The 69,384-nt window shown below is 48.5% G+C and overlaps 4 protein-coding genes across 12 annotated transcripts in view; 2 read left to right on the forward strand and 2 right to left on the reverse strand.

Moving 5' to 3' along the window:
- The first annotated feature begins 18,335 nt into the window (after positions 1 to 18,335).
- On the forward strand, positions 18,336 to 36,029 carry ECI2 (enoyl-CoA delta isomerase 2). 4 transcript variants are annotated; one of them, XM_068994295.1, is made up of 12 exons: positions 18,371 to 18,434; positions 19,196 to 19,337; positions 19,512 to 19,592; positions 21,314 to 21,467; positions 23,708 to 23,806; positions 24,017 to 24,205; positions 24,428 to 24,497; positions 27,718 to 27,820; positions 28,523 to 28,643; positions 33,172 to 33,261; positions 34,569 to 34,712; positions 35,312 to 36,024. In XM_068994295.1, exons 4-12 carry the CDS (start codon positions 21,360 to 21,362, stop codon positions 35,465 to 35,467), a joined length of 1,080 nt encoding a protein of 359 aa, XP_068850396.1. In that variant the 5' UTR covers positions 18,371 to 18,434; positions 19,196 to 19,337; positions 19,512 to 19,592; positions 21,314 to 21,359; the 3' UTR covers positions 35,468 to 36,024. The 4 variants fall into 4 exon arrangements, with proteins under 4 accessions (XP_068850395.1, XP_068850396.1, XP_068850397.1 ...); XM_068994296.1 differs by lacking the exon at positions 19,512 to 19,592; XM_068994293.1 differs by lacking the exon at positions 19,196 to 19,337 and having other exon boundaries at positions 18,382 to 18,434; positions 35,312 to 36,029.
- Positions 35,632 to 42,586, reverse strand: LOC138098012 (testis expressed protein 56-like). Its single transcript, XM_068994211.1, has 3 exons — positions 42,394 to 42,586; positions 36,645 to 36,840; positions 35,632 to 35,905 (listed from the first exon to the last, which is right to left on the reverse strand). Exons 1-3 carry the CDS (start codon positions 42,584 to 42,586, stop codon positions 35,632 to 35,634), a joined length of 663 nt encoding a protein of 220 aa, XP_068850312.1.
- A 1,413-nt stretch (positions 42,587 to 43,999) lies between these two features.
- FAM217A (family with sequence similarity 217 member A) lies at positions 44,000 to 57,982 on the forward strand. Its single transcript, XM_068994212.1, has 12 exons — positions 44,000 to 44,012; positions 46,123 to 46,187; positions 46,270 to 46,457; positions 48,805 to 48,853; positions 49,277 to 49,365; positions 49,439 to 49,560; positions 52,571 to 52,707; positions 53,460 to 53,544; positions 53,707 to 53,720; positions 54,346 to 54,420; positions 54,509 to 54,576; positions 56,770 to 57,982. Exons 1-12 carry the CDS (start codon positions 44,000 to 44,002, stop codon positions 57,980 to 57,982), a joined length of 2,118 nt encoding a protein of 705 aa, XP_068850313.1.
- A 2,893-nt stretch (positions 57,983 to 60,875) lies between these two features.
- The window catches only part of PRP4K (pre-mRNA processing factor kinase PRP4K), a 27,250-nt gene continuing 18,741 nt past the window's right edge, over positions 60,876 to 69,384 (reverse strand). The window contains exons 12-18 of one of the 6 annotated variants that reach the window (XR_011146537.1): positions 67,820 to 67,934; positions 67,106 to 67,257; positions 65,968 to 66,054; positions 64,557 to 65,296; positions 64,007 to 64,052; positions 63,411 to 63,493; positions 60,876 to 62,624 (exon numbers count right to left, since the gene is read on the reverse strand). Coding sequence is in view for 1 of the 6 variants with exons in the window: in XM_068994275.1 (XP_068850376.1) it covers positions 65,093 to 65,296; positions 65,968 to 66,054; positions 67,106 to 67,257; positions 67,820 to 67,934 (558 nt within the window). In the remaining 5 variants the exon portion in view is untranslated. Of the gene's footprint in view, positions 65,297 to 65,967; positions 66,055 to 67,105; positions 67,258 to 67,819; positions 67,935 to 69,384 lie in introns of all 6 variants that reach the window. The other 5 variants (XR_011146535.1, XR_011146536.1, XR_011146534.1 and 2 more) reach the window with 5 other exon arrangements.

Here is a 69,384-nt window from a genome sequence, read left to right on the forward strand (position 1 = left end):
AAGTTGGAGCTCAGAAAGAATAACGCCTCCCAGGGCTCTGAAAACCTGACCCGGAGGTGGGTGAGGTGGCTCTTCTTGATCTTTCACTCATTGACCCTCGATGTCCTGAGCCCTTTCCCTGACATTGGTGCCACTCCCTACCATTGTGTGGTCACATCTTTGCCTCAGACTTGTCACCTGCATTGTAGAAATGTGCAGTTCTCCTCAGCAGGAGTAGGAAGTGTTAAGGATTCTCAGTGGGGGCTCTCTTCCTGATTTTTTTGGACTTTAGATTCTCAACCATGATGGTTGGGGAAGGGTCCAGATATTTACATATAGCAGTATTGTTTAAAAACGCGCAAGATTTTAAGACTACACAAGCATTAGTTGCGAATGACTACACCTATACCTACACTATGGTTTTTCCATTGGTCAAGTACAGATGTGGGAGTTGGACCACAAAGAGGGCTGAGCGCCAAAGGATTGATGCTTTTGAACTGTGGTGCTAGAGAAGACTCTTGAGAGTCCCTTGGACAGCAAAGAGATCCAACCAGTCAATCCTAAAGGAAATCAATCCTGAATATTCATTGGAAGGACTTTGGCCAGCTGATGCAAAGAACTGACTCACTGGAAAAGACCCTGAGGCTGGGAAAGATTGAAGGCAGAAGGAGAAGGGGCTGACAGAGGATGAGATGGTTGGATGGCATCACCGACTCGATGGACGTGAGTTTAGCAAACTCACGGAAACAGTGAAGAACAGGAAAGCGTGGTGTGCTGCAGTCCACGGGGTCGAAGAGTTGGACACACAGTGCATAGTAGCAATTATGTTCCGGTCATGACATATAGTTATAAAAGGTTTAGAGTGAGTCCTGAGATCACTTCTAATTCCTCCAAAAAAACTAGAATTCATCACTGTGCCTTCCCTTGGGTGCCCCTGGTGAGCTACAGGGGTGCAAGGTGAAGGGCGTGGATAATCTCTCCAAGCCCGACAAGACTAACACAGCACACTGTGAAGGCACACCAGCTTCTGTTTGTTCTCTGGTGAGACTGCAGCTTTCTCTTCGAGATACACAGTCAAGACCCAAGAAGGACCCCAGGAGGCACCATGTTGATAATGACCAATTATTTGCACTCTTCTCCAATTCTTTTTTTTTTTTTTCAATGATACACTGTGTGCTACCTACCCAAGCCACAGCTTGAAGGAAAATCCAAATTATCTAAAGTCACTGTGTTACCCAAAGTGGGGTCCAGCGGCTTGCTGCTCAAGAGCTAATAAAAAGACCAGGCTGGTGAAAAGGAAAGCTTGCTCTGTTTCAGATGCCAGCAACTGAGGGGGTGGTCCTGCCCAAGGGAAAACTGCCCCCCACCCAACCCCCCAATAGACTGCAGCCCGCCAGGCTGCTCCATCCATGGACGTCTCCAGGAAAGAACACTGGAGCAGGTTGCCGTTTCCTTCTCCAGGGGGTCTTCTCGACCCAGGGATCAAACCGGCATCTCCTGCATTTCAGGCAGATTCTTTACCATCTGAGCCATTGGGGAGGGCGAGAGGCTTCCCACGCCTAGGTAGTCCTTGCTCTCCAGAGCATCTCTGTCACTGAGATGACCCCTGACGCGCATGTCCCAAACATGAGCACACGTCATTCTTCTTCCCCGAAAGTGATCAGTTTCTATCAGGTTGACTTGTTAAGCTCAGGATAAGCCAACCTTGTGACGTATGATATTATTTCATTAACAAATAACCAAATGGTCATTACTAACGTTGACTCTTCTGGCAATTATTGTATTCACAGTTACATATGTAATTAAAATATCATAAGTGTCTTCATGCCTATGGGCTTCCCAGGTGGCAGAGTGGTAAGAACCCCATTTGCCAACACAGGAGATGCAGGAGCTGTGGGTTCGACCCCTGAGTCAGGAAGATGCCCTGGAGGAGGAGATGGCAACCCACTCCAGTAGTCTTGCCTGGGAAATCCCGTGGACAGAGGAGGGCTGCAGTCCACGGGGTCCCAGAGTCAGACATGACCTAATGATTGGGCATGTGTATATAATTATTTTAAACAACATTTTGTTTTCTAATTGCATCTATAAATTATATGTATGATATAATCGCATTTAACATTTATGCTTGATAATTTCATATATAGAATTGTACATTATATATAATTATAGTAATTACTGGCTTCCCTGGTGGCTCAGAGGATAAAGCGTCTGCCTGCAATGCAGGAGACCTGGGTTCACTCCCTGGGTTGGGAAGACCCCCTGGAGAAGGAAATGGCAACCCATTCCAGTATTCTTGCCTGGAGAATCCCATGGACAGAGGAGCCTGGCGGGCTACAGTTCATGGGGTCGCGAAGAGTCGGACACGACTGAGCGAACTCTTGTCCCTGTTTTACAGATAAGTGAACCAGTGCTGGGGTTACAGAGCGTGGCTGGGGTCTCACAAGGACCAGGGAGCAGAGCCGGGTTTAGACCCGTCTTTCTCTGAATCCTCTTCTTTTCAGGGAAAGAGCATTCACGGAGTTCATGGTTCCACGAGCAGACCTCAAGTTTTCACCTCTGTGTTTTGGCTTCTGAGGGTGGATACTGCGGAAGAATAAAAGAATTCTCAAAAAAAGAGATGAAGAGGTCATGGGGTGTGGCTCAGTTTCTGCTGAGAGCAGTGTTGACTGGTGTCTTCATCAGCAGGTGGCATCCTTTGCTAACCTGAGCCATCAGCCTCGCTGCTCCTGCCTGTTCTGTCTGGGCCTCGAGCTGGAGTCAAATCTGGAACCCAGGCCTCCTGGCAACCAGGAGCGCTCAGGACGTCAGCTCCCGCCTCGCTCCCCTCCCTTGCCCTCTGTGACCCCATCTCTGTTCTCCCAGTGGCTCAGGGCTCCCCGCCCCCGTGGTCAATGATTCTTTCTTCTGTCGCCTGAAAAACAATTTGTAAATGTGTAACTTTACATCAAAGTGTGTATTTGTACATAAATTAAAAGATTTTTCTAGAAAAAAAATGAGCACATATTTTTATCTGAACAGGATTACCTAGAGAGGTTGCAGGATTTCTTTCCCAAAAGGAGCATCAATCTAGCTGCTAGCAAGACCCTTCTTGACTTCAGCATCTGGAAGAATGTGAATGGCGGTGTTCCTCGGGTGGGAGCTCCGGGGCCCCCCATCAATACCCCCCGGGCCCAAGGAAGACTCCCCCTGTCACTCGCTGTTCCTCTTGGAGGCGGGTGGGTGTGGGTAGAGGGCCCTGTGCATTCCTCTCAAAGCATTAGGCTGTTTTATTTATTTTTTTAATTTATTTTGTTTATTTGTAAATTTGTTTCCAAATTTACACAAGGATTTGTGACTGTCTGGCAACTTAGTATTTATGAAGTATTTTCTAATCCCTAAAGAAAAAAAACCCATATAACCCAGAAGATTCCTGGCCGCCTGAAATAACAACCTTGTGTCTCTCTCTCCTTCAGAACCTGCCAAGAAACTCCCATTTCAATCAAATTCTATGACGATGAAAGAACGGCAGAGAAAAGCCATGGGGACTTCCACTCTTTGCCCCTGCAATCCACCGCTGGCTCCCAAACAAACACGTCTTTACGCCTCCAGCGTTCAGAACTCGCAAACTTGGAGCACGCTCTGTACACATCTTTCCGTCCGGACGCCGGCTCCTCCACCACCCTGCAGGCCTTCGTCCAGACTGCGGGGAGGACAGCTCCCTGCTGCCTCCTGTCTCCTCCTGGAGACAGGGGGACCCGGGCACTCCTTGAGCAGGGAGCTGGCGGCAGGGCGGAGGCTGCGCCTCTGCCGCTGAGTGGTTAGGAGCACACGGGGATGGAACCAGGCCTGGCACTCGCCCAGAACTAGGACAGCCCCCGCGAGCTATGACAGGGTGGAATGGGCCGAAGGAATAGGGGGTAGGAACAGCCGAAACAACGCCGCAAGGGAAGCGCCAACTCTGCCTGATGTCAGAATGCATCGTAGGGACTGCCCTGGTGATCCGCTGGTTAAGAAGCCGCCTGCCCACAAGGGGGAGCCAGGAAGACCCCACATTCCACAGAGGAACTAAGCCCGGGTGACACAAGTACTCAGCCTGAGCCCTAGAGCCGGGAGCCACGGCGACTGGAACGGCATCCCCAGGCCCGTGCTCTGCAGCGAGAGAAGCCCCCGCGGGGAGGCCGGCCCCTGCTCGCTGTGCCTGGAGAAAGTCCCAGCGCAGCATCAAAGACCCAGCACAGAGGGAGATAAATCTTTCTAAAATAATAATGGAAAATAAATGCAATTAAAAATAAATAAGAAATACACGTGTAGGAGACAAGCTTATTCACTTCAGTCGCTCAGTCGTGTCCGACTCTTTGCGGCCCCATGGACTGCAGCACGCCAGGCCTCCCTGTCCATCACCAACTCCCAGAGTTTACTCAAACTCATGTCCTTGGAGTCAGTGATGCCATCCAACCATCTCATCCTCTGTCGTCCCCTTCTCCTCCTGCCTTCAGTCTTTCCCAGGATCAGGGTCTTTTCAGATGAGTCAGTTCTTCGCATCAGGTGGCCAAAGTATTGGAGCTTCAGCTTCAGCATCAGTCCATCCAATGAATATTCAGGACCGATTTCCTTTAGGATGGACTGGTTGGATCTCCTTGCAGTCCAGGGGACTCTCAAGAGTCTTCTCCAATACCACAGTTCAAAAGCATCAATTCTCCAGTGCTCAGCTTTCTTTACAGTCCAATTCTCACATCCATATATGACTACTGGAAAAACTACAGCTTTGACTAGATGGACCTTTGTTGGCAAAGTAATATCTCTACTTTTCAATATGCTATCTAGGTTACTCAGAGCTGGTTCTTCAAGGAGCAAGTGTCTTTTAATTTCATGGTTGCAGTCGCCACCTGCAGTTATTTTAGAGCCCCACAAAAATAAAGTCTGTCACTGTTTCCACTGTTTCCCCATCTATTTCCCATGAAGCAATGGGACCAGATGCCATGATCTTAGTTTTCTGAATGTTGAGCTTTAAACCAACTTTTTCGCTCTCCTCTTTCACTTTCATCAAGAGGCTTTTTAGTTCCTCTTCACTTTCTGCCATAAGGGTGGTGTCATCTGCATATCTGAGGTTATTGAAATTTCTCCCGGCAATCTTGATTCCAGCTTATGCTTCTTCCAGCCCAACGTTTCTCATGATGTACTCTGCAGATAAGTTAAATAAGCAGGGTGACAATATACAGCCTTGATGTACTCCTTTGTCTATTTGGAACCCGTCTGTTGTTCCATGTCCAGTTCTCACTGTTTCTTCCTGACCTGCATACAGGTTTCTCAAGAGGCAGGTCAGGTGGTCTGGTATTCCCATCTCTTTCAGAATTTTCCACAGTTTATTGTGATCCACACAGTCAAAGGACTGGGCATAGTCAATAAAGCAGAAATAGATGTTTTTCTGGAACTCTCTTGCCTTTTCCATGATCCAGTGGATGTTGGCAATTTGATCTCTGGTTCCTCTGCCTTTTCTAAAACCAGCTTGAACATCAGGGAGGTCACAGTTCATGTATTGCTGAAGCCTGGCTTGGAGAATTTTGAGCATTACTTTACTAGCATGTGAGATAAGTGCAGTTGTGCGGTAGTTTGAGCATTCTTTGACATTGCCTTTCTTTGGAATTGGCATGAAAACTGACCTTTTCCAGTCCTGTGGCCACTGCTGAGTTTTCCAAATTTGCTGGCATATTGAGTGCAGCACTTTCACAGCATTATCTTTCAGGATTTGAAACAGCTCAACTAGAATTCCATCACCTCCACTAGCTTTGTTCGTAGTGATGCTTTCTAAGGCCAACTTGACTTCACATTCCAGGATGTCCGGCTCTAGGTGAGTGATCACATCATCATGATTATCTGGGTCATGAAGATCTTTTTTGTACAGTTCTTCCATGTATTCTTGCCACCTCTTCTTAATATCTTCTGCTTCTATTAGGTCCATACCATTTTTGTCCTTTATCGAGCCCATCTTTGCATGAAATGTTCCCTTGGTATCTCTAATTTTCTTGAAGGGATCTCTAGTCTTTCCCATTCTGTTGTTTTCCTCTATTTCTTTGTATGGATCACTGAAGAAGGCTTTCTTATCTCTCGTTGCTATTCTTTGGAACTCTGCATTCAGATGCTTATATCTTTCCTTCTCTCCTTTGCTTTTTGCTTCTCTTCTTTTCACAGCTATTTGTAAGGCCTCCCCAGACAGCCATTTTGCTTTTTTGAATTTCTTTTCCATGGGGATGGTCTTGATCCCTGTCTCCTGTACAATGTCACGAACCTCATTCCATAGTTCATCAGGCACTCTATCTATCAGATCTAGGCCCTTAAATCTATTTCTCACTTCCACTGTATAATCATAAGGGATTTGATTTAAGTCATACCTGAATGGTCTAGCGGTTTTCCCTACTTTCTTCAATTTGAGTCTGAATGTGGTAATAAGGAGTTCATGATCTGAGCCACAGTCAGCTCCTGGTCTTGTTTTTGTTGACTGTATAGAGCTTCTCCATCTTTGGCTGCAAAGAATATAATCAATCTGATTTCAGTGTTGACCATCTGGTGATGTCCATGTGTAGAGTCTTCTCTTATGTTGTTAAAATGCAAGGACTGAGATCATAAAATCTGTTCCCAGAAACATCCAATGATCTAAAGACCTGTCCCACCAGATTCCCTGGAGCAGAGTGCATCACTCCACCCTGAACTTCCTCAAGGATTTGTGGAAGGCAAACAGCTATAGAAGCACAGGGTTCACTCTCCCTAGAGGCGGAGGGCAAAGGCCTTTGCTGTTCAGTGGTTGGCCACACTCTTGGTACATGCCAGTTTGTAGTTGGCAGTTGCAAGACCAGAATCTGACTCTGGCCAATGCCAGCAAAAGGAGGCCACATTAGGGACGATCTGAAGACAGATTGGGAAAGACGAGGGCAGAGCAGACGCAGGGCCCAGGGGTCCAGCCAGGACTTACTGAGCATCAGTCAGTGCTTCAAAGCTGGGGAAATCTCCTAGCATTTCCTGCCCCTCCTTGAGGCTCGCCAGTCATGTTCCAGGTCCTGAGATGAGTGTCCAGGGGCCCAGCCTGAGTCCCACGTGTTCCTCGGGGCCAGAAGAGGGCAGAGCCCTTAACAGGCAGATGGACACTCCTGCACATAAGTGTGGAGAGGGAACATCCCCTGCAGAATAAGCAAGAAAAGGTGCCGATCATTAAACAAGAGAAGACCAGTATGCAGGGCGGAAATTAGCTATGGGGAGGAAGGGGAGAGCTCGGCATTCTTACAAAGACATGGCTGCTTGTTTATTGGAGCCAAAGGTCAGAAGTAGGTGATACCACAAAGAATCTCCCAGTCTGAGCTTTATCCTGACAGTCTGGAGAACCCCTGGAAGGTCTGAGGTTTGAGACTTGATGGGATTTGCATTTAAAAAAACTCCCTGCCTGGGACAACCCAGAGGGATGGGGTGGGGAGGGAGGTGGGTGGGGGGCTCAGGATGCAGGGGAGACACATGTACACCTGTGGTTGACTCATGTCGATGTGTGGCAAAAATCACCACAATATTATAATTAGCCTCCAATTGAAATAAAGTAATTAATTAAATTTTAAAAAGCAAAACTGGAAAAAAAACTGCTGTATAATAATATTTAGTCATGTAACTGATGAGTAAAATATATGATTTTTAAAATAAAAATGCATTTACCAGTGAGGTGTGAAACTTTATAAACGAATGGAACTGAAACAGTGTAAAGATTAGTTTCTGACAATATTTTAAGAGATTAAATTAAATTGAAATTTATTCAGGTTTAGTTATTGAAAGAAAAAGCATTAAATTATTTTCTGATTAAAAAAAAAATAAAAAGCTCCGTGCCAGAGCTGGAGCTGGCTGGGAGGCTGCCCCTGGTGGAGGTGGACCTCTTAAGAAACCACTGTGGGATCCAGGTAAAGAGTGATAAGGGGCAAGGTGGGAGAGAGAGGTGGGAGAGCCTGGGAGGTGGAGGGGCAGAGCTCCAGGGCTTGGCTGGCTGAACGTGGAAATGAGGGCAGTGAGTTATTTCAGACATGAGATTAGCCTCAAAAATTCCTCCAGCATGATTCATTTTAGTTTCAATTCAGTCAGTGTATCTATATTCACACACACATATCTATCACATTGCTACGCACACTGAGTTGATGGAATAGCTGCATAAAGAGCAAATTGCTGCAAACATAACCTGATACAGAGCCCGGTTGCTCAGTGAACCTGGGTCATCTCCTGACCATCGTGGGCCTGGACCCGGAGCAGCCGGGAGCACACTGCGGGCAGGAAGCTGGGCACCCTCTCAGGTCCTGCCTCTGGCCCTGCTGTTCTCCGGCCCTGGACCCAGAGGCCAGTCCCCATGTCTACATGTTCATGGACACACGCATTCCTGTGGGCCATCTCCAGGACGCCACGGTGGAGCCTGTCCTGGGAGATGTGCTGTGACGGTATCACCTGCGCCGTGGCTGCTGTGCAGAGCACACGCACGGGGAAGGCAGTCTTCCTGCCGCCCTGGCCTCAGACGGCAGCCTGCTCCTGATGACGGCCAGTGACTCTCGAGCTGAAAGCCCACAACTGTCCAACAGTGACTGCTGAACACAGGTTCTGAGTTCTTCCTGGTGCCAGCTGCAACAGCTAATTTTATCTGTCAGCATGGCTGGGCCGTAGTGTCCAGGTGTGTGGTCAAACGTTATTCTGGATGTTTCTGTGTAGGAGACTTTTGGATAAGATTAGCATTGAAATCACTAGCCTTTGAGTAAAGCAGATTGCCCTCCATAATGTGGGTGGGCCTCATCAGATCAGGTGAAGGCCTGAATACATCCCCAGAACAAGAAGGAATCCTGCCTGCGACTGCCCCTGCATCAGACGGACACACTTTCCAAGGCCTCCAGCTTCCAGCCCGCCTTGCAAATATCGAGCTCAAGAAGCTTCACAGTCGCAGAAGCCGCTTCCTTAAGCCTGCTCTCTCCGTGCATACGCATGTCCTGCTGGTTCTGCTTTTCTAGTGAACACTCTTCAGTGGGCGTGCGCATGCTAAGTCGCTTCAGTCGTGTCTGACTCTTTGCAACCCCACAGACTGTAGCCCGCCAGGCTCCTCTGTCCATGGGATTCTCCAGGCAAGAAGACTGGAGTGGGTTGCCATTTCCTTCTCCAGGGGATCATCCCAACCCAGCGATGGAACCCAGGTTCTAACATCTCCTGCAACGGCAGGCGGGTTCTTTACCACGAGCGCCACCTGAAAAGCCCCTTGTCCAAATTTTCCACCCCAGGACCGGCAGTCAGAGCCTCCTTGGCCCAGTTCTGGATGGTTTCTGGAACCTGCCGCTTTCTGGAGCAGAAAGTGAGGAGGAGGAAGCCAGGCAGCCATGGCCACCTGCCTGCAGGCTCTCTGCCCTTTCTCTGCCCCTAGTGCCCAGCTCAGATCTGCTTTGAGAGGCGAGCGCTTCCAACCAGGCTGCATGTCACTCGAGAACACGGCAGGGTAAATGAAGGGAATATGCTATGCACAGGCCTGTACTATAATTAACGGGGCTTCTTTGAAAAATAAGAATGACTTTCTCATCACCCCCAGCTGAAGGGCTGGGTGACTGATGGAAAACCATTAGTGACTGTTCCCCTAACCAGAGCCTTGAGGGAATTGCTGAGAAAAGGGTGTCACTGGCCAAAAGGCTAAACAGTCATGAATGGCCTGAAGGTTTGACATTGAGGACTGTGCATCGCACATCTTTATCCCTGATCCGAGATTGTAAAGAACAGATATCTCTAGAGAACGAACAAGGACGCAGATGTTCACAGTAAAAGCCATGCAAGGAATAGGGTCTGGGCTTTTGCCCGTGGATGGCATCAGCCCTCTGATCCCCACTTTATTTCCGAGTCTTCTTTCTCCTTACTCTTCTGCGGCATTGCTCTCTCGGGTCAGTTCGTTGTTGGGCTGGTCCCGACATTTGATGCCCGAGCAGGGACCTGAGGGTGCAAGGAGTGTTCGAGGCTCTTTTTCGACACAGCGCCAGAAGATGCAGGGAATTCCAGCCGAGAGATCGGAGGACAGTGAAAGTACTTGGTGAGTACACCCCCCTTGATTTGTCAATCAGGGACACAACGGGGCAATCTCCTTCTAAGCACGCTGCCTATATCGTACTTCTAAAATCCTTACTACATAGCTCTGGAGTGAAAGTGAAAGAACAGAATTTTCAGGAATTGTTTCAGGCATTCATAAGCACTGTCACGGGTTGGACCCAGAAAAAGGAACTTTGTGTCTTAACGAGTGGAAAGAAGTGACGTGTGGTTTGCGTCCAGCCTCCCAGTCTGGCGACCCCATTCCTCTGTGTGTGGTCTCCGTGTTACCTTATCTATACCACTTTGGCTCTTTTACAGTCTGAATGGTCTGACTCTTCCGATTCAGAATCCGATACTCCTTCTCTTCCTGCGTCTCAGGAATCGCCTGTCCAGCAGCCTCATGTTTATGAAAATCCGGATAAAGGGAAATATATAATCCTTTGGAAGGGGAGAGAGAGGCTCAGCTTTTGAGTTCTAAATCCCATGCTAACTGAGGTGCTGAGCAGCATCCTGAAGCTTTCTCTTTGTGGCCAGTCTCACAGCCTTCGGCTCCTTGGCCGGAGCCCCCTCTAGTTCAGAAACCTCCTCCACTAGATCCCGATACACCATGGGATGATGGGGTATTTAGAGCCGAGGTCACAATTCCGAAGACATCTACGCCAGCTCGCTCATCTTTTCAACAAGCGGGAGGAGCAGCAAGGCGAGAAGGTGACCCTGATGCTTTGGTTTTGCCTGTTATCATGACTGAGGTGCCCCCTAATGCTCAGCTTCCACAAGCCAGGGTACAATTTGAGCATACGCCTCTCTCTTTTAGAACTAATAAGGAGATTAAACAGGCATGCACGCGATATGGAGCTTCATCCCCTTACACCACAGGTCTTATTCAGGGCTTGGCTCAGTCTGAACGACTCATTGCAAACGACTGGGAAATGATCGCTAGAACTTGCTTATCCACTTCGGAATTTTTACAGTCTCGAACATGGTGGCAAGATGAAGCCTCTCAACAGGCTCAAAGAAATACAGCGACTAATCTTCTTAATATTACTGTGGAGCGATCAACGGGGCCAGGGGCGTATCCAGGGGTTCAGAGACAACTATGATTCAATGATCGATTTATAAGTCAAATCAGATTTATTTGTCTTAGAGAATGGGAAAAGGTTAGCCCCCTGGGACAGTCTCATCCTTCTTCTGTTAATGTAAAACAATCTAATGGAGAAACTTATACTGATTTTATCACCCAATTAAAACAAAATTTGGTGAGAACTGTTGCTCAAACTGAATTATCTGATGTGTTATTACCGATGCTTGTCTATGATAATGCAAATTCAGAATGTCAAAAGGTTTTACAGCCTCTCAAAGCACACGGAAGCCTCTAGAGGATTATATTAAGGCTTGTCATGATATTGGATTAGAACCCTAAAGATGCAACCGTCGGCTCAGGCCATTACAGGCTTGAACCAACAAGCGAATCAGCAGGTTAAACGTTTTAGTTGTGGTAAGAGAGGACATGTGCAGAAAAATTGCAAGACTAATAAAAATACACCTAATAAGCCTGCTCCTACAAGTGAAAAGACACCTGGATTATGCCCCCGCTGTAATAAAGGCCATCATGGGGCTAATCAGTATAGATCTAAATTTCATAAAAATGGATCCCCTTTGTCGGGAAACTGGAAGAAGGGCCCCACTCAGGGCCCGTCAAACAATATGAGCTCTCAACAAACCTGGAACGCTGTTCCTATTGTGTACCCAGCCAGCGAACAGCAACCTCCTCCAAACCATACACCTGCATTGCCAACTTCCTTCCTGCAACATCTGGGAGCTCAGCACTAGATATCCCCGCCAATGATAATTTAATTCTTATGCCAGCTATGGGAATTTATAAAATCCCTACTGGAATTAAAGGTCCAATACCTAAAGGAAGTGTGGGATGATTATTAGGACACAGTAGTTTAACAAGTAAGGGAGTTCAAGCCTTAATGGGGGTTTATGAGGGCAAATTTTCTATTATGATGAAAACAGAGTATCCTTATCAAATAATAAAAGGAGATTGTATAGCTCAATTGTTATTATTACCTTATATCACTACTAGTAAATCTCATATTAAAAGAACTGGAGGAAAACAGGTATATTGGCAAACTTTTGTACCTGATTCTGAAAGGTTGTTGCTGAACCACGAAAAGACGCTGGGATTCTTGGCCTCTGGAGGAGAAGAATTCAATCCGGGGCCAGAGATGAGGCTCGATCGCTCAGAGCTTTTGTGTAATAAAGTTTTATTAAAGTATAAAGGAGATAGAGAAAGCTTCTGACATAGGCATCAGAAGGGGCAGAAAGAGTACTCCCTTGCTAGTATGAGCAATGGAGTTACATACTCTCCAGTTAGTTATTACAGTGAATCAAAAGAATGTCTGGAGGTTGTAAAGACCTCACTAGACCCACTCCTATAATTCACACTGTAAGATAACAGGACTGGACAGAAGGGTTAATGCAGAGACTGTCCTCAGGCAGGGTACATTATTGTTATATAAGCCTGAGGAATGTAGAGAGAAAAAATGTTTGTCCTTTCCTCCTCCTTGAGAATTCCAGACCCCTCTCTCCTTGGGGACCCCCAGACTTCTTATCAACCTGCCTAGGAAATAACTCTCTCAATTCTGGACCCACACTATCTGTATATATTAATAATAGGCAATGTTTAGGACTTGTAGATACTGGAGCTGATGTTTCTATAATATCTAAAAAGCATTGGCCAATTTCTTGGACTTTAGCAGATGTTCCTATTATGTTGACTGGAACTGGAACTATGCAAAATATTCAAAAAAGCACCACTATTTTGAACTATCCAGGTCTTGAACAACAACCGGCAACTTTCCAATCTTTACCTGCAGATATCCCTATTAATTTATGGGGACGAGATCTACTGATGCAATGGGGAGCTTCTGTAACAATTCCTACCATATCTTCTCAAGCTACACAAACTATGGCAAATATGGGATACAATGCTGTTCAAAATACACGGGCTTTTTAGTGAGGGCCACTGCTGAACAACAAAAAACAGCACTTAAATTGACATGGAAAGCTGACGAGCCTATTTGGACAGAGCAGTGGCCCCTGTCACGTGAAAAGTTACAGGCCCTTGAACAGCTAGTAGAGGAACAATTATCTCTTAATCATATTGCCTCAGCCACTAGTCTTGGAACTCTCCTGTCTTTGTATTAAGAAGAAATCAGGAAAATGAAGAATGTTAACTGATTTAAGAAAAATTAATGCTATAATTGAACCTATGGGTGCTTTACAGCCAGGCATTCCGTCACCCTCTATGATACCACAAAGTTGGAAAATAAAAATCATTGACCTTAAAGATTGTTTCTGTACTATTCCTCTACAAGAATCTGATGCTATCCATTTTGCTTTTACTGTACCATCAATTAATAATAAAAAAAAAAAACCAGTGTCTCAATATTACTGGAAGGTATGGCCACAAAGAATGCTTAATAGTCCTCAGTTCAGTTCAGTCGCTCAGTCGTCTCCGACTCTTTGCAACCCCATGAATTGCAGCACGCCAGGCCTCCCTGTCCATCACCAACTCCTGGAGTTCACTCAGACTCACTTCCATCGAGTTGGTGATGTCATCCAGCCATCTCACCCTCTGTCGTCCCCTTCTCCTCCTGCCCCCAATCCCTCCCAGCATCAGAGTCTTTTCCAATGAGTCAACTCTTCGCATGAGGTGGCCAAAGTACTGGAGTTTCAGCTTCAACATCAGGAGAATTTTGAGCATTATTTTACTAGCGTGTGAGATGAGTACAATTGTGCGGTAGTTTGAGCATTCTTTGACATTGCCTTTCTTTGGGATTGGAATGAAAATTGACCTTTTCCAGTCCTGTGGCCACTGCTGAGTTTTCCAAATTTGCTGGCATATTGAGTGCAGCACTTTCACAGCATCATCTTTTAGGAATTGAAATAGCTCAACTGGAATTCCATCACCTCCACTAGCTTTGTTCATAGTGATGCTTCCTAAGGCCCACCTGACTTCACATTCCAGGATGTCTGGCTCTAGGTGAGTGTGAGTGATCACCTCTTCATGATTATCTGGGTCTTGAAGATCTTTTTTGTACAGTTCTTCCGTGTATTCTTGCCACCTCTTCTTAATATCTTCTGCTTCTGTTAGGTCCCTACCATTTCTGTCCTTCATAGAGCCCATCTTTGCATGAAATGTTCCCTTGGTATCTCTAATTTTCTTGAAGAGATCGCTAGTCTTTCCCATTCTGTTGTTTTCCTCTATTTCTTTGCATTGATCGCTGAGGAAGGCTTTTTTATCTCTCGTTGCTATTCTTTGGAACTCTGCATTCAGATGCTTATATCTTTCCTTTTCTCCTTTGCTTTGCACAAGCGCGGGTGGCTGCAACGGCGCACAAGCGCAGCCGAGAGGAGCTACCCCACGTCTGAAGTCAGGGGCAGAAGCCGGGAGGACTCCATGCCCGAGGGCCGGCGGCCAAGAGGAGCAACCCCATGCCCGAGGCCAGGGGCGGCAGCCGGAAGAAGCTATCCCCCCACCCCATTCGAGGCCAGGGGCGGCGGCCGAGAGGAGCAACCCCACATCCAAGGAATGGTGGCTGCGCAGGCACAGGAGGGCCTAGAGGAGCCATCCCACGTTGAAGGTCAGGAAGGGTGGCAGTGAGGAGATACCCCTCATCCAAGGTAAGGAGCAGCGGCTGCGCTTTGCTGGAGCAGCCCTAAAGAGATGCCCCACGTCCAAGGTAAGAGAAACCCAAGTAAGACGGTAGGTGTTGCAAGAGGGCATCAGAGGCCAGACACACTGAAACCATAATCACAGAAAACTAGCCAATCTGATCACACTAGGACCACAGCCTTGTCTAACTCAATGAAACCAAGCCATGCCCATGGGGCCACCCAAGACGGGCGGGTCATGGTGGAGAGGTCTGACAGAATGTGAGTCCAGTGGAGAAGGGAATGGCAAACCACTTCAGTATTCTTGCCTTGAGAACCCCATGAACAGTATGAAAAGGCAAAATGATAGGACACTGAAAGAGGAACTCCCCAGGTCATTAGGTCCCCAGTATGCTACTGGAGATCAGTGCAGAAATAACTCCAGAAAGAATGAAGGGATGGAGCCAAAGCAAAAACAACAGCCAGTTGTGGATGTGACTGGCGATAGAAGCAAGGTCCAACGCTGTAAAGAGCAATATTGCATAGGAACCTGGAATGTTAGGTCCATGAATCAAGGCAAATTGGAAGTGGTCAAACAAGAGATGGCAAGGGTGAACGTCGACATTCTAGTAATCAGCAAACTAAAATGGACTGGAATGGGTGAATTTAACTCAGATGACCATTGTATCTACTACTGCGGGCAGGAATCCCTTAGAAGAAATGGAGTAGCCATCATGGTCAACAAAAGAGTCCGAGATGCAGTATTTGGATGCAATCTCAAAAACGACAGAATGATCTCTGTTTGTTTCCAAGGCAAACCATTCAATATCACAGTAATCCAAGTCTATGCCCCAACCAGTAACACTGAAGAAGTTGAAGTTGAGTGATTCTATGAAGACCTACAAGACCTTTTAGAACTAACACCCAGAAAAGATGTCCTTTTCATTACAGGGGACTGGAATGCAAAAGTAGGAAGTCAAGAAACACCTGGAGTAACAGGCAAATTTGGCCTTGGAATACTGAATGAAGCAGGGCAAAGGCTAATAGAGTTTTGCCAAGAGAATGTACTGGTCATAGCAAACACCCTCTTCCAACAACACAAGAGAAGACTCTACACATGGACATCACCAGATGGTCAACACCGAAATCAGATTGATTATATTCTTTGCAGCCAAAGATGGAGAAGCTCTATATAGTCAGCAAAAACAAGACCGGAAGCTATCTATGGCTCAGATCATGAGCTCCTTAGTGCCAAATTCAGACTGAAATTGAAGAAAGTAGGGAAAACTACTAGACCATTCAGGTATGACCTCAATCAAGTCCCTTATGATTAATAGTCCTATATTATGTCAATTGTATGTCTCCCAACCACTTGAATTTATTAGAAAACAATTCCCTCATGCCTATATTATCCACTATATGGATGACATTCTTTTAGCTTCTTCTTCTGCTGAGGAACTTCAACGTATTTTCTTAAATACAGAGATTAAATTAAAAGAATAAGGGTTACATATTGCTGTTGATAAATTACAAGAGCAGGAACCATATACCTATTTAGGATATATATTACAAAGAAATATTATTAAACCACAAAAAATACAAATTCAAACTGATTCCTTAAAAACTAAATGATTTTCAAAAATTATTAGGATATTTAAATTGGTTATATTTTATATTCAGGAAGAAAGTCTTCCTCAGTGATCAATGCAAATAAACAGAGGAAGACAACAGAATGGGAAAGACTAGAGATCTCTTCAAGAAAATTAGAGATACCAAGGGAACATTTCATGCAAAGATGGGCTCAATAAAGGACAGAAATGGTAGGGACCTAACAGAAGCAGAAGATATTAAGAACAGGTGGCAAGAATACACAGAAGAACTGTACAAAAAAGATCTTCACAACCCAGATCATCACGATGGTGTGATCACTCACCTAGAGCCAGGCATCCTGGAATGTGAAGTCAAGTGGGCCTTAGAAAGCATCACTACGAACAAAGCTAGTGGAGGTGATGGAATTCCAGTTGAGCTGTTTCAAATCCTGAAAGATGATGCTGTGAAAGTGCTGCACTCAATATGTCAGCAAATTTGGAAAACTCAGCAGTGGCCACAGGACTGGAAAAGATCAGTTTTCATTCATTTCAATCCCTAAGAAAGGCAATGCCAAGGAACGCTCAAACTACCGCACAATTGCATTCATCCCAAGCACTAGCAAAGTAATGCTCAAAATTCTCCAAGCCAGGCTTCAACAATACGTGAACTTCAACAAACAGTGAACTTCCAGATGTTCAAGCTGGTTTCAGAAAAGGCAGAGGAACCAGAGAGCAAATTGCCAACATCTACTGGATCATCGAAAAAACAAGAGAGTTCAAAAAAAACATCTATTTCTGCTTTACTGACTATGCCAAAGCCTTTGACTGTGTCAATCACAATAAACTGGAAAATTCTTCAAGAGATGGGGATATCAGATCCCCTGACCTGCCTCTTGAGAAACCTGTATGCATGTCAGGAAGAAACAGTTAGAACTGGACATGGAACGACAGACTGGTTCCAAATAGGAAAAAGAGTGCGTCAAGGCTGTATATTGTCACCCTGCTTATTTAACTTCTATCCAGAGTACATCATGAGAAACGCTGGGCTGAATGAAGCACAAGCTGGAATCAAGATTGCTGGGAGAAATATCAATAACTTCAGATATGCAGATGACACCACCCTTACAGCAGAAAGTGAGGAAGAACTAAAAAGCCTCTTGATGAAAGTGAAAGAGGAGAATGAAAAAGTTGGCTTAAAACTCAACATTCAGAAAACGAAGATCATGGCATCCGGTCTCATCACTTCACGGCAAACAGCTGGAGAAACAGTGGAAACGGTGTCAGACTTTATTTTGGGGGCTCCAAAATCACTGCAGATGGTGACTGAAGCCATGAAATAAAAAGACGCTTACTCCTTGGAAGAAGTTATGACCAACTTAGCATGTTGAAAAGCAAAGACATTACTTTGCCAACAAAGGTCCGTCTAGTCAAGGCTATGGTTTTTCCAGTGGTCATGTAGGGATGTGAGAGTTGGACTGTGAAGAAAGCTGAGCGCCGAAGAATTGATGCTTTTGAACTGTGGTGTTGGAGAAGACTCTTGAGAGTCCCTTGGACTGCAAGGAGTTTCAACCAGTCCATCCTAAAGGAGATCAGTCTGTTTATTGGTAGGACTGATGAAGCTGAAACTGCAATACTTTGGCCACCTGATGCAAAGAGCTGACTCATTTGAAAAGACCCTGATGCTGGGAAAGTTTGAGGGCAGGAGGAGAAGGGGACGACAGAGGATGAGATGGTTGGATGGCATCACTGACTCCAAAGACATGAGTTTGAGTAAACTCTGGGAGTTGGCGATGGACAGGGAGGCCTGGCGTGGTGCGGTTCATGGGGTCGCAGAGAGTCCGACATGACTGAGCGACTGAACTGCATCGCGTCAAGCCCCGCCCCGGCCCCCGTCTCCGCCCCGGCCCCGCCCCCTGCCTCTACGTCTACCTATGGCGTCAGGCTCCGGCCCCGGCCCCGCCCCCGGCCCCCGCTTCTACCTATGGCTTGAGGCCCCGGCCCGGCCCCGCCCCCGAGCCACGGCCCCGCCCACGGCCTTCGCTTCTACCTATGGTGTCAGGCCCGGCGCCCTGCCGGGCAGTGCCGCCCTTGTCCTCGAACGGCCATGGCGGGGATGGCCGGCCGGCTCGCCAGGTGCTGGTACTCCGGGTTTCTCCGCAGGTACGTGCTGAGCCGGGCCCAGCGCCGCACTTGGACGCCGCGTCCTTGCGGGAGCTCGCTGCCTGTCTCCTCCTCCTGCCGCAGCGGGCCACGCGGGCTGGCCGGGGAGCGTGACCTCAGGCGGCCGCCTCGCGCTCGCCGTCCTCGGGGCCCGAAGGAGGTCTGGCCCGCCAAGCCCGGTCCCGCCCCGCCGGCCGCTGCCGGGCTCGGAGACGCCGCCCCGGGCGGGTGGGGAGACTTGTGCGCAGCCTGCCGGGTCGGGCCTTCCAGAGGACCCCCCCGCAGTCCGGGGGGTGACTCGGGTGCTTCGCGGAGGACATCCTCCGGGTGACTTCTGGCGGGGCGCGCGGCGGCCCACGTGAGGCCGGACCCGGGGCACACAGGCGACGGGGAGACCGCACGGCGCGCCAGCCGCCTCCGTGGAGAGGCACGTTCCCGGTTTATGTATTAAACGGTCGTGCTTTGTAATTGTTTTTAAAACTCGATTTTAAAATAAATACGTTTGTATCGTATTTGGAGGGGGGGAGCACATTTCGGCCTTTATTGACATTTCAAATTTTCTGTTCGTTTTCTACTTGAAACTTGCCAGCTGCCAGATTCGTGTAGGATTTAGACTGTTACATTATTGCAGAGGAGGTGATACATTTGTTATGTTTGGGGTTTATTTGTAACTTGGATGCGAGTCTTTGCTGTGAACATCCATTGTTTGTTTGTGACCTCACTGCTGTGCTGTGATGCTTTTCCCTTCCCTCTGCTTACAGTGTGTGCTTAAAAAGGACTTACCTGGCCACGCTTGCTGTCCCCACTCTGCTGCTGGCTCTTTAGACTTCTGGAGGTGAGGACTGAGCGTGTCTGCTCAGGGTGCTTCACAGCCTAGCGTCCAGGCCAAGTAGATTCCCCCAGGTAGGTCCTCCACCTCTCTTAGGAAAGAAGAGCTATCTGCAACACCAACCAGTTTTCCTTCTGAAAACCTACCTTTCTTCTCCCCTCCTGTTATCTGTGTGTGTGCTGAGACGCACATGTTTGCTGAGCAGAGTTAGGCATTGACCTGATTAAAGTTTATACTTTGTTAATCAGTGACTACATCATAGAACGAAAGGCTCTTCTTGTGCCCTTGGAGCAGAAGACCAGGTTCCAGCAGCAGGAGCTGGCAGCAAAGTAAGGATTTATTGCAGAACCCCAAGGGAGTGGGAGAAGCAGCCACAGAAACCCCCTCAGGGTTTTTGCCGGGGGGAGGAGGGGGAAGAGCAGAGAAGCTGAAGTTAATTATTGAAGTGGTGAGAGTAATCACTGGATGTCTCTGGTTTATGACTCTGGCCAGGTGGTCCGTGGCTTGGAGGTCTGTGGGCTTATCCTGCTCTGGAGAAATAGCCTGAGTTTGCATGTTTTGGGGGCTGTTTAGAACGGCAGTTTTAGTGCAAGAACGATAGTATCGGCAGCAGTGGGTTTAGTGGTCTGACTGGTTTCATAGCGCTGTTTGCCCAGCATTGAGGTCAGAGGGGACGAGAGAGGGGACAGGATTTTGGGCAGGACGACTCACAAAGTCGGTCAGGAAACTTGGTTCCAGAGGGACGCAGGTTCAGCTGCAGACGCGGTTTCCGGACCTTGGGACGCTGCGCTCTTCCCGCGTGCTTTACCCCCGCGGCCTCGGTATCCTCATTTTGTCTGTGGGGTGCATGTGCGCTCGCTGTGTCTGACTCTTTGCGACCCCATTGATTGTGGCCCTCTAGGCTCCTCTGTCCATGGGATTCTCTGGGCAGGAATACTGGCGTGGGTTGCCATTATGCTCAGAGGTTGAGACTGTCTTGTCGAGTGTTCTGTTTGACACGGGTTCCTGGCGGGAAGTATAATCATTTCACAAGCCAGAAGTATACAGGATAGTGTCTCTTAATAAGCCAGGAAAGAGTTTTGACTTTGCCATCCAAGAGCTGGGCTTCCCCTGTGGCTCGCTCATCTGGTAAAATAATCCACCTACAATGCAGAAGACCTGGGTTCAGTCCGTGGGTTGGGAAGACCTCCTGGAGAAGGGAAAGGCTACCCACTTCAGTATTGTGGCCTGAGGAGTCACAAAGAGTCAGACATGACTGAGCAACTTTCTCTTTTCCAAGAGATAATGTCCAGCTGCCAGCCTCAAAATAAAAGTGTCTCGATGCTGGAGCAGTTTGCTGGGGTGGCCAGACAGGCGGATTCCATGGTGCCCCTGTTTAGCTTTTACCACTACTGATGAGTCCCCTTCACCATGGCAGGAACTAGTGCCCCCAAGGTCTTAGAGAGTTATTTAGATCAGCAGAGGGGAGCTCTACCCAGGCTGAAACTCAGATCATCCCCACAAACTCTGGGCATTTACAGTCTGAATGTCCCTTCACCAGTTTTGTTTGCTTGTTTTCAGCTGTACCAGGTCTTGCACCGTGTGGGATCTAGTTCCCTGACGAGGGATCAGACCCAGGCTCCCTCCATTGGGAGCGCAGCATCTTAGCCATGGAACCACCAGGGAGGTCCCTCATAAAACAGCTTTGCTTCTAAAAAGAACATTTTTTTTGCTCTTTGCCATCATCAAGTGGGTTAAAACAACTTCAGTTGCGCAAGAGGCTTGGCAGCCCTCAGAGCCTGCCTAGCGCTCCTGCCCCCTGCCTCCTCCCAGGCCTCTCATCTACTTCCTGCCTCTGGGCTCCCTGGCTTCTGGCTGCTTTTATCTCTGAGGGCCTTCCTTACCGAAGTTAGCTCCTCTCTGGATTTCTTATCTAGGGACCGGTTTGGAAGCCACTAACCATTCGCAGCCAGGTAGCTGGGGCAAGTGCGAGGAAAATATCACTGGAGAAATGTAGCGTTTTGGCGTGGAGGAATTGGAAACAGTTAGGAACCCGCGTGCCGGTTTGCAGCCCCCTGCAGGTCCCAGCCCTTGGGCTGCACGTGGGTGGCCCCGCCATGCAAACCAGCCAGAAGGACTTTAACAACGCGGTGAGCCAGTTGAAGCTCCTGAAGGAGGATCCAGGCAATGAGGTGAAGCTGAAACTCTACGCACTCTACAAGCAGGTAAGCGCCACGGGTGTTTGAGAGAGAAGCATCTTGAGCACATGGGTCCTCAGATAGACACGCTGTCTGTTGCCTGAGAAGGCAGCCTGAGCGTGTAGGTGCGTCGCTGCCTTTCCTCTAAAGACTATGCATGAGAGCTTATTAGATAAGATTTCAGAGCGCTGTTAAGGCAAATAGTCACTCCTTAGGATCACTGCGGAGTAAAAGAGACTTCAAAGATACAACAACCGAAACAGCAAGCAACAGCCAGCCATCAGAGTGGCCTTGAGACAGCTGGGGAAACTTGAATAGGGATTGAGTATTAGATGACACCTAGAAGGCGATGGCACCCCACTCCAGTACTCTTGCCTGGAAAATCCCACGGACAGGGGAGCCTGGTGGGCTGCAGTCCATGGGGTCACTAGGAGTCGGACACAGCTGAGCGACTTCACTTTTACTTTTCACTTTCATGCATTGGAGAAGGAAATGGCAACCCACTCCAGTGTTCTTGCCTGGAGAATCCCAGGGATGGGGGAGCCTGGTGGGCTGCCGAACTGTTCTTAATAGCATCATGGTTATATAAGAAAAATTGATTTTTTGTTTTTTTTTAGGAGTGCATACTAAGTACATGGAGTGAAAAATGGTGTGGTGTTTGCCATTCTCCAAAAAAATTAAGCAAAACGGAAAAGAAAAGGATGGTTGAAGCAAATATAGCAAAAATGAGAGTGAATTGAATTTGGGGGCTGAATATTGGGAGTTCATTATAATATTCTACTCTTACATATATTTGAAAATCTTTATAAAAACATTTCAAAACTTGAGTTTTCAGTTACAGTGTCTGAAAACTATCCAGAAAGTCAGACCCTCTGGGCTCCTGTGTCCTCTCTTTTTCTCTTTCTGTGATCCCTGTGAGCCCCTCTTACTTTGATACTAGTGTGTACATTAAAGAATTTAACCTTGCCCCACAGGGGTCTGACCCTCGCCCTTGGCTTCTGGGAGGTAATTTCTAAGCCCTTGAAATGCCAAGCATGATAGACTGAGTCTTTGTTTGCCTGGAGAGTCTAAGGATGGGATTTAGAGGGGACTGGCCCCCCCAGGTAGTAACAGTGGGGTTTGGAGCAGAGGCTGCAGTTACAGAGAGTCACTCAGAAGTGGCGGAGCCCCAGGGAAAACTCTGAACACCAAGGAGGCCTGGATGAGCTTCCCTGGTGAGCGGGACTCTGTGTGTGTGTCACACGCCAGTTCGGAGACTGGGAGGGTACACAGTCCTCACTCTGCAGAGGCCGGTGGGGGCGGGGCACACTCACGTCCGCACTTTTTTTCCCCACCCCGCCTGCAATGACCGGTAACCGAGAGGAGGAGAGTGTGTCCTGTGAGCCATCATTGCCCCGAGTCAGCACTTTCAGGAGCCCCTGGTCTCACACCCATGTGTCAGAAGTGGGGGGCAGTCTTACGGCCCGTGTTGCCTCTAGCATCCCCGATGGCTAACTCTTGAGAAATCAGTCTTTTTCTTCGGACCATCTTAGCCTCCTTTACCGTCTTTGTCTTTCAAAGCCTCTCTCTTCTTTTCTCTTTTAGCTAGTTATATTATGAAAATTAAAAGCGTGGTTAGTAAATGGAGTTTTAAGTTGCCATTTCTGAAAAGAATAGTGCATATATATTTTTTAATTTCAAAACACTCACTGCACTTACCCCCCTCCAGCTGCATGTCCTTCAATTAAGTGTCTTAAGGGCCGGTGGCTCTGGTGCCCACCCCCGCCCCCGCCCCCCTCCAGGGGCAACTCTGTTGCTCCCTTACCAGACATCCACCACCACAGATTTGGGAGGAATTGGTGGGGAGTGGTACCTTTGAATGAGCTTTCAGGATATACCATGTTTTCTAAATGTTGGTTGGCTAGTTTCCTCCAAAGATTGTTTGCTTGAACCATCAATGCAAACCTAACGAACGATTACTTTGTTGAAAGCATTTCCCCAAACGCTGATCTTGCATTATGTTCATACGCAGGCAGTTATAACTTTAGGGACTGATAACCCATCAGAGCGTATTTTGGCTCTCCAGTCTTTTTTTCTCCTGTTTGTACATTTTTAGCGGCAGCATCAAAGAGAGGGCAAGGGAGAGGAAAGTTCAGGCCAGTCTCTGCCTTGTGAAGCTACCTGGGAGGGGAGGCACCATCACGCCAGTGTGCATTTTACGGATCTCAGCTGTTTAAGGTCCAGTTTGCATGTGCCTTTGACCAGTAATTGCCCCTCTCCTTTCATAGGCCACTGAAGGACCTTGCAACGTGCCCAAACCAGGTATGCTGGACTTTATCAATAAGACCAAATGGGATGCATGGAGTGCTCTTGGCAGTCTGTCCAAGGTACATGGACTTCCATCCTGCTTTTATTTCACTTACTGTGCTCCTAAGGGAGGTGGGTGTTTCTCCCTATTAAGACATAAAGATGAGCCTTCTGGGGATAGAGGTCCCTGTATCCAACCAGGACCTTCATTGCCAGATGTACTTATTAGGACAGGAAGTGTCTCAAAATGCTTGTTCATTAACTGGGCTGAAATCACCACCTCTCTTTAGGAAGCTGCCCGACAGAACTACGTGGACTTGGTGTCCAAGCTGACTGCTTCCTCTGAGTCCCTCAGCCCAGAGGCCCCTGCAGCAGACAGGAAGCAACCGGAAAGCGATAGCCTGGTGGTGACCTCCGAAGCCGGCATCACCACCATCAGGCTGAACCGTCCAACCAAAAAAAATGCTCTCACCACTCAGGTAACACCATCTGCCCGGGAGTCCATCCTGCTTGTCTTGTCTCCTCTGTTTCACTCAAAAACGGTAGAGTATCAGCATCCTTTTTGGTTCTGTAAATACAGCCCAGGCAAGCGTTTGGTACTTTGCAAAGAGCGGGCTTGCAGACCGACGTGGAGCGGACCCACTGGGTGGGGATGATCGTTTTCAGTTTTCTCCTTTCCTCGTCTTCCCTCTTTCACGCAGATGTATCATGACATCATAGCTGCACTTCAGGCTGCAAGCAAGGATGAGTCAGTCATAACTGTTTTAACAGGTAAGACATTTCCTTGGATTTCTTAATTAGATTTCTGTTTGGGGGCAGGGGAGGATTTTCTCCTAGAAAGGGAATTGAATAAACAAGCTCTGTCATCTTTCTAGTGCTGAGATACCCTCATTCTTAAATACATAAACAATATGGGAAGACATAGGACTGATATCTTTATCATGTAAAAAGCAGGTACAATTTGGTAAGAAAAGCGCTAAACCTGTTAGATAAATTGGTGAGTAAAATGAATAGACAGTTTGTATGAGAAAGTCTTGGCATCAAAGAAACAAGGAAAATGCAACCAGACTAATAAGCAAGAACACAAATACAAACGATGAGATACCAGTTTATATTAATGCTCGTCTGAATTAGCAAAATTTTATACTATACTGAATTTTGACAAGGTCACAGTAGAATGAATGCCCCTAGCTGACAGCAGCATAAATGACTTTAAAAAGTGTTAGGTACCTTTTAAAAAGACAGCATTTGACAATATGTAAAATGTTCACATACTTTGACACAGGAATCTCCCAAAACATTCTAAATCCTCTAAATGACCATAATAAACCACATGACAGAACGTCCTGTAGACTGTGTATTGCAAAAGCATTAAAAAGTGTAACTGTAGAGACTAACCATATAGAAAAACATTTAAGAAATAAAACATTAGCAATTATATCAGCACTGTGAGAATAACTGGAAAACACGGATGCTGGTGGGCTTGGGCTGATGAGAACTTGATGATTGAACTTGGTAGGGGCTTTGCATGTATGTAGCGGTGAAGGCTAAGGTTCTGGACTCAGATCAACTTGAGTTTAAACCCCAGCTTCACTTCTTACTACTCGTGGGTGAATTCTGCTTCCTAAATGGAGAAGACAGTGTCTTCCTAACCTCGCAGAGTGGTCAAGATGGTGACATGAGGCAGTGCAGGGCAGGGCTCACACAGGCACTTGGGGAGTGGGAGCTCCTGCTGTGTGTATTGGTGTGGCAGAAGCAGGAGTCATTTTATTTTATTTATCTTCTTTTTTGGCTGCATCACGCAGCTTGTGGGATCTTAGTTCCCCAGTCAGGGATTGAACTCCGGTCCTTGGCAGTGAAAGTACAGAGTCCTAACCACTGGACCACCAGGGAATTCCCAGGAGTGATTTTAATTCTCATTGAAATTTGTAAAATATATAATATTATATCAGAGCACTTTTAGTGAAAAAGAGAGAGTGAGAGAGAGGTGAGGAGAAAGATACCTAACAGCTAATGAGAAACGGCGAAGCAGGGAAGACGCGAAGATGCTCTGGCATCCCACGTGTATGCCTAGAAGAAGGAAGGCACCAGGAACAGTCCAGAGACAGCACTGGCTGGGTGCAGGAGAAGAACAGGTTCTGATTTTTTAGTTAACACTTTTTAAACTAAACGTACAATGCAGGCACATCGTTTCTTAAAAATCCAAAGACTATGAAATGGCAAGTAACTAAGGTAGAAACCCCAGTCCTGCATCCTAAAGATACATCAGCTTTTCTTGAGCCTTCTAGAAACTGCCTGTGTGTGTGTGTGGTTCTCCCTGCCCCTCATTTTATAAACAGAAGAGGACACACATACTACACCCACCTTTCTGTCCTAACTGCATGTCCTGAAAATTTGTTCTCAGTCAGCACCTGCACGTCTAAGTTTTCCTCTGCAGGACTGCAAAGTATGAAAGTTTCAGGACCCCATAATTTATGTCATCATTCCTCTGTCAGTGAACAGGTGGATTGTACTTATTCTTTTGCTATTAAAATCATGCTGCAAGGAATATCCTCAGACATCCATCTTTCAGTAAATGTGCAAAGATATCCATGTTGTAGAAGTGAAACTGCTGAGTTTCATAATAACTGGTCATAACGGCCAACAAGTGCATCATACTTTATGTTTGCTGAGCACTGGGCTAAGCATTTTAATTTGTTTGGTAGCTTTCTTAATTTGTAACTCTTCTAAGCTTTCTTGCAATAACTCTATGAGATTAGGCCCTATTATTACTAGTATTTTACAAGTAAGAAAACCGAAAGATTAAGTGCTGAGAAATAGTGCTTATTCTCTGGGCTTCCCGGGTGGCGCTAGTGGTAAAGAACCTGCCTGCCAGTGCAGGAGACAGAAGAGATACCGGTTCAACCTCTGGATTAGGAAGATCCCCTCCAGGAGGGCATGGCAACTCACTCCAGTATTCCTGCCTGGAGACTCTCCATAGACTGAGGAGCCTAGTGGGCTACAGTCCAACGGGTCACAGAGACTCAGACGTGACTTAGCTCACATGCTTGTTCCATAGTTATTTTCTATATACCCTTCACTTTGGTTTCCTATTCTTTTCATCTAAGCATTGTAATAATAGGTCCTTCAGTTTTCAGAAAGGATTTTTGTTTGTTTTGCAGTTCTGTTATCAATTCCTAGCTTATAATCAGAGATGATCAGTTTTTCTGATTTTTTTTAGAATCTGTTAAAATTTCATGTATACTAGATGTATATTGAAATATCTACCTTGAAGATTAAGAAGCAAAAAAAATGACCAATTTTTTTTTTTATATCATCCAGAAACACTTAAAAAGTAACTTCAGGGACATCCTTGGTGGTCAACTCCCTCCCTGGTCCCAGTGCCAGGCACACAGATTCAATCCGCGGTCAGGGAAACTAAGATCCCGTAGGCCACACAGCCTGGTCAAGTAATAACAATAAATGTTTAAATTTTAAAATTTTAAGAATTAAAAGTTAATTCACTCTCGATTGTTAAGGTGTAGGGTTATAATTATGTCGATTAAACTTGCCTTTCTAATTCATGTCATGTAGATTCCCTAAATTCTGCTTTCCCTTCTAACTCACCTGTCTTGGACCGAGAAGAGCAGGCTGAACGCATCCATTTGTGATGGTGCCTCTCTGGGCCCATCGAGCGCCGGGTGACCCGCCCCAGAGCCTCACACGCGCTGTTCCCGCCCCCGTCCCCCCTCCCCAGTCCGCCCTTCAGGCCTCAGTGCCGGTGTCCCCGCCTCGGCAAAGCCCCTCCCCGAGCCCCCCAGTGGGATCAGAGCCCCGCTGCGGCGCTCGCGTCCCTTCGTGGCCCAGCCGCGTTGGTTCGTCCGCGTGTCCTTAATGCAGCGGGCCGGTCAGCGAGGGCGGGCACGCCGCGGGCTCACGGCGCTCTCGCGCAGCGCGGCGCGGGAGGCGCCCGGCGCGGGGCGCGGGAGTGGCGCCGTGCTTGTGTTCGCAGGCAGCGGGGACTACTTCTGCAGCGGGAACGACCTGACCAACTTCACGAACCTGCCGGCCGGCGGCCCGGAGGAGATGGCCAGGAGCAGCGAGGTCCTCCTGAGGTGAGGGGCCGTCCGCCCCGGGCGCTCGCCCGTCCATCAGGGTCTGAGCTTGCGGAAAAGAGAGACACGGGTTCCGTGCGGTCGGCTGTGACTTCCGACAAGCGTGCTTGTCCGGCCGCCGTCAGGAAGGGCGTCTGGTTCCTCGCGGTGACTCCCGTTCCCCTGGGCGCTCCGCACGGAGCCGACCGGGGCCCGGCAGCCCGCTCCCGGCGCGCGCTCGGTTCTCCGCGTCGAGGCGGTGGCGCTCACGACTTAGCGACAGCACCGCCGCCGCCGCACCGAGGCGGAGGAGCCGAGCGCCGTCTCCCGGGCTGGGGGCGCCTCGCTGCCGGGACCGCTGCGCGCAGGGGACTGGAGATGGGCCCTGCTGCCCAGCACCCTGCTGCCCAGCACCCTGCTGCCCAGCACGCCGGGACCCCGCGGCCCGTGCCGACTCCGAGTTGGCCGCTGGCTCACGGCCCTGACCGAAGGCCCAGGACGCAGGATCTGGACTGAGGCCGGCCCCGGGGCCCCTGCAGGCACCCCTCCAGTGCCCTGCAGACGGGGCCCGGGTGAATCGCAGGCTGCAGGCCGGGGAGGCGCCCGGAGGTGGAAACGTCCCCAGCCCCCACAGAGAAGCGCGTTCCGGACCCCGGCCCTGCTTGTACCTCGGTGAAGCTGTTGCAAACAGCTCAACACGCTTGTCTGTTTCCGTGTCTGCAGGGATTTCGTCAACTGTTTCATAGACTTCCCGAAGCCTCTGGTGGCCGTGGTCAATGGTCCGGCCGTGGGGATCTCCGTCACCGTCCTCGGGCTGTTTGACGTCGTGTACGCGACCGACCGGGTAAGTCCGCCGGCAGAAGCGAGTGGTGTCAGGCTGGTGAAGACACGCTCCTCCAAAGGCTGCTTTGGCGTTGCCGATAGCAAACAGAGGGCATGCGGTCGGGGTTAGAAGGGATGAAAGTTACATTTTCCCCAAAGAACTAGTCTTCCTTGCCATGCTTTATTCTTCCTTCACTATTAACCTGAATTTTCCTAAACACCAGTGTTGCCTCGAGCATTGTCCCAGCCCTTTGGGTTCTGTTTACTCTCACCCTTTGACACAAGACTCATTCAACTTTGCTCTAAAATAGTCGGGAGACCTTCAGACTTGCAAGCACGGGTGAAAAAAAAAAAAAAAAGAGCAGCTTTGAAGGTTATGCAAGTGAGTTATTTGATCTTTTTTTTTTTCAGTGTGAATGAACCCTGGAGTCTAGAAATCTAGACTAGGAAAGGACTTTCGGGCGGCACCTACTTTCACGCCCCCCTTAGCAGATAAGAAAACCGAAGCTCAGAGAAGTCACTGCCTCGTGCCCACCACTGAATGACATAGATTTGCACTTCAGCTCCAACTGTAGCAGTAATGTAGGTCATAGCAGAAAATAAAAATTTGGAAAATATGGAAAAGTACAAGGAAAACAGTTGATTTAAAAATCACTCCTTGGGACTTCTCTAGTGGTCCAGTGGCGAAGACCCCACTCTCGTAATGCAGGGGGCCCAGGTCCACCCTTGGCCAGGGAACTGGACCCCATGTGCCAAGCAAGAGTTTGCATGCCACAGCTAAAGACCCCTCGTGCCACAGTGCAGAGCCTGCGTGCCACCACTAAACCTGCTGTGGCCAGGTAGATAAATGCTAAACATTTTTTAAAAATAAAATCACTCCTCTCCCCACTCAGAGATAAGCAGTGCTAACATTTGGGTTATTTAGCTTACCTAATTTAACCAGTCCCTGACACTGGAACCCTAGCATGTCTAGTTTTTTCCCTTATAAACAGAGATGTGGTAAACATTTATCTTAGCACTTTGACCCTAGAACTTCTCCTGTAGAACTAATAACAACCTCTTAGGGTTATCAGAGTTTTAAAGTGACTCTTGCTTTTGTGGCAATGAAATTTGCTGACGTACACGTATCCTTACAAGGAACAGTTGGGTTTTGCCGCTGAAGAGATTCCTGGTTTTGTTGGAGGTACCTTCTCCAGTAACAGGGCCATTTATAAGGGTCCTTTACTCCTTGCTCCATCTTTGACTGGATTCCTTTCAATCTGATTGGGCATATTGTCAGATCTAATACTCATTAATAATTTCCCCGTAAAAATAGCAAGTGCAATTCTAGACACTTGGCTACCTAACCTTTGTAGGTAGAACTTTCTGCCCAAAGGCAGAAATTCAGTCTTCAGTCCCATTCTGTGTGTTAGATGCCCCATCAGTTGACCTGCCTTGAGCAGGGTGAGAGCAGAAGTTCCTGGCCTGAGCTTGGCGGTCTCTTTCTGTAGGACTTGAAAGCCAAACAGTGTCATGCTTGCATCTTATCCTCCCACTAGATTCCAGGTGACTGTCACGGGCATCATCTTTTTAAAGATTCCCAGGACTCCGTCTTATGATACAACTTAAATTAAAATTGAAATCAGAGGGAAATGTGTGTGTATTATATATGCTGACAGATCGGGCCCACAGTAAGATATTTGACAAATAGTGACCACTGCTGGGAGTTCACCCAACTGAATTAAACCAAGATTTCGTTTCAAATCAGAGGAAGACTCAGAAGAAAGAAGCTGTGATAGGATCTGTTCATTCCTGGCTTCTTGAATGCACACCATATTAAGTGTGGGCCAACATCTAACCCACATAACCAATTACTCTTCATTATGGACAGTAGGTCACGCCCGTCTATTAGTGTCTCCATCAGCAAACAGCTCATTTCCCCTTTGAGCTCATGAAAAGGTGGAAGTCATAACAATACTAGATAATTGAGTGGTCAGTCCACAGGAGACACTCTGCTGACGCCCATTACACGTATTCAGTAAGTGCCCATAGTAACGGCCCCGTGAGGCAGGGGCTCTCATCCCCATTTCACAGATGAGAAAACCGTGGCACAGAGGTCAAGAAGCTCCAGGGTCACCAGGCAGCCTGACGCCGTATCTAACCGTCTCTGCCTCTATTGCTCTTATTCCTGACAGTTAGCTCAGTGTTGCTTATGATCATGTGTATAAGTGAGTTAGATGCCTCAGATCGTTCGCTTTCCATGTACCTGTTTGTGGCGCTTTCCAGGGTTGGCTCCTTCTTTGTTTTCTGATTATGTTCCTTCCTTCTCAGCACATTTTCTCCAAAAGGCTTTCTTTTGGGGGCAAAAGAGAAGGCAGGTGACTTTAATATCTGTTTTCTTTATACTTTTATTATTTTGACTTGTATGTGTTGCACATCATATGTTTTTATCTTCTAACAGTATTCATTGAAAAAAACCTCAGCCATGTCTGATTATGGAAAATGAAGTCTAAATATACTGTTCACAGAATTGTCAATTATAAGTTAATTTCCTAAGAACTTTTCATTCATCAAGAAACACAAAAATATTTCTGACATCTAGGAAAACACAGTTATTGTAGTCGAATAACTGACTGACTCTGTAGCCTAAATAACCAATATTAAAGTAGTTTTGGGTATTTAAAGCCAATCAAAAACCTCTGGGGCAAAATCAAGACAATTGAGAAAACAGCAATAGAGGCTAACCTTGCTAGTATAGTTTTTAAAATGAATTAGTAAAGTGATGGATCAACAACGCAAGCTGGAGAGGAATAATACGGCTCACAGAAAAGAAAGTATAACTGGCTCTTGAAAATATGAGAAAGACACCATTAGGAAAAGGATTTGTAAACAGAACATGTAAAGAACTCTTACAGCTCAATAATAAAAAGATAACCAAGCCAACTTAAAAATAGTGGTCAAAGTATTGCAAATTACTTCACCCAAGAAGGCACTAAATAGCTGATAAACACGTGAAAAGATGCTCAGTGTCATTAGTCATTGTTGTTTACTTGCTCGGTCATGTGTGATGCTTTTGTGACCCCATGGGCTGTAGCCCGCCAGGTTCCTGTGTCCATGGGATTTCCCAGGCAAGAATACTGGAGTGGGTTGCCTTTTCCATCTCCAGGGGATCTTCCTGACCCACGGATCGAACCCAGGTCTCCCACACTGTAGGTGGATTCTTCACCGCTGAGCCACCAAGGGATTAAAACCACACCGAGACACCAGGACACCCCGATGAGAGTGGGCGACGCTCTGAAAAGGCTGATGCTGATGACAAGGTTTAGGGAGGACTTGGAGCATTTGGAACTTACACTGCTGGTGGTGGTGTTAAATGGTGCGGCCTCTCTGAAAATAGTCTGGCAGCTTCTTGGTTAAACCACACATTTACCACACAGCCCAGCAATTGCACGCCTGGGCATTTACCTGAGAGAGTTGAAAATAGACATTCACCGTAAGCTTACAATATCTAGAGTACTGGAAATGCCACCGTGGCTTCAACTGGTGAGTGGATAGATGGCTCCTGACACACCCATCCGATGCAGTACCGCTCAGAAAGAAGGAGCAAAATCATGGTACATGAGACAGCAACGTGGAGACTCAGGAGCCTTCTGCTAAGGACAGAGGCCTGAAAAAGGAGAAGAGGGTGCAGGATGCATGATTCCATTTGTACACATCTGAGAAAGGGCCAAACTGTAGGAACAGAGCCCAGATCGGTGGTGGCTCAGGCATGAGAGGAACAGGCTGACTGCAGAAGGGCACGAGGAACCTGAGGCTGTGCGCTCAGTCTGACCCTGCGACCTCGCGGACTGTGGCTCACCAGGCTCCTCTGTCCACGGGATTCTCCAGCCAAGAACACTGGAGTCGGTGCCATGCCCTTCTCCAGGGGATCTTCCCCATCCAGGGATCGGGCCTCTGTCTCTTATGCCTCCTGCCGGCAAGTTCGTTACCACTACGGGCAATAGAAATATTCTATATCTTGACTATGGTAGTGGCTACATGACTATACATGTGTTTAAAACTCATCAAACTGTGTATGTTCAGAGAGTCAATTTGTGTGTATATGGGCACACTTTGAAGATATTGTGGGTCCACTTCAAGACCACTGGGATAAAGCAAATATCACAGGAAAGTGAGTCAAAGGAATTTTTTGATTTTCCGCTGCTTTGAGAAGTTACGTTTACATCATAGTGCAGTCTGTTGAGTGTGCAAATAGCATTGTGTCTAAAAAACCATGAGCTATTTTAAAATGTTTTAAAAACATTTTAATTTGAAAATAGAACTGTTGGGAAAATGGCATGGATAGACCTGCTTGATACAAAGGTGCCACAAACCTTCAATTTATTTTTTTAAAAAAGAAAAAAGCAGTGTCTGTGAAGCACAGTAAAGCAAAAGGTCGGTGGAGTGAGGTCTGCCTGTGACACGATAAAGGGCTTCAGTTAAGCGTTGCAAGGAGGACACAGACAGATGGCGATGTTTTTGAAATCACATGTGAAAAGATGATTTTCTTTTCTCTTTTTCTCTCCAAAAAGGCAACCTTTCACACCCCATTCAGTCACCTGGGCCAGAGTCCGGAAGGCTGTTCCTCTTACACTTTCCCCAAGATAATGGGCTCAAGCAAGGTAGGTCTCAGAAGCCTTAAAAATAAATGTTAATAAGTCTCTCCACTCCAAAAGCCGTCCCGTACTCCCTGTTCTTTCCCTCGATAATAGATAATAGGGACGACACAGAAGCACATGATCTGCCCCGCAGATCCGAGAGTTTTAAAAAGAGGAGCCGGGCTGTGGGGAGGGTCTCGTGTGGAGGGGGTTGGCACTCGGTCTGCCGCTCCGCAGACAGTGGGTCACGCTGAGCTGGGTGCCCCTGCGCCTGGAGCCGCCCTGGCCTCTCCAGCCTTCTCTCCAGCCTGCTCAGGGCAGGGTGGGCACCCAGGGACCTGTGGCTGCTCCAGCCTGTCCTTGCGTTGGTGGAAGCCTCAGTGCCCACCGTCTGTGTGCAGGACCCCAAGGGGAGCGTGATGGGGCGGGGCCCCAGGGGTGGGAGAGGCTTGGCAGACATCCTCTGAGATCTGAGAGAGGAGTGGGGATGGAGCCTTTGCCTGTTGCTGTCAGATTTCCATGGGGAAAAAATGTGGATTTTTTAAAGTTTTTTTTTTTGGCCATGACGCATGGCTTGCAGGATCTCAGTTTCCCGAGCAGGGATTGAACCTGGGCCACAACAGAGAAAGCCCAGAATCCTAACCACTAGGCCACTGAGGAATCCCCCTTTTAAATCTCTTTCTTCCGACACATTCCCTGAAGTGTTACACAGATTTGAACTTGAAAAGTCGGGCAGACCCAACTCGAAGGCTTAGAGCATTTGGCTGTGGAACAGTCTTTGAAGAACATAGAGAAAGATTCCCACTCAGTGACCCCAGTTTTGTTAGGACCTGAACGTTAGCCCTCATCACCTTCCTCCAGTTAATTAGAGCTCATCTGACTCCCTGGGCAGGCCTCCCAGAGCCAGACCACTGTGTGAATTTCCAGGGAAGGGGATTTTGACCGTTGCTGTTTCTAAACGCCGGCTGTCATTCTCTGTGACCATGAGTTGCCATTTTTTGTTGTAATTGTTTATTGTGTACGAAACAAGGAATCATAGCTGCCGTTTGTCATAGACCCAGTATCTGGCATTTCTGCTCCAGATCCCAGCTCTTACCTCCCCAACACAGACACACAACAGCAAACTCCACAAGCCTTCTCGAAAGCCTGACGGTCTCGGCACACAGCCTGCACAGCATTGCCTGTGGGGTCATCAATTTCTCCCTTAATGAGAAATGCTGGCACTCTCAAAGACCGAAGGAAATGGCCACGTGTCTGCTGAGAGGAGCTCACTCTGAGTTACTGAGCCTTTCTTCACTGAAGTCACGTCCTAACCTTGCTTTTCATTCCAGGCGGCAGAGATGCTCCTTTTTGGGAAGAAGTTAACGGCCCAGGAAGCATGTGCCCAAGGACTCGTTACCGAAGTTTTTCCCGACAGCACTTTTCAGAAAGAAGTTTGGGCCAGGCTGAAAGCATATTCAAAGCTCCCCCCAAATGTTAGTATTCGGGATTTTTCCGTGTGTTTGTTTGTTTGTTTCACTTGCAAGAACCGTTTGCCTTAAATAGGCAATTTAAAAACAAACCAGACACCTTCACTTGCTCTGAGCACATGTAAATCTGATATTAAAAGTAGCCGTAATAACGTTCGAAATACTGACTTTTTACGAAACTTACCAAATGGCCGTTCCACTTCTGGGCTGTGGAGACAGAGGGGCAGTTCTTCCTGGGCATGACTTTGAGGAGGCTGACCAGCCACCTCTGCTGGGACTTCTGGCCTCGAACCCAGGTGAGCAGGCAGATAGATAGGTGAGCTTCGCGAGGACACTTGCACTTGCACACGTGCCCGCTGGTGAGCAACTCTCATATCCTCGCTGCTCAGAATGCAGTCCTGGAGCCAGAAGTGAGCGGTCACAGGGCCCGCCCCACACCTGCCAAGGTGACGTGTGCACACACGAACGCTCGAGAAGCCCTGTCTTCCTTATAAGGTGTCACAGGATCAAAGGAACAACGGAGCCACACAGTCATCAGAATTCTAGAATGATCCTAACTCCTCTTAGAACACCCCTTCAGCTAACTGTTGGTTTTGACTTTTCAGGCCATGAGAATTTCCAAGCAGATCATCAGAAACAGGGAGAAAGAAAAGTTGCACGCGGTCAACGCGGAAGAAAGCAATGTCCTGAGGGAGAGGTGGCTGTCAGACGAGTGCATGAACGCCGTCGCGAGCTTCCTGTCCAGAAAGACGAAGCTCTGACGGCCGCGTGGCAGCAGAGCCGGGCGCCTCCAGGGAAGCGTTGTACCGCTGCTCCCGCTTGTCAGCCCCCGAGCCGAATAAAGCTTGCTGTGCCTTCTTTCAATGCTTAAATACCAGTTGCTATGATTGTATTGTGCCGGAGCCTTGATGGAAGACAAATGATGTCAAGCGCGCTTGGGGAACTTCTGTGGGCCCTTGGTCAGGGGCAGGGTCAGCTCTCGCGACATGAACGGCTGCTGCCAGGCGCACTGGAACAGGCTGCCCGGCGCCCTGCTCTGCAACGCGCTCACCGCGTTGCAGGCCGAGACCACGTGTTTGAAAACCACCACGGCACTCTGCCGTCCACACAGAGTCACCGACTCTATCGGCCCGAACACCGACAACCTCTGCGTGACCGAGGCAAGGTCTTCGATGGGTCGCATGTTCTTTTTCAGCCATCTGACAGGGAGGAATGGGCAGAAAGGAGCAGGACTGTCAGAGGGTCAGTTAGAATCTTAGTTTCGTTCCACCCCTATCATCTGCCGAAAAGATGTGGAGAATTAGACCGTTTCCCAGGAACGTGATATTCCGTATCAGTGGTTATTTCCTCATGTTATTGTCCCGTCTTCATTCTCATTTAAGATGGTCCCTTATAAAACACACATCTGAAAGCTGCCTTCACTGTCCTTGTAATCTAATAAAAACACAACTTACGGGGCACAGTAAAATTGGTGCTGAGTGGGAAAATGTATAGCTGTGCGCATTTACGTGAAAAAGAAGGAATCTGGCGGACTAGGAATACAGGCACGGCTCGGCCACTCAGGGTTGCACCCTGGGTCCCTGGCCGTGTTGGGGCGGGCTGGTGCTTCCTGACCTGTGCAGCACAAAAGCCCTGCAGCTCAGTGGCTGGGTCCCTAGAATCCCACTCCAGCCCAGCTAGGTCTCCACTCCCCGACCTGGAATGCGGCGGCCCACGGGGATCCCACATGCCTGCTCCGTCTCTGAGCATGCCTACAGATGCTGGGTGCGGCGGAGGGTGAAGAGGCAGCTTGTGTTTTACGCAGAGCAGAGCTTGTTTTCACACTCAACCACATACGCCAGAGACGACTTCAAGTCATTTTTTAGCTAAGGCATGGGGTTCGCGGTCATCCTGTAACATCTCTAAACAGGCCCGCCCGGGACAAGGCTAGCCACCTACCTGACAACTGTGGTCGACGTCGGAGGCTCCTTCGTGCTTTTACTCCACAGGCGGCATTTCTTCCGCCCTTGACTGGCGCTGTTTTGCCTCCTTCTCCACAGGGGCATACTGCTTGGTTTGGGGGTCAGATTAATCTCTCTTGGAAATTGATGTCTTTCCAAGATCCTTTCTAAGCCAGAGAATTCCGAATTCTCACCTAGTAATAGAATAAATTGGTGTTAGTCGCTCAGCCGTCTCCAATTCTGCGACACCTCCCCCTGGACTGTAGCCCTCCAGGCTCCTCCGTCCGTGGAATTCTCCAGGCAAGAATACAGGAGTGGGTTGCCATTCCCTTCTCTAGGGAATCTCAGTCCAGGGATTGAACCCAGGTTTTCTGCACTACAGGCAGATTTTTGTGTGTGTGTGCCAGTAAACAACTTTGTCTTTTATTTGCCCGAGGCCAACTGTGGCAGGCACTGAGGCCCTAAGACTTCCAGAAGGGGGGTGGGGGTGGGGACCCATCCTGCCTGCCCCATCCTGCTTCCTGCAGGAGATGCGAGAACAGGTAAGTGTACCCTCACGCCAGCAAGTGTCTCCTCCATTTTGTGCGTCAGTCGATCAGTCCTGTCCAACTCTGTGACCCCTGTGGACTGTAGCCCCCCAGGCTCCTCTGTCCAAGAGCTTCTTCATGCAAGAGTACCGGAGTGGGTTGCCATTTCCTTCTCCAGCTGGCAGACTCTTCACCACGTGAGCCCCAGGGAGGCCCTGGTGCAGCGAGCATTGGAGTAACTCGGTGTTCCTTCCCATCTCGGCTTGGTTTGAGAACGGCTATTCGTGCCATTTAGTTGCTACTTAGCTCTGCCATTTCTTCATTCCAAAAATACCAGTGAGCAGCATTTAGACCTTAGCCTGGGCCTGGATGTCTGAGAGACGCCCAGCAAGCAGAGAGTGAAGGACCGCACAGGGCAGGCACTGAGGCTCTCTGGTGTGATCTGTCCGTGACTCTCAAAGGGCAAGTGCTTCAGTGATAGTAACCACACACTGCCCCGACGGCACACGCGCTGCTTCACACGGATGGCCCATAATCAGATCGCCCGTCAGCCGTGAGACAGAACTTGTGTCAGAATGTGTTCCAGGACACCGCTTCCTTCCTTCATCAAAACCATCTCTCCCCCTCCAAAGAAAAGAGGGAGGGAGAAGGGAAGTCAGTTAAAATGCACGTCATTTACTGACAGAGCTGAGTTACCTTGCAGGGCAGGATTTTTATCTCTTTGCCAACTAGTGACACGTTGAGAAGCAAAAGCCAGTTTGCAGGCCGTGCTCTGAGCATCTCTGCAACCCATTCAGGTGAGAAGAAGCTGTCACACAGCTGCAGCAGGAAGAGGAGCTGAGCCACCTCAAGAGATTCAGAGAGGCCCTGCATCAGACTCGGAATTAGATCAGAGCTCATCCAGCCCCCGTTATTCCACTGGCTGGATCCCTGAAGGTCCTTCCCGGGCAGGGTAATTGGTAGAGACCCCCAGGAACATTGCCTCATGCAGACTAAGTGAACTAAATGGTATAATGACAGTGATCAGCTTCATCCTTAGAGGCCAGAAAATCACACCAAGTGACTCAATAGCAGGCCTGAGTATGGGGTTCCCGCCTGCGGACGAAGGCCAGGGTTCTCGCGGCGGTTCCTGAGCCCCATGACCACACAGCTGGGCGGCCCAGCCTCCCTCAGGCTCCCGCCGCCCAACAGCAAGAGCGTAGGGTCTGCTTGATTGTCAGGATTTCAAATCTATTGATAATTCAGGGGACCAAAGCCTACATGGCAGGATCACCACCAACTGCTAAAGGCGTGTCAACACCTATTTGTGTCGACACTGGAAGGCTAGGAGAACAAACAATCAACATATAACTGGAATATCGTTCAGAAATCAAAACCCTCTTCTCCAACCTCACATAAACGCTCACTCCATTTTCAATTTTAAAACTGAATTTCAATTACAAAAATTAAAGATGGATGGAAAGACTTCCATTAAAATAAAATTTAACAGCTTAAGTACAGTGAGTGAAAGTCGCTCAGTAGTGTCTGACTCGTTGCAACCCCATGGACTGTAGCCCTGCAGGCTCCTCTGTCCATGGGATTCTCCAGGCCAGAATACTGGAGTGGGTAGCCTTTCCTTTCTCCAGGGGATCTTCCCAACCCAGGGATGGAACCCAGGTCTCCCGAGTCGCAGGCAGATTCTTGACTGTCTGAGCCACCAGGGAAGCAGTATGCTGCTGCTGCTGCCAAGTCGCTTCAGTCATGTCCGACTCTGTGCGACCCCATAGACGGCAGGCCACCAGGCTCCGCCGTCCCTGGGATCCTCCAGACAAGAACCCTGGAGTGGGTTGCCATTTCCTTCTCCAATGCGTGAAAGTGAAGTCGCTCAGTCGTGTCCGACTCTTCGCGACCCCATGGACTGCAGCCTACCGGGCTCCTCCGTCCACGGGAGGTTCCAGGCAAGAGAGCTGGAGTGGGCGGCCATCGCCTTCTCCAGGGAAGCGGTGTACACAGTGCAGAAAATTAATGAACCTCAGAGCCAGGAGACCAGCAGGGGGCGCTCTCAGCCCTGTGTCCACAGCGGAGCCCAAATCGGAAGAAGAAAGACCCGCCCCCCTCCTCTCCCGCAGGACTCAGCCGGTTTGTTCGCTCCTGTTGTTTCCCTCCCAACCTCCTTTACCTTCCGAGAAAGCGTTCCCCTGTCTTTGCCGTGTGGTGACTTCCTTGTGGTTTGCTGATTTGCACTTCGTGGATACCGAGTAAAGCCATCTTTGCTGGAGAAATACTGGGCGGGCCTTTTAGTTCAAAGTCAACAACAGTCAAAGGAACCTCTTCCTCTCGCTATCCTGCCACCGTCCCGAATTTGCTGTGTCTCCTTCTAGAACCCTTTTCTAAACAGTCATGTACATATTTTCATCTATGAATTTACAGTCTTCTTTTGGCAAAAATGGAATCATTGTTATTAAAACTCTGCAGTGTGTTTTGTAGATATGTTAGTATCGGCTGTCTTTTTAACAGTATTTCACAGTATGAATGTGTCTGTTTAACCATTCTGTTGTTGAATGCTAATAGGCTTTTTAGAACTTTTCACCTGTATAAACAGTGTTTCGACACACACCTTTGTTCTTGCATCTCTGTGCAGGGTGGGCCAGTATTTCTCTAGGTCACTAAGCAGAAGTGGAATTGCCAAGTTGAAGGACACGCGCATCTAACAGGATGTATTGCGGATTTTTCTGTTGGCTCAGTTTTGTTCAAGCCCACAAGGTCTGAAAAGCATCCAGTGGCGCCAGATACCCAACTATGAACAACAAACTTATCTATGTCAGAAAAAGCTAAGCATTCTTTTAGGCACGTGAGGATTTCTTTAGGCAAAGGTGCTGTAGTGCTGGGGACTGGAGCATCTCCTAAGCCCCAGTATCCCCGGATGTGGCCTCACTTGGAAATAACCTGCAGATGTAGTTAAGATGAGGTCATACTGGGGCAGTGTGTGTGCTAAGTCACTCAGTCGTGTACAGCTCTGTTCGACCCCATGGACTGTAGCCCACCAGGCTCCTCTGTCCATGGGGATTCTGCAGGCGAGAATCCTGGAGCGGGTTGCCATTTCCTACTCCGGGGGTTGAGCCCGAGTCTCTTGCGTCCCCTGGATTGGAAGGCAGGTCCTTTACTGCTAGCACCGCCCGGGAAGCCCTCTTCTGGAGCAGAGCAGTTTCTTAATCCAGTATGGTGCTCCTCGTAGGAAGACAGACGCGCACACGGAGAAGACGGGTGTCACGTGTGCAGACGCTCCTGAGACAACGGAGGCAGAGAGTCGAGTGATGTGTCTGTAAATCGAGGAGCACCAAGGATTCCCAGCAAACTCAAGAGACCAGGAAGAGGCAAGGAAGGGTCCTCTCCCAGCCGCTTCAGAGCCTGCGGACACTCTGGCTCTGGACTTCTAGCCTCCAGGCCATGAGACCACACATTCGCTGCTTTAACCCCCCCAGTCTGTGGGTCTACGTTCTGGCAGTCCCAGGACACTCTGCTTACTCTTTACTGAGCTCATTCAGTAAGCCAGCAACATACATTTTAAACTTTGACAAAGACTTTCAGATTACCTTCGAAAAAGCCTGAAGCAATGAACATACCATCAATTGTGAGGGTATTAATTTCCCCACGTGTTTATCATTAATGATCTTACAAAATTTGACCCCTCTGATGGCTTAAAAATATCTCCTCAATTTATCTTTTTTAAAATATTTCTTTCTTTCCTTGGCTGCACTGAGTCTCAGTTGCAGCACGGAAGAGCTTGAATCTTTGTCACTGCAAGCGGGATCTTTAACTGCAGCCTGCAAAATCTCAGCTGTGGCATGTGGGATCGAGTTCCTGGACCAAGGGCTGAACCCAGTTCCCCTGCCCTGGGAGCTTGGAGTCTTAGCCACAAGACCACAGGGAAAAACCCCCTCCTTGGTTTTCTGTTACTTCCTTGATTACCAGAGTGTTTGAACACCTCTCATGTCTATTGGCGGTTTGTATTTCATCTTGTGAATTGCCAGTGTATAATGTCTGTCTATTCTATGAGGCCCTTACACTTTTCTTGATTGCTATGTAATCTTTGGATCTTGGGACTGATTCACAATACTGTACAGGGATTAGGGATTAATCAGAAGACAAAATGCAGGAGACCCAGTTCGATTCCTGGCTTGGGAAGATCCCCTGGAGAAGGAAATGGCAACCCACTGCAATATTCTTGCCTGGAGAATCCCACAGACAGAGGAGCCTGGCAGGCTTCTGTTCATGGGGTCGCAAGAGTCAGACATGACTTAGCAACTAAGCCACCACCAGAAGACAAATCACCAAAGCAGCCTTATGTTCTAAAATCATCACTGCGATACCCGCCTTCCTACCCAGGACCTGTGTCTTCATCAGTGTGGCAGCTGCCACTTCACTCCCTAAGGCCCCGGGGGCCTGTGGCTACCATCTACCTCTGCCCTTCACCTGAGCTCGAACAACGGGGAGGCAGGCTCCACCCAACTCTGCAAATCAGTCCAGTTATCACCCTCCCTAACTAATCCAGGAGGGGCAGCCACTGCACACTGCAAAGCCTGTAAGGCCTGGGGGAGAACAGTGTTCCTCCAGGATGGTGCAAGCCTGAAAAAAGGAAGAAGGAGGGGTAGGAAACAGAGCAAGGGGTAAACTTCAAAGCCTGACCTTTAACTGGGAGGTTATCCCACTAAGCTTAAAACCAGATCTAGGAACGAACTTGTACATTCACTGGCCTTTGTCACTTAGGCCCCTTCCCGTCTTTCCAGATTCACAAAAGAGCAGGAGGCGGTGCTGGGAAAGGCAGTGTGTAGGTGACCCGCGCGTGAGCTCTGAGCACGTGGCCCCACAGCACAAAGGATGGACATGGTCGAGGTCTCAGGCGTGAACCACACCTGCTCTGCAGGACTAGCTTCTCACTCGTGACCAGAGGGGCTTCCCAGTGGCCTTAGTGGTAGAGAACCCGCCTGCAACGCAGGAGACGGTTCCATCCCCGGGTTGGGAAGGTCCCCTGCAGGAGGGCACGTCAACCCACTCCAGCATTCTTGCTGGAGAATCCCACGGACAGAGGGGCCTGGCGGGCTATGGTCCATAGGGTCTCAAAGAGTCGGACGTGACCGAAGCAGCTTAGCACACAGCCACGCATGACTACAGAAGGGGCGTGGGTACCGTGATAAACTGCAGGCTTCCTAAAGAGTTGGCGCCTGCCCTCTGCCCACATACATTTTTTCTTGTCCTCCTCACTCTGGCAGGAGTGGAGCAGCTCCATCAGATGATTGGGAAGCAGCTTGTGAAGGTTGGACAGAGTCTCAAAGGTGTGACGGAGAACCTCAGGGTGGCTGTAGTTTTTCGGGGTCTTAGGCTTTTCGAGGAGCGGCAGCTTCAGCTCCACCTGGCTGTTCCTGGCTGTCCCCATGATGACCCTCTGAGTTACGGAGAAGAGCGGCAGGAGAGCAGGGCGGGGGAGGCCCTGGCAGCGGCTCGCTCCAGGCTCTCCATCATCTCCAGGAAGGCGCCATGGGCCCTCTTTGCTGCCCTCTGGCTGCTGAGCGTTCTGAGGGTCACAATGGCCCAGAGCTCAGCCTGGAACCCTGAGTGTGCGCCTCGCATCTTCCACCCAGAGGAAGTTCGCCTTTCACAAATATCCCGAGTCTGAGGGGGATTTTAGGCAGAAACCTGTTTCCTGTCCAGACACGGGCGATACCTAAGGAAGGCAGGGTGCTTTCCTACAGGAGGGGAACCCAGTGTGCGCACATCAGTGGTATGTTCCCATCCGGCCCCCAGTGGAAGCTGGGCACCTTGTGTGAATCTAATTAAGGCTCCGCAGACCTACCTGGCCCCGGGGAGTGTGGCTACAGCAGCGAGGTCTCCAAGCAGAACCAGGGAAAGAGCGTCATCATCCACGGCCGAGGACATGTCCAGATTAACCCAGGTAAGAAGCTCGGCTGCTGCTTGTTTTCTTAGACCAACTCTCTCCCTATTGACCTAGACTAACACGAGGAGACAAAAGGAAGCAAACAAAAGATGCTCAGCTCCAGCTTTACTAGAGAAGCCGTTCTCCATCGTAGTCCGAAAGCAGACGGAGGATCAAGCAGGCAAAGAACAAGGGCCTACTGGCGGCACAGAGGGCTGCACTCGGTGGCTTGCAACGGCCTCTCGACAGAACGGAAAAGAATCTCAGAAAAGAATGCATATGTGTGCATGTGTATGTGTGTTGTGTGTGTGACCGAATTGCTTTGATGTACACGTAGGCTCCTCTGCCCGTGGGATCCTCCAGGCAGGAACACTGGAGTGGGTTGCCTTGCCCTCCTCCAGGGGATCTTCCCAACCCAGGGATGGAACCCAAATCTCTTACGTCTTCTGCAGGTTCTTTGCCACCAGTGCCATCTGGGAAGCCCTTTAAAACTAATACAGCATTGCAAATTACCTACACTTCAATAAAAATAAATAAATAACAAAAGCAGACATACTAAATGATCTTAAACCACCACACCTGAAAGCACAACCCCCAAGAAAGACAGGAGTTGCCAAGAACTACTCCCAGAAATTGGGCAAAAATGCAAATAATGAAATCTTTTATAGGTAATCCTGGCCAGGCCCCAACTGAGCCAGGCTCACCATAGTTGGTCTGTTCCATGAACTGGCTGGACACTGCCGAATGGTCAGAAACAGGGAAAGCCACGGCAAAAACTGGGCTTCCTGCATAGCTTTGAGGGTAAAGCATCTACCTGCAATGTGGGAGACCTGGGTTCGATCCCTGGGTCAAGAAGATCCCCTGGAGAAGAAAATGGCAGCCCACTCCAGTACTCTTGCCTGGAAAATTCCACGGATGGAGGAGCCTGGTAGGCTACAGTCCATGGGATCGAAAAGAGTTGGACACGACTCAGCAACGTCACTTCAGCTTCACATGGTGAAAGCAAGGAGTGTTTTTAAGTTTTTGTTTGTTTTTCTCCCCCTATTTTTTGGTGGCGCTGCGCAGCACCGGGGATCTTCATTCCCCGAACAGGTACAGAGCCGCGCCTCCTGCATTGAAAGTGCAGCGTTTTAACCACTGGACTGCTGGGGGGCGTGCCTGAGGGCCAGCTTTTTATCAAACGTCAAAACCCTTGGCCAGGACTATAAGAAAGTCATGATGGTATCATGGTCCCCAGCACAGGAGACACAAAATTCCACTTCTGAATTTTCAACTTGCAAATTTAAAAACTGCAACTTTAAAAAGTAAACAGAAAGATGCACTTTAAATACAAATACATTTTAAATAGGTGTAGAACTAACCAGAGCCCCCGGAATAGAGTGTGAGTCTCATAATTTCACGGGTGCTTTTGGAGAGAGAAAGGAATTGGTGGAGGGGGAGGGTAGAATATTCTGGAAGCCAGAAGTTTCTCTCTTCCAAGCAGATGTGACTGGGTTACTCTAAATCCTCTTTCACATAAATAGGGAAGAACAAACCATGTTTTAAGCCATTCAAAGGCCAAGGAAGGGAATCTATTAAAATTGATTTTTTCCAGTTCACATAAATTGACCTATATGTTCTTTTTATATTTTTTAATTGAAGTATAGTCGACTTATAATGTGCTAATTTCTGCTGTACAGTGACTCAGTTATACATATACACACACTCTTTTTCATATTCTTTTCCATTATGGTTTATCACAGGATGTTGAATATAGTTCCCTACGCTATACAGTAGGACTTTGTTTCTCCATCTGTATATGACAGCTCACATCTGCTAACCCCAAACTCCAATCCATTCCCCTCTTACTCCCCTCTCCCTTGGCAACCACAAGCCTGTTCTTTATTTGACCCATATATTTTTTTTAACATTTTATTTAGTATTTGAGTATAGCTGATCAACAAATAATATTGTGATAGTTTCAGGCGGACAGCAAAGGGACTCAGCCCTGCACACACGTTATCTGTTCTCCCCCAAAGCCCGCCTCCCATCCAGGCTGCCGCCTCACATGGAGCAGAGCTCCGCGCGCTGTGCAGCAGGTCCTTGTTGGTTTTCCATTTCATTTTTAAGACAGTGTCTATTTTTGGCTGTGCTGGGTTTGGTTGCAGCGTGCAGGCCTCTCTTGTTGTGGCACGCAGGCTCAGTAGTGGTGGCACGTGAGCTTAGTGGCCCTGTGGCATGTGGGATCTTGGTTCCCCGACCAGGGATTAAGCCCACATCCCCTGCACAGCAAGGTAGATGCTTAACCCCTGGACCCCGAGGGAAGCCCCGTCCATTTTTAATATAGTGGTGTGTACGTGTCGATCTCAGACTCCCTAACTATCCCTTCCCGCCTCCATCCCCCCCACGCCCCCCCCCTCAACAACCATTAGCTGGCTCTCGAAGTCTGTGAGTTAATCTATATATTCTCACACTTTGCTCTAAATAACAGCTGTTGGAATCTTTCCAGCAATCTGAAGTTTACTGACCTTGGCTGAAATCAGGAGGCCACGATGATTACCTTTTATTTTTAAATAAACTCGGAGGAATAAGTGTTTTCTGCCACAGGTACGTCTTCTTCAAGGAGCTGGATTTCATCCCTTTGCTCTGATGACGGTGCGGTGGCAAGAACCCTGTTTGGGGTGGGCGTGAACAGTCTTCACGGGGCAGGTGGGGTGCCAAGCCCAGCTGTGACCTTCAGTTTGGTAGCTGCGTGACCTTCACTGTGGCCAAACTGCTCTCAGCCTGAGGTGCTGATGTTGAGGACACAAACCCCTCCCCTGTGAGCCTTGTTCTGAACCCCTCTTACTTAAAATTCTGCTCTTCAGTGACCGGTACACTTACCTTTCAAAACCGAACGTGGGGTCGAGTATTATCTTCTCCCTAGAAAGGATCAGGAGGACCTCCCCTCGGCGTGCCCCTGCTCCGCCGGTCACTGTGATGCCCCGAGTCGCCCTGAAGGGCTGGCAGCCCCCGGCGGGGGGGGGGCGCACGTGTTATCAGCGCGATTGCTCCCACAGCACGGCTGCTGCAGGACTGGGCGCTGGTCTTCTGGGCAGGCTGCTCTCTCATTCTTGACTTCCAGGTAACGGCAATTCCTTCCTTTGTCGGTGTTCCCGCAGAGGACTGCCGTGTCTCCCGAGCTCCTCCCAGCCCCCCCTTTCCAGGGCGGGTGTGACAAGCTCAGCTGGCTCCCCGAGGGCAAGGTGTTCAGTAACGTCCAGAGAGAGAGGCTCATCTCCCGGTTCCTGATGGAGAGCGTGCTGAAGAGAGTGTTCCGCTCCAAGCAGCTGAGGTGGGAAGGCCCCAGCTACCAGGAGGAGGATCCAAGCCACAGCTTTCCTGCCAGCAGAAAGTAAGTGCTGTGCTAAGTTGCTCACTGTGTCCAACTGTTTGCGACCCCATGGACTGCAGCCCACCAGGCTCTATGGGTTTCTCCAGGCAAGAATACTGGAGTGGGCTGCCATTTCCTCCTCCAGGGGATCTTCCCGACCCAGGGACTGAATTCATATCTCTTAGGTCTCCTGCACTAGCAGGCAGGTTCTTCACCCAGAGAGTAAGTTCTGATCCCCAAAACCAAACCCAAATCCAAAGTGAGAGGGGGATATAAAGCTAAGAAAACCCAGCTATGGAGAACAGGCATCTGGAGGACAGGGAGACATATAAAGCAACTCAAACAGTAGAAATCAAATCTTGCAGAAAAATCGAAATAAAGGCGGAAGCATGATTGAGAACTGGATCAAAAGTGTGAGCTGCAACAGAGGCAGGCGTGGGACGTCCTGATGTCTGTGCCTATCTGACACTGGAAAGATATTCATGCACACGTCCATCACACACCTTCTAGGAGCAGGTTTTTAACAAGATTTCTTACAACACAACTGGGGCCTCCCAAATAAGGAAGGAACGCGTTCAAGCTTAATTTTTCAAACAAAAACACAACTTCTAACTACAAGTAACTCCGTGAATATTTCTTAGAGCAGAATTATACAAATACAAGGAAGTTAGGCTATTTAAGGTAAATCTCACAAAAATGGAGCCCTAAGTTGGAGATGAATATAATTGGCCCTGACTGAAAGACAAAGCAGAGGCTGGAAAGGGAGGCAAGTGGGGGGTGGGGTAAGGGAAACCGAGTTACCTGGACACACTAAATGCAAGCTGCCCGTAATTGAGTCGGAGTCTTTCCCACTGTTATAGAGTCTTACAGAGAGCAAAAATCTCTGGGGGTCCAGTGGTTAGGGCGCCAGGCTTCCGCTCCCAGGGGTATGGGTTCGGTCCCTGGTCAGGGACCTAAAATCTCGCGTGCCATGCAGTGTGGCCAAGGAAATGCATATTAGTAATTAGAAAAGATGGCCCTGACTTTCTGCAAGCAAGTCCATAGTTACACTGCACAAGATCCTTCAGCAGAACACCACCCGCCCCAAGCTTGGCAATACCTGGGAGAATCAAGGGAGCAGGAAGGGAATGTATGGAGTCACGGAGGGTGTCGGCAGAGGGGGGCGGATGCAGAGAACTGTTCCCTTCAGGAGAACGAGAAGCTAAGCACTGTTGTTCCTGACCTTGTCCATCAGCCTGGACAATAAGAAGGAAGGTATGTCAGAGCGCTCTCCAAAGTAGTTGTCAAGAGTCCGCGTCACCTTCCCACAGCAAGAGAGCCTGAGGTGGGGAGAAGGCCCCTGGCCCACAGGGTGACTGGCCCGAGGAGCTTCCCTTCTGCCCACCAGGACCAGCTCCATCCTGACCGACGGAAGAGCTTGTCCAGTGCCAAGAGACAGAGGCAACCCGGTCCTGCTTCATGGGTTAATAGGGAGGAGCGGGTTGGAAGTAAGGCTACCAGCAGAACCAAATCCCGCAGAAGCCTGGGGCTGGTCGAGAAGGCTGCCCAGAAGGCTGGCCCAGGACCTGAGCTGCTCTGGAAAACAGCCACGTCCAGCCTGCGCCTTGACTCTCCGGGCTGGACTAGGGGAAGACCAGCCTGCAGCCAGGCTCTGCCCAGGCTCCCCGGCTGCCACCCCGCACCCTCCACATCCACAGCTTGGCCCTTCCACCCCTCGAGAGGCCTGGCCCCTCGCTCTCCCAGAACACCCTGTGGGGACTGTGCGGTCACTGCTGTGTTGAACATGTGATGCTAAAAACCTTATCAACTTGGGGGAAGGGAGGCAGGGTTTTGATGCTGATGCAAAGCCTTCAAAAAGTCTCCAGAGACAGGAAGAATCATCAAACAGAGAGAATAGGAGCGTTTTTAAGACGATGTTCCGTCAAGGAAAAAAAGAGAGGGTCTTAGAGGATGTGCTTATCCCTGGATGCCACAGCTCAGAAGGGCCTGAAGGGATTAGGAAGCAGGTCAAGTTCTGAAGCTGAAGGAAAAGCAGAAACAGAAAGCAAGGATGGGGGCTGCATAAGCTACACACGTGACGTGCGCACACACATGTGAAACGCACACACGTGTCCACATACACACATCACTTCTGTCTTCCAGCCAGAGAACAGAAAACCCTTTCCCACTTAGATACGTTAGTCAGTGTTAGCTAGGAATATGTGGACACCCACATGTACCCAAGTCACTAGCTTTCAAGAAATTGTAAGTTGGGAAATGTAATATTTAAGGCCAGGTTACTGATTTATAAAACAAGAATCCCTAGAAGTACCGCCCTCGCTGGGCTGTTGAGTGTTACACTGGTTGATCTCTATGGCATGTTCCGCAGGAAGCCTGAACATAGTAACCACACCATACAGAAAAACGTCACTTCGGGGGTAATTTAACCCAAACACGTACCGACTGTCTGTTACGCCAGGCACTCTGCCAGTCAGAGAAAGGCCCGGTCTCATCTTCAAGGTGTTTAAAAGGTAGCGAGTGAGAAATTTAAATCAGTAACTCTGATGCAACAGGTGAGCAACGAACTGAAAGCAAATCCTACTGCAAACCCAAATCGGGGTCTCGAAGGAGGGAGCAGGCTGGCTGGGCGAGGCAGAGTCGCGGGCGGGGTCGGACGCAGGGTCGGGGTCGGGTCTGCGGTCAGGGGACGGGGCCGGGCTGAAGGTAAGGATGGAGCCTGGACCTGCTGCAGGGTCCGGCGGGAGGCCGGGGTCAAGGTCGGGTCAGGGGTCAGGGGGTGCGGTCAAGGTCGGGGCGGAGGTCTGCGTGCAAGGCGGCGCCGCGCTCTGTCCTCCCCGCAGGCCCGCCGAGCCGGAGGCCGGGCGCGCGGAGCGGCTGGGGCGCCCGGAGACGCGGCCGGGGACGAGCCGGGGGCCAGCGGCGCCGAGCGGTAAGAGGCGGCCGGGCCGGCCGGACGCCCCCCTCCCCTCCCCTCCCTTCCCTTCCCCTCCCGCCCCCGTTAGGAGCCCGGGCACCCCGCCCCGTCGCCCCCGCCTGGCTGATCCCCGGGCGCCGAGCGTCCCCGAGCGGCGTCCCTCCCGGAGACGCCCGGCGAGCGCCCTGCTCTCCGCGGTAGCTGCCGTCGGTCTGCGTTTTTGCAGCGGGTCCGAACCCGCGCCTTAATCTGCCTCGGCAAAGCCGTGACGCTTGCTGCGCCCGCAGGCTCTGCCTCGAGCGGCGGGGGCCCGGGACCAGGGTCGTTTGGGGTGGGAAACAGGCCTTTCGGCGGAGCTGAGGCACTTGGCGGGGTGGGGGCGCGGGGCGTCTGCGCTGCCCGTGCGGAAGGTGGATCCCGCTTTCCAGCGGGGCCCCTGACTCAAATGCTGGAAAGCAGACAGCCCGGCCCTGTGTCTTACTTCCGGACGATTCGCCAGTTTGTGTTTTACTCTTCCGATCTGATAGTAGCTCCCTTCTCGCTTCAGACCTTCGTTTCCGTCTTCTGACACTTAGGTCTTCCCGTTTTCTCTTTTTTGTGCCCCCCTCCCTCTGTCTGGCTGGCCTGGGTTCCCAGTTAACCCCCTCTCGTGAGCCGGCCTGCCCTCAGGCCAGCCTCTCCCCTTCTAAAGCGTTTTCTTACCCTCTGGACGCTCTCTCTGCCTCAACCGCGGGCCTCGCCCTCCATGTGCTGCCCCACACCTGAGCAGGATTCCCAGGAAACCGAGGAGCAAGATGGGCAGAAAAGCCGGTGAGAGCAGCGGCGCCGGCCCGGGCGCGGCCGTCCCCTGGGAGGTAGGCGCAGTGGCGCGCGGGGGGCGCGGCACCGCCTCCCCACCCACCCGCCGCGCTCAGCGCCTCTGCGAGGTGCCCCGCGGCCCTGCTGCTCTCTCTGGGAGCAGTGTGCACTCCACCTCTAGGTGCGTTCGCAAGACCAGACGGAAAAGTTCTCTTTAAAAACTTTTTAGATTTTATATTAGAGTTTAGGCGGTCGGCAGTGTTGTGTTCGCGTCGGGTGCACAGCTCAGGGAGGTTCAGTCATACATATATCCACGCTTTTTTCAATTTCTTTTCCCGTTTATTTACAGAGTACTTCGTAGACTGCCCTGAACATTTTTGTCCTTTAACAAAGGACAAGTTAACCAGCTTCTCTGCAAATCTCCAAACATTTCTGATTGCAATGGGATTTCATGAAACATGCCACCTTGATTCCTCGACAGTGCTCACCTGTTTAATACCCTCACATGTTTTCTGTGAAAAATATTGGCAAGGCAGGTGGATATCAAGTAGGAGGGCCCACTGCCCACTTGTAGGGAGTTTACAATGTGGCAGATGTCGTGGGCGACGGCCTTCCTTACCTGGTGACTTCACTTCCTCTTACGCTGTGATCTCAGTGGGTGACTTCACTTCCTCTTACGCCGTGATCTCAATATGATCTTGGTGGGTGACTTCGCTTCCTCTTACGCTGTGATCTGAGTGGGTGACTTCACTTCCTCTTCGCTGTGATCTCAGTGGGTGACTTCACTTCCTCTTATGCTGTGATCTCAATATGATCTTGGTGGGTGACTTCGCTTCCTCTTACGCTGTGATCTCGCTGTGATCTGAGTGGGTGACTTCACTTCCTCTTCGCTGTGATCTCGGTGGGTGACTTCGATTCGTCTTTGCTGTGATCTAGCTGTGATCTCGGTGGGGCAGTTTTCATTTGCTGCCCTTTATCGTGTTACTGTAGGGCTGTTCTCTCACAGGTTGTTTTGCACCTTGAAGGTGAAGGTGAAGTCGCTCAGTCGTGTCCGACTCTTTGCGACCCCGTGGACTGTAGCCTACCAGGCTCCTCGGTCCATGGGATTCTCCAGGCAAGAATACTGGAGTGGGTTGCCATTTCCTTCTCCAGGGGATCTTCCTGACCCAGGGATTGAACCCAGGTCTCCCACGTTGAAGGCAGACGCTTTACCCTCTGAGCCACCAGGGAAGTCCCAGGGAACCAGGATTACAGAGGGGAGAGAAGCCTGAGAATCTGTCAGGAGGCTCTAAAAATACAAGTGTCTGGCCTCATCCTACTTAATCAGCATCTGTGTTTCTCAACTTTTTTTTTTAATTGCATGTATTTACTTTTTTTTTTTTTTTTTGGCCATGCTGGATCTTCCTTGCCATGCGCTGGCTTGCTCTGGCTGCGGGCTTGCTCTGGCTGCGGGGCCTGCCCTGGCTGCGGGGCCTGCCCTGGCTGCGGGGCCTGCTCTGTGCGGGTGTCTCACTGTGCTGGCTTCTCTGGTTGCGGACCGCCGGCCCTAGTTGTGGCCGTGGGCCCGGGAGTTGCAGCTTGCGGGCCCTAGGGCTCGGGCTCAGCTGCGGTGCGCAGGCTTAGTTGCTCCCCAGCCTGTGGAACCTTACCCAGCCAAGGACCAAACTGGTGACCCCTGCCTTGGCAGGCAGATTCTTAACCACTAGACCACCAGGGAAACTGTTATTTTTGAAGAGCACACCTGGTGATTCTCATGCAGAGACTAGATCCAAAGCCTGTTCTCTCAAAGAACAAAGAATTTTATTAACTTTTTTTTTTTGTAAATAAAAGCCTCTGCTGCTGCTGCTGCTGCTAAGTCGCTTCAGTCGTGTCCAACTCTGTGCGACCCCGTAGCTGGCAGCCCACCAGGCTCCCCTGTCCCTGGGATTCTCCAGGCAAGAACACCGGAGTGGGTTGCCATTTCCTTCTTCATTGCATGAAAGTGAAAAAGTGAAAGTGAAGTCACTCAGTCGTGTCTGACTCTTGGCGACCCCATGGACTGCAGCCCACCAGGCTCCTCTGTCCATGGGATTTTCCAGGCAAGAGTACTGGAGTGGGGTGCCATTGCCTCTAGGAAAAGATAAACCAAGGCCCACCTTCCAAAGGTCAGCTCTCCTTCCTGCCAGGAGGTAACTTCCTTGTGGATCAGTTAAATTCTCATCCTGTATTTAAGCTGATTTGTCCCTCTTTCTCCTTAGTGCAGTCATGATGACCTAATACTACCTAACATTTCATTGGTGTGAATGTTGCTTAAAGTTTAGTTTACAAAGGGTTTTCTCATTTGCAGTAACAAAGCTGCTGAGTTCATCCCTCAAATGTTACTTTAAAAAAATTTATTTCTTTCCTTGGTTTGGCTGTCCTCAGTCTCTGCCACTGCCTGCAGGCTTGGTCTTGCTGGGGCAAGTGGCGCTGCTCTCCTCGAAGGGCTGGGGCCCCTTGTCGCAGAGCCGGGCTCTGGGCGCGCAGCTGCAGTGGTCCCAGTATACAGGCTCCGGGACACAGGCTCAGCAGTTGAGCTGCGTGGGCTTAGCTGCTCCGTGTGGGATCTTCCAGTATCAGGGATTGAACCCATGTCTCCGGCATTAGCGGGCAGATTCTTCACCACTGAGCCATCAGGGAAGCCCTCAAATATTAGTTTTTTTAAAAGTAAACTGCCCACCTCTTCACCTTCTCTTTTCTAGAATGCCTTACTGCAACCCTCTCCTGCACACACCCATGCCTTTCCCCATAGCGGTCAGCGCAGTGTCTGGAACGTGGGTCCTCAGTAGATACTGCACCTTTCCTTATTCATGTCTTGCCTTAAAAAAAAAAAAAAAAAACAGTTCCTGCATGTTTCTCAACATCTGGAGTCTGGACTGAGATGCGGGCTAGTCAGTGTTGAGTATGTGAGGGTCAGAGATTTTGTTCTGTTGATGGAAAGACTTTCATAGACTCTCAGATCTGATACTCAGATACATAAAATCTAGTGAATGAGCCATCGTGTGCCCAGGACACACTGAACTGGACACTTTATCATATTTTTAAAATCAGTTTTGAAACGAAGATATCAATTCTTATAAAAGCCTTTCCATTTCCTGAGGTCTTATCCAGCTGATAATAGTTGAAGGCGAATGTTTCTCGCTCAGAAATGCTGAGTGTCCATATGGGGTGGAGGTGGGGGTCATGGAACTTGGTGCCTTTTGTCATATTTTACCCAAAAGACCTATAAAGTCATGTACTTGGGCTTGTAAAATTTTCTTACGTTAAGTTTCTTGAAACAAATATTGTTTTAGAGCTTGTCTCGCTGGAATTTGGATGCAGAAGCGCTTGTTCCTGAAAATAAAAGCCCCCCACCTGGGAGGGACAGCGCCGCAGGTGGTAAGAGATCCCGGATGTGTCTGCTTATATTTATAAATATACGGAAACTTACATCCCTATTTGTAACAGGAACAACCACTCATGTTAAAGGGGCTTGTTTTGAGTATCACCAGTTTTATGTAACTATTAATTGTCATCTTTTTCCCGTACACATTCTTTCAGGCAAAATTAACAAGGTAAGGATAAATATTTGGTTTTAAATAATTCACAGCACATTAGCATGACATCGTATGTTCCTTAAAGAAAGCTTCTTTCCTCTAAGTTAAACTTTAAATTTTATTTCTATGGAGTTCTTCAAACAAGTCAAGTCAGTGCTTTCGCTTACTGTTTTACAAAGCTGCAAATAGGTCATTAAGTGAATATCTTATTATATCGCATTTTTCAATATAACAATATTATAAATGGAAATTAACATTCTAATGAAGATAATATGTTCTAGTCACTGCCAAAAGGGAGGTGGTCTCAGCTCTTACGATGCCTTAAGGCAGTTGAAACGGTTATATTTTGAAGTAGTGAAAGAATTACTTTCATCTGCTTTTATTGATCAAAATGTAAAACAGTTTACTTAATAAAATAAAGACAATTTTAAGGATAGCCGTCTTATTAGTTAACGGTGCTTAGTTGATCTTTTTAAATGGATTATACTATTCCTGCTGAGGTCGGTACAGACCAATATGCGTATAAGGGTGAATTATCAGATTCTAGCATATAGTGCTTGGTTAGAACAAGAACTGTACATTCTTAGAACAAGCGTCGGGAGTAGAGATGCTGGGTGTTTAAATGTCTTCTGCCGCTTTATAGACCCACCTGGAAATTCCAGCAAAGCAGCTCCTGCTGGAGCTCACTTTCTCAGAGTTCGTGCCCCAGAGAACACAGGTGGGGTTCTATCTGTCACACTCTGAAAGTATTTTATTATTTTTAAAAAGGCATGCCGTTACTAAAACGTCTGTGGTTTTCTTCTTAGAATAGTAAACGAGGGCTCTTCCAGCTGTGGAGTTACCCTGTGAGTGAAGCAAGCACCACGGAGCTCAGGTGAGCGAGTGTTTATGACTGTGAGACACATAGCTGCAGACGAATTAGCTCCTCAGTTGAAGTAGGCCAAAAAACAACCAGAAGCAAAAAGGCCTGTGTGCAAACCCCGGGGAAGCCCTGAGGAAGGGAGTGGCCGAGCGTGTGCGGAAGCCGGGGGCGGGCCTGGCCGCGGAGGGGCTGGGCGAGGAGCGGCTGGACCTCCGTCCGGAGGGGACGGAGCCCCGGCGAGAGGAGCGAGCGAGGCAGGCGCCAGCGGCGGCCTCATCGCGTCCCCGTGTCGCCCCGAAGCCGCGGGGCAGCCCCGCCTGGGAGGCCTGCTGGCACGGCGTCTTTCTGTAGGTGAGGACAGGGGGCAGGAGGCCCGCGGGGCAGGCTGAGCCGGCTGTGGGAGCGCGGCCCGCGCCCGCAGCCCCCCTTCCTCGCCTCAGAGCCTGTCTGGGGCCGACTTCTCCCTTCGGGTTCTTCGGTGAGACCCCGCTGGCAGGCGGCTCCACATCACAGCTCCAAGTGACGGGGACGTCTCCGTGGACTGAGCGCCGCCGGGTGTCGTCTGCGGAGGCTGCCGAGTTGGGCTGCTCGCCGTCCCGGCTCTGACCGTCGGGCGTTTCCCCTGCAGCCGCTGTGCCCTCCGCCGAGGGTTCTCTGCGCGCCCGGGGCGCGGCCCTGCTCGTGCTGAAGCCGGGGCAGCTCGGAGGCGTGCGGGGGGCTGCAGTGGCTCGTGTCCGGGCTGACGGTGCTGATGGGAGGTGGGGGGGAGGCTGCTTTTCAGAGCAGGAGCTCGCAGGATGAGGTCAGGTGACGCAGGAGGACGCGATGGAGTCAGGAGAGGGCAGTGGCTGGAGCCACGGGCGCGGCACCCTCCGCCCCGGCTTAACCCCAGCTCCTCCGCTTCGGGGATGTGTGACCTCGGCCTGCCTGGGCCTGGCATCCCTGATCCGTCCAAGGGAGAAAATGAAACCGCCGACCTCGTGGGCTGTTGGGAGGACTACACAGAGTTGATGGGTGTTCACAGCTGGTGCTGGCGAGGCCTGGTGTTGGTGCAGAGTTGGAAGCTTGAGGGCAGGGAAACATTTTGCTAATGAGATGTTTCTCCTCAATGTCAACAAAGAGTAAAAGCCGTGACAGCTTATGTGAGTGTTTAAGTTTGCGGAGTGCGTTGGTGTAATTGTCTAGCCTCTCAGACCACCTCCAGGGTGGATAATTTCCACTTTGTAAGCTGGTGGCAAAGGGGTCCAGCCACAGTCTTCCGTATTGAGATTCCATGCTCTCTTTTTTTTTTGCTACATGGATTGTCTGTTATCAAGTACAGATTTAACGTGATTTTCCTGTGATTTTTCAGAGGCAAGTCATTAAACCTAGTGCTTAGCTAAATGAATAGATTTTTACCATTTTCTGAGTTTTTGTAAACCCCTCAAGACTACTTTGTTGACTTGAGTGTAAGTTGGCTTTAAAAGAAGCAAGAAGAAAACGCAACTGTATATATGTCAATTAATGCATCAAATCTTTCCATGGCACTGTTTCTAGTAAGTGTTTAAAACGTATAACTGTGAATTCAGTATCCTATGGCCTGGCTTTTTTGCAGTTTTCATTTGAATATAATATCTAACCCCTAAAATGAAAGTGTACCATCAGATGAAAATTGCTATAGACTGTATCTGGGATAATTTTTGTTTATAGCTAGACATTGTTTTGCTTCCTATTTTGGCTAGACTAATTTTTAAAAACCACAGTGGCCCAAGTAGAAGCCTTCCTTAAGTAACCTGACTACACTCTTTGAGAGTTTCCTTTTGTCTAATTCAATAAACATTTCAGTGTAATTTCAGTTTGAGGTGGAGAGCCTCCTTCTCAGACATCCTAGTTACACGTAGGGTATATTCATAGGCGAGCAGCTATGATCAGCCACGTGTAGCCTCGTGGCCATTCGAAGTCAGTTAGCCATTTCTAGGTAGAATGGTCTAGTCATCTATGCATGTACAAAGGACTGCCCAGTTATTATTTTAATCTATACTTTTAAAAACATAGATAGCTGTATATAGTTAGAGCGTATTTGAAAATTAATATGTTTCTGTTACAGATAGATAGAATGCCATTGGGGGCTAAACATTAGTCTTTGATAAAGCTTTCTTATTCATTATTTTAATAGCATTTTAATTCTAGGCAACCAACCATTCATTATATGAATCATTTTTTAAGGGATTTCAAAATATCTTCAGTGGAAACTGGCTGTAATATGACCAATAATCCCATGAGGCTCTTCGGTGTGAACCCACTGACAGGTGCTTCAGTGGACAAGCGAGTTGGCTCCCACCCTGCACTGCGGGCACCACTGAGTCTCTGCCGTCCATATGCTGATGGAGACTCTTTCAAGGACACGAATGAGCCTCATATTAATTTATGCTCAACTCTAGAAAACAACAGTGGAGAACTTTTAACTGCTCCAAACTGGAATCTGAAGTATGGAAATAGCAGTGTGGAGGAAAATTTAACAGATGAAAGTGATTTATCAGAAAATGAAAAAGCAAACGATGCTTTACTCAGCTATTTTAAAAAGATGGACCTGAACTTAAAGCCAGAAACAATAGAAAATGTTGAAGAACCTTTCACAGAGGAACTGAATGAAGTATTTCCATATCCTGATTTTCTTCCCCCTCCTTTCAGTACTTTGGACTTGCACAAATTAGCCCTCTCAAAATCTGACAGTTGGAAAATGTCAGTGGAGACGCCGGCCAGCTCCCTGGAGCTGCTGATGGCTCGTTTGCTGGACATGGAGAGACTTCAGCACCTGACCATTCAGAGAGAAAGGCCCAGACTCCAGACCTCCTTCTGTGCCCCGGTCGCCACTGAACGACCCCCTTCCTCCAAAGCTGTCTCCAAAACGAGACAGCCCAAACCTCCTGATGCTGTGGGGCTTCAAATGGCTTGTGTAGAGAAAAGTCATGAGAAAATAAAAAACAGTTCTGGTTCTTACAAGCCTGAATACCGTGCTCCCAAGTGGAACTGGAACAGCGCTGGCAAATACAAGTGGAGTTCGAGGCCAGCTCTGAAAACCTCGTCCACCCCGAAACAGGCCATTGCCGTCCATGATGACTTTAAGGATCCCAGCATCTCCGTTTTAAACCCATGCCAAGAACTCACAATCAAGCCCGCCCCTGTCCAGACGACTCAGCTGCTGGTTAAAACGGTCTCGGCCAGATGCCTGCCGCCGAAGTCTCCTACACCGGATTTACCCACACTCCTGTCTTTTCCTGATGGTCACAGGGAAGAGAGCCAGGCACCGAGGGCCAAAAAGGAACTTTACCGAAAAGGTGTGGTGCTGGGCAGGCCATTCTGTGTTCAGAAGCTGAACTGCTGTTTGTCACCTTCATTAACAGCTAAGGGTAAGTGCTCACCCACTGACCAAAAATAACACCTCTCTTCTTTCCTGCATCTCAACACGAGCAAATCTACTCCAAGAAGCCCGGCTCAAATATGGTTCCTCCTTCCGAGATACAGGTATTACACAGTCACAAATATGGCTCCTCATTGTGAGATACAGGTATTACACGCACACACGCGTGCACACACACACACACTCGCTCACTCCTGTGCGTGTGTACACACACACACGCCCGCGCGCATGCACACAGAATCCCTGAATGTGCTGTTGCGTGGAGCTTGTCAGAGCCCCAGCTGAGATGGCTTTACGTAAACCATGGGCTTCCCTGGTGATGTATTTGAGTCTCTTACATGTTACGTTTCTAAGGAATGTTTCTCTTAGAAAACCATTCTGCTCAAGGTGGTTCTTTTGTTGTGATTATTTTCCAGTGTAATTCTATCATCAATAAATGGTATAACAGACTTACCACTGGTACGATTTTTTATTCTATTTTAGTCATAGAATCAGTGACTTTTCGTTATAGCTGCTTTAGCGTTTCCGGTGTTCTTTCAGATTTTACACCGATTACTGCAGGTATGGAGCGCGGCCTCCCTGTCCTATACAGGAGGTGCCTGTTGGTCATCTGCCTTACATGTAGTAGTGACTCCAGATCCATCCCTCCCTCTTTCGCCACTGGTAACCATGAGTTTGTTTTCTGTGTCTGTAGGTCTGTCTGTTCTGTGAAACAGTCCGTGCGCATCATCTTCTTAGATTCCGCTATATAAGGGACATCATGACCTTCTTAATTTTCCCCCCTCACTGGTACCCTCTTCTCTTACCCTTCTCATCTCCACACGTCTCCTTTGTCTGTCACTTTGCCCTAATCTTTGGGCATTTGTTTTGCCTTTAAAAGCTAAAGAAGTTGCTATTTTATTAAATTAACATACAAGATCCTCTGGGTCCGTCCTTGAAGCCTCAGAAACTTACCCTTCCCCAGGCCCTTGGTCACAGGCGTGACAGCAAGGTCAGTTCTGAGGCCCAGCTACAGATAGAGGCTTGAAACCACCCTCTTCCCTCAGATTGGATAGCTTTAGGATGTTGAAGGGAAACGGAGAAAGGTCACAGAATAGCCCAAATGTCTCCCCAAGACTACTGCTGGAGTCTTAACCCTGGGTAGTTAGTTGAAACTCAAAACAGCTGAAACAATTCATCACCTGGCAAACAAGGCAAAAAACGATGTCATTAGCCAGGTGGTGCAGTGGTAAGAACCTGCCTGCCAACGCAGGAGACTTAAGAACACGGGTTTGATCCCTGGGCGGGGAAGATCCCTTGGAGAAGGAAATGGCAACTCACTCCAGTCAATAGTCTTGCCTGGAGAATTCCAAGGACAGAGGAGCCTGGCGGGCTACGGTCCATAGGGTGCAGAGTCGGACACGACTGAAGTGATTTTGCACATGTGCGTAACTGACATCCTTTTCTGCACTTGAGAATCAGGCAAATCAGGCAGTCCTGGTTTCTCTTGGAGCCCTGAGGAAACAGGGTCTTTGGGAGGGGCCCAGGGCTCCACCCTGTGAACACGGTATCCCAGGTGAGTTTGATGCAGGTGGCTCTTAGAACAGTTGGAAAACGCTATACAAAGTGAGAGGCCTGGTGCAGCCCGCCTGGACCGGAGTCTGGGTATTTAAAGGGGTAGTGGGCTTTGGTTTTAGTGGATGGTTGGTGAATTCAAATTAACACTTCAGACATCACCTAGGAAAGGAAAACTAGAAAAGCCTTCCTACCCCCAACCCCCTCCCACAAAGGCAGTCACTATTACGTTTTGGCGTATCATCTCCCCACTAAGGTGGCATGCTGGAGTGGAGATTAAAGGGCGGTTCAGATCAATGTTGAAGAGGCAGCTGTCGTTTGTTTCCTCCATCATCATTAGGAAAAGAACACGATTCAAATAGTACTTAAGAGGCAGGGGCCAGGGTATGCTTAGTTTTTAGGTTCATTTCAAAGGAAGTTCTGGACCCTTACAACAGCAATAAAAAAAATAAACTTAATTGTTCAGGATCCCTTATAATAGACTTTTACTTGAATCCCACACAATTAGGCTCATTAGCCAAACGGTATTAACAGCCTTTCCACCGATTTTCACAGAAATGGGCCTGTGCTTTAACTCAATTCCGACCCGGTTCCCCACCGGCGCATCCTTCTTTCCTACAGCTCTGCGTCCTGAACCTACACACCAGCGCGCTCTCCATCTCATTTCGACCTTCACCTGCTTGCATCCCAGGCAGGCCCTCACCTTCAGCGCTGAGATCTCATCTTCATTCATAAACCCTTCGGGGAGCGTGTGTCCCATTCAATGCTGTGTCCTCGTTGTTGCCTGGCGTGCTGCACACACCCTTTAGGGTCTCTAGCTAAGACGGGAAGTTCGGCCTCCACACAGGCCTGTGATGTTCCCGCAGCAGCTGCGAGCACCGGCCCCGCTGCCAGCCGTCTGCATGGGGACCCAGGCTCCGCTAACAGTTCTGACTCCTCAGGCAGGTTCCTTGACCTCTCTGTTCTTCCCTTACCTAATCGGTAAAGTGAGTAGGAAACCTTTTCTCTCATATAATCAAGAGCCTGGCAAATTCAGGATATGTATCAAGGAGAGCAGGAGGGACACGGAGGGCAGAGAGGGTGCCCTGTGCTAAGTTCATGACAGACCATCCACATTCCCGCTTCTCACAGGCACAGGCACCGGGGACGCGGTGTGCAGTAGGAACGTGAAGCCTGTCTTTCGGAAACAAGGAGCGGGAGACAGGAACGTCTGCTGGGGTTCTGGGACAAGCAGGTCTACGAAGATCAGTGGGAGACGGCAGGTGAGAACAGTGTTCCTCACTTTACACGTCAGACACGAGACAGGCAGTAAGACATCAGGAGGCAGCAGGGTAACAAGAGGCATGTTTATTACAGTTTCCTAGCAGGTCAATTAGGGACATTGCTGCTGAAATCCAAGTTACAACTCAAAGGACACTGGGAATGATTAGGATACATATTGAGTATTTTCAGAGGTCAGCTTCCGTATCTTGATCACTAAATGGAAAGATTCTTCAGAAGAACAGTCCCTTACCCTACACGTGGAAGAAGAAAAAGATGCCACGATGATGAACTCTATCAAAGTAACTGGAAAGCATTTTAAAAGTCAATTTGGTGCACATTAATTGACATAAAAAACAAATGAATTTGTAGTGAACACTTTATAAAAATTCACATCTGAACTAATATGCTATGAAAAAGAAAACACTTTAGGAAGCTCCATTTCTAACGCTGCCCTAACTAACAAAGTGACTGTACGCTGGCCCTCTGGCTTCTCTCCTATCTCAGTATTTAGAAGGGAATTCCTTAACTGCTTGGCCTGCATCTGAAGACAGGGGATTCCTGTTGCAGAGATTCTCTTTCTCCCCAGCTAGCAAGAGTTCCACTATGAAACCACGATAAACTACAGGTGGAGAGGCGGCAGCGTGCACCCAAGGACAAGTCATGTCTCACTGCCTCCACCACATACCAAAGACATGTCCCGAGTATGTCTTAGGGAAAGGAGGTGGTAATTACAGTGATTAAAAAAAGTGTTTTTTAAACACAAAAATTACTTTGAGAAAAAGAGTGTAATGAAACAGGCACTGGGCAATAAAGGAGTAGGATGCTATTAATAAGAACGGAGGGTGAACTCATGCTGGGAGGGTCTTAAGGTTTATTTAACCTTGGAGGACAACAGGTCTACCCGAAGAATGATCCTAAGATGTGTAGGCTCAACCACTCCAACTACAGAGAAAACTACGCTCTGTGGGTCACGTTCTAGGACTTACAGACCCTCAAGTCTCACAATCACTTGATGCCATTTTTGCCACAAAGTGAAATAAAGCAAAACCTTCCTGAGAGAAATGGCAGAGTGGCCGGCCTAGGCACTGCCCGCCTGCTGGGGACCGCCTGCCCGCTGGGCACGCCCACCTGCTGGGGACCGCCCACCACCTGGCCCCACCCCGCAGGCTCACAGAGCTCCAGGTCTCTGCCTCAGAGACCACGGGCTCCAATACCACTCCGTGCGCAAGAATCAAGACCGCTCACGGAGGCAAACGGAGCCGTGCTGAGTCCGCAGCCCCGGAGACCTAGGGAGCGCCCCCTCACTCCCCTCAGGACCATGGCTGTGCTCGGCACGTGGCCTATTCTAAGACCACGACACCACTGGCTGGGCAGACCCCGCAGGTGAGCCGCAGAGGTGGGCGGCCCGGGAGCTGAGCCAGCGCTGAGGGCTTGTTCCTATCCCTGGGCATCGATCAGCCAAGACGACACGACCCCTGTGGCGGAAAACTGCCTCGGGATGGATGCTCTTGGTGGCTGTGGTTTTTCTAGTAGTCCGCAGGGACCGATTCTGACAGCTATGCGCTACGTGGGATCTCCCCAACCACACGGCTAACACTGCTGGGTCTGACTCCTCTCTGCACTCCGGGGGAGGGAAGGGGCAGGGGCAGGAAGCGTGATGAGTGAGCACTTTACAATGAACACGGGAGCACCACTCTCAGTACCAAAGGGCGATGCACCCTCAACCGTCATGCTGAAACTGAAACACCAGACAGGTTAGATGGAGGCTCTTTGTTCTTAGACCTCTATGGGACAGAGCCCTGGCTCATGTCTTCCGGAGCCATCATCTTCCACTGAGCTGCACCTACAACACAAAGAACAGGCAACAAGCGACTTCGTTTGCTTCTTAAAGAACGCGCAGCAGTTCTGAAGGCACAAGATGGACTGTTTCTAGCGGAGGGAGCTTACTTAAGTAAGTCTACAAAAGGGAGCCGTGAAGACCCACCAGAAACATACGAATGTGACTGCTGTGAGTGACAATCAGCGGGAAACGCTCCACTGTGCAGCAGGTAAGTGGCCGCCAGAGCTAACGCCAGAGCTAACGTGGCGGGAAGCTGCTACGCTTAGTTCAGGCAGGAGAGCTGCGCCTGTGAGCCTTGCTTACAAGGCCTCACCGCCTGAGGACGAGCACGCCTGGCGTTCACGTCGGTTCACGGCTACACCACAAGGAGGGGGGCACACAGTCAGAGCTGGCCTAGGGTAGCATCTGCACCTTCCTGGCTGCAGGTCATTTCATGCCTTTAAATGGAGCAAAACCCACCAGAAGGATGCTGCTACTCTGATTTTCCATTCTCGAATGCACCAAAATGTGCATGCTTGTTGTAATTAGGTGCCTGGGTGAATAAAAAAATCCCATTTACAATTTTAAAATATTATGTTAACCTCTAAAAATCTGATTATTTTCCACACTCCTCAGGGAGACAAGCATTCATTTTACCACCCAACCAGAAAAGATTACATTTCTGAAAATTCTCTGCTACCATGTTAAAAAAAGTTACTAATTCCTTTGTGTTGCAAAACCAAACTGATTGACATGATTTTGATTTAAACTGTTGCTAAATGTTTATCTACACATGCTGTCAGAAATAACCTTGTTAAGAAGGTGCAGCTGGTGTCTCAGCAAATCAGACCCTGGAGAAGGCGGTGAGTGGCCTGTGCCCCGTCTCCTTTTCTCTTTCCGCACCATCAGAAGGAAAAGTGAGAAAACAGCAGAAATATTAGTTAAATCCTGGACTCCACCCCACGACCTACAGGAACTACCTCACTACACTGAAAGCTGACAATACTGTTAGGATTTTTTGATGAAATAATTAGGCTCCTAATTATTAATAAAATTACACATTTCTGGTTAGCTTACACCTCTAACGAGTAATTCTTTCAGGTAAAGAATAAAAGGAAGAAACGCAAGGTTGCTTTTCATTCTACGTGGTTTACCTGACTTACCAGCACTGAAGACAAAAACTGTTAAAAATGGCTGCCAATGCCTTGTTCACAAAAGACTTTATTACCTAGCAATGCATACTGAGAACACACAGAAGCCTGCACGGTCCACGCCGCGTGCAGCAGAGCAATCTCCACTTTACAGTAAGTGAGGGCCGACTGGTTATGCAGTAGACAACACTTTAAGTCACATCCTTACAGAAAAGTTCATTTTACAAAAGAAATAAAAGGTAAAGAAGCAATTACCGCTTTTAAAAAGCAGCTGCTTTGTTCAAGAGTGGAAGGTTTATGCCTGTATTGAAAGACAACATGATCACAAAGAATGAAAACAGTGAACAAATGAAAAACACTTTTTACCGTAAAGCATACACTTTCAAAATGACATACAAATAGTTAAAAATTGCATTACGTTGTCTATCTAACTTTTAAATATGAGGACTTCCAGAATCAGGCCTCAACATTTGTTATCAGTAAAGGGAACTACGCACTGTTTCTGTCACTAGGAACTGCATTTAACAAAATGTGTATAAAGTCTATAGCAAGTTGATTTAAAAAAATGGGTTACTAAGAAACAGTACACTGAAGGCGCTCTATCCATCAAGCGCATTCTCTTCAAATCGCAAATGTGATGAACGGAACAGAAACTGACTACTCCACAGCTGTGATGCCAAAGAATAACACAAGAGCAGCTCTCACACATGCGGGGAATTCCGCCACAACGCTAACGTCCCTCATTTGTCAACTCTTCCAGGAAAATAACATCTTACACACCGGTGATGTTGATGGTTCAGCTTACCTTCAGTGTACTGAATGCTGTACACAACCTGCTTTAAAAGAGGAGGCCGTCCCTGCAGGCAGGCTCAAGAAGGAACAGGCCCCTTCGGCACTGACTACACCCAGGGCATGCCGCTGTGGCCTGCACACACACACCTAGGGAAACGTGAATATAAACAGCATTTATGCTGGCCTTTTTATCTGAGGACCAAAATGAAGCCAAGTTTGCTAAAATAAATCAACCACCCATCTCACTACTCATTTTATAGCAGATGCTTCTGTCTTTTATGTGAACTGCAACCATTTACATTAGCACTGGAATTCTGTGCAGTCTTGGCGATTAAAACAGTTTCTACAGTGAGATTTCACATAAGACACAAAACAGAGTAACTAACATTTCTAAAAGAAATATCACCCTTGGTGTTAATTCAAATATATCATGCTTCCTCAAATCTGCTGGAGAAATACTTATCAGCTTATATACATTAACAAACTGCTGTGAGGTTTCTTCAGTCTTTGCATCTAATTACTCAAACCCTCGGAGCGTCTTCATCTCAGTTAAATCTTCTCCTGGATGAAGGCATGCTGCAGGGCCTGGTTGATGCTAATCCGTTTAGCTGGGTCCAACATTAGGATCTGGTCCAACAAGTCCTTCAGCTGGTGTACTTTTTTACGTTGGTCTTCAGGAAGTCGCTGGCACCCAATCAAGTCAGCCAACAGGTCCTTAGTTGGATTAATGGTGCTCATGACAGTAACTTTCTCCTACAAATAATTTTTTAAATGTGTATCTCTAAATAAATTACTAGACACATATAACCTAAAAACTTAAATGAAAAAAGGTCAACCCCAAGTTAGCCATGATGGCTTTTTTAAACATGGTTCTGTAATTTTATAAAAAGGTCAGAGGAAGAACAGAAAGGAATTCTATGAGAATTCAAAATCACAGCTCGTGCGGGAACACAGGCATGGGGTCTGCAACAGCGCCCGCCCACTGGCCTACCGCCAGGCGCGGAGTGGCTGGTCCATGGAGTCGCAAGAAGGGGGACGTCCCCCGCCGGGGACAGCAGGCTTTCTGAGGAATTAAGTACAGTATTTTACAGGTAAGAGGCGCCAGGGAAGAATTTTTAATCAGGGAGAGTAACACGATCAGATTTGTTTTTAGATCTGGAAGCAGCAAGGAAGCTGATTGCGAAGCCAGACCAAGAAAGTGATCCAAGGAAAGAGAAAAAGGCCTAAATACGGTAAAATAAACTCATGCTAGGCAAACTTTTTTACATCTTTTCATCACCTGATGTGTCTTATTCAGAAATTGGCCAACAGGAACAGGAATAGATGTGTTTTGAAATATTCATAGCTCCTAGACCATCCAACACCCAATCCATCCATGACCTATAAGGTCACCATCTAATGTGGCACACCTGAAAGACACTTACCCTCTCGGTCACTTTATCAACTTCTATGTACATGAAGTTGAGGTTTTGATCAAAATGTTGGTCTTTAAATACGCCTTTCCGAATCATCTGGCAATAAAACATAAGTTGGATTTTGAGCTCTTACAAAACAGTCTGATCTACCGATAACCTAATATATGTCACACAAATATTACTATTTAGTCTCTCTGGGTTTGCTTACTTATTTGAAAATGATCTCAGATTCCTTGCTCTTGAGAAAGTAACATATTTGGAAAAAATGTAAATGTTGTACCTAAAACTACTTAATAACATGAAATTAATTTTCCCAGGCAGTGAGTTAAATAAACCCATTACAATATCAAGTTGTACTTTCATTATTCAAAACTGAAGACTAAACAAAGACTTAAACCAGCTGTTCTTAGACAGGAAAAACATTACACAAGTGGGGCCTTGTCTCTTGGCAGTTGAAGAAACCTCAGGACACTGAAAAACGTTATGTTCTAGTAACAGCCCTGAAATGACACCATTAAAGCAAAAACCAACATAACTAATCTCTGTCTTAGTCTAAACAAGTTCAACACAAGAGAATTTGAACAGAACCTAAAAAGATGTCATTTCATGCGACTTTTCTTGGCACCTTTTTCTTTGCCCAGCAGTGTCCAACCTTTAATAAGACGAGTGCCCTTGAGTCCCGCTTCCGATAGCCCCCCACGGTTCCCCGATGACCAGGTCCTTCCTCTGACTCCGTCTAACCTACCAGCATCTGGTTCTCGCCGCACAGTCACCAGGGTGGGCGTGTGTCACCCAGGGGCAGTCAGCGGGACAAGGGAAGGCTGTGGAGATGTGGAACAGCCACGTCCTCTCCCCGCAACACAGCCCCACCCTACACACCCTGCTGCTCAATTCAGGAGGGGAAAGAAATGCACAAGGACAGACTTCAGATAGGAAAAGGAAGATGGGATTCTCCCATTCTGTCCTGAGAGCTCTTGGCTGCTTAGACCCAGTAATTTAAGCACCAGAAACACCTAAGGAATCAGAGTAGCCAGCTACCTGCCGCTCAGAAACTGGTGTGCTCTCAGCGGGGTGAGCGTCAGCCACCCACGAATCTACAGGGTGGCAGGGCTAAGACCTTAAAAACGAGCTCGCCCAAACATCCTACCTTATTCGGCATCTTTCCTTTGAGATCCATGGCGAGCTTCAACATATGGTTATTGGTTTTGCCAGGAAATAAAATTTTTCCAGTATAGAGTTCATATAAGGTGCAACCTACAGACCACATATCTATACCATAGTCATAGCTTTTACCTATAACTGAAAACATAATACAGTTTTAATATACAATGATACTATCAACCAACTACTATTTATTTCCATCAACAGGAGCATTAATTTAACTCGGACGATATAACCATTATCTCAGTAGTTCACACTTCAGCAATTAGTTTCACGTTCACTCCCACTATTTCTTAACAGAGACTCTTAAAAACCTTAACAGATGAGGGCCTGGGGAGGAACTGAAGAGGTAGGAAAAGCATGTGTTTCTTCTACCTTCTCATCTCCCCTTTTGTGGAGCAGCTAACCGGCCTCAGCCAAGGCCAAAGAGGAGAAACCGCACAGGTGCAGACAAGCTGTGAACAGGACGTGACGACCAGCCTGGAGTAATGTGGCATCTTCAAAATCCAAGGCCTTCCATGCCCGTTTGCGACTCCTGCCACAACCAACTACCATCACCCCACCTGAGGAGGACGCAGGGCTGCTCTCCTTAGCAATGACTTGAGCGGCTGCTCAAGCGCGGCAGGAAACGGTAGTCAGTGAACCGGGTGCTCCCACCGCCCACGATGGCCCAGGCCAAGGAGCACTGGAGGAAACTTACTGATCTCAGGAGCGCGGTAAAATCTACTGACAAGGTAAGGCGTTATGTCATTATCCGCAACATGTGAGGCTGACCCAAAGTCGCAGAGCTTTAATATAGTTTTTGATTCATTAACCTGCAAAACAGTTTATCGGGGAAGTTTGACTCAGGCCAGAAATAATTAAGACGTTATCATAAAAATAATTGGCTTTGAGAAGTTATTTCCAATACTGAGAACAAAGTCACTCATTTAAAAATTCCTTTCCTAATTATTTTATAATTCAATTTCCTAATTATGAATAATTAAGAGCTATAGTATTCTAATTAGCGAAATAACTTTTTTCAACGAGGAAATAAGGAATACCAAGGGAATCTGATTCTAACCAATGCTATTCAGAAAAGGGTGGCGTAGTGAGAGAAAGCACTGAAGCAAAGTATCTTCTAAAACCCCCCAAAAAACCCAATCTCAGCCAAGTTATTACTTAAAGGAACATGAAGACGGTCATTGAAGAGAGCGGACTTAACTCTCATTTGCCAGAAAATTATGACGGCAATGAAAGCAGAAGGGCTCAGATTAAATTTGGACAGAAACAGAATAGAGACATTCTCCATCGGAAGCTGTTAGGCCATCCCAAATTTAGCACTCAAGTCTCAAAAAAATTAAAATCCCTTAAGTATAAAGCAAGTATTAGTCAAGAAAATGTTAAATACATTTGGCCAAACTGATAAAAGTGAACACTATTAGTCATCGTTTCTCTTCCCTTTGCAAATACTTCCACATACACAGTAACAGTGACATCTGCTGAGAAAGGCTGGAGGTGCTCCCATGCCTGCTGCCATCCTGAGTCAGAAGCATGTTCGGGGTTAACAAGTGGAGATAAGTCACATTCCAGAGTCCCTTCCCCCCTTCAAAAGAGACACACACAAATTCCGAGTTGGGACTTGAACTTGGCCTCTTGTTCCCACCCCACAGAAACCCAGCACTTTAAACAAACAGCCCCGGGCCATTCCCAGGCTATCGTAGAGCCTGGTCAGTGTGGACTGGCCCACTACAGGTGACGTCCACAGAACTGAGAGCAACAGAAACGGTCAAGCACCAGGCTTCACCTGGGGAAATCGGGGAAAAAAGAGACCTTCAAACGCAAAGTGCTTCAACATTCTTTAACATAAACTGCATTCAGCGACCTACGGATGCAGTTTCAACGGTCACTGACAAAAACCCCAGGGCCATTTTCAGGGGATGCTGGGTGGACGGAGGGCCTTCACCAGCAGCTGGGGACCCACACCCGGGCAGCCCTCATCCACTGGCCCTCAGGGAGCCTAGTACACTACTCTGTCAGACTGACAGTTGAAATGCTGGGCTAAAAGCTTGGGGTTTTCATTAACAAGCAACTCCACGTGGTCTCTGATATTTATTTTTCTTAGGAAGAATGCCAAACTGTCTGAAATCCACGTGAAAACCTATACTAGTTAAGCACCAACTCAAAGATAAATGAAGTTTTAAAGGCAAGCGGTCCTGAGACAATGGTAAATGTCTTATTATTTAACCTCCAAGTGGTTACAGAGAGGCTGTTCACTGGGTGATT

Source organism: Capricornis sumatraensis, chromosome 22, assembly GCF_032405125.1.
Source record: "Capricornis sumatraensis isolate serow.1 chromosome 22, serow.2, whole genome shotgun sequence".
Lineage (NCBI taxonomy): Eukaryota > Metazoa > Chordata > Mammalia > Artiodactyla > Bovidae > Capricornis > Capricornis sumatraensis.

Excerpts from the sequence above, each read along its gene's own strand:
- ECI2 (XM_068994293.1), top strand. The coding sequence starts at position 18,388 with ATGGCCGGCCGGCTCGCCAGGTGCTGGTACTCCGGGTTTCTCCGCAG. Across the intron at positions 21,468-23,707 it reads TCTACGCACTCTACAAGCAG|GCCACTGAAGGACCTTGCAA; the intron begins GTAAGCGCCACG and ends CTCCTTTCATAG. Across the intron at positions 24,206-24,427 it reads AAAATGCTCTCACCACTCAG|ATGTATCATGACATCATAGC; the intron begins GTAACACCATCT and ends TCTTTCACGCAG.
- LOC138098012 (XM_068994211.1), bottom strand. The coding sequence starts at position 42,586 with ATGGGGACAGCCAGGAACAGCCAGGTGGAGCTGAAGCTGCCGCTCCTC. Across the intron at positions 36,841-42,393 it reads TGAGGAGGACAAGAAAAAAT|GTGAGAATTCGGAATTCTCT; the intron begins GTATGTGGGCAG and ends TTCTATTACTAG. Across the intron at positions 35,906-36,644 it reads ACGTCGACCACAGTTGTCAG|ATGGCTGAAAAAGAACATGC; the intron begins GTAGGTGGCTAG and ends CCTCCCTGTCAG.
- FAM217A (XM_068994212.1), top strand. Across the intron at positions 48,854-49,276 it reads AGAAAAACGTCACTTCGGGG|GCCCGCCGAGCCGGAGGCCG; the intron begins GTAATTTAACCC and ends TCCTCCCCGCAG. Across the intron at positions 49,366-49,438 it reads GGGGCCAGCGGCGCCGAGCG|GAGCCCGGGCACCCCGCCCC; the intron begins GTAAGAGGCGGC and ends CGCCCCCGTTAG.